This window comes from Ranitomeya variabilis, chromosome 2, assembly GCF_051348905.1.
Source record: "Ranitomeya variabilis isolate aRanVar5 chromosome 2, aRanVar5.hap1, whole genome shotgun sequence".
In the NCBI taxonomy this organism is placed as follows: domain Eukaryota; kingdom Metazoa; phylum Chordata; class Amphibia; order Anura; family Dendrobatidae; genus Ranitomeya; species Ranitomeya variabilis.
In genome coordinates this window covers 436,296,323-436,368,411 of record NC_135233.1, presented here as the reverse complement: position 1 = coordinate 436,368,411, position 72,089 = coordinate 436,296,323, and positions in this window count along the sequence as shown.

Genomic DNA, 72,089 nt, shown 5'->3' with positions numbered 1-72,089 from the left:
GCAACGTGACGCCTGCAGACCAATTCATTTAAGTCTGCATTCCAAATGGTGCTCCTTCCCTTCCGAGCTCTGTCATGCGCCCAAACAGTGGTTCCCCCACACATATGGGGTATCAGCGTACTCAGGATAAATTGGACAACAACTTTTGGGGTCCAATTTATCCTGATACCCTTGTGAAAATACAAAACTGGGAGCTAAATAATCATTTTTGTGAAAAAAAAAAAAGAATTTTTATTTTCACGGCTCTGCGTTATAAACTGTAGTGAAACACTTGGGGGTTCAAAGCTCTCAAAACACATCTAGATAAGTTCCTTAGGGTGTCTACTTTCCAAAATGGTGTCACTTGTGGGGGGTTTTAATGTTTAGGCACATCAGGGGCTCTCCAAACGCAACATGGCATCCCATCTTAATTCCAGTAAATTTTGCATTGAAAAGTAAAATAGCACTCCTTCCCTTCCGAGCTCTGCTATGCGCCCAAACAGTAGTTTACCCCCACATATGGGGTATCGTCGTACTCAGGACAAATTGCACAACAACTTTTGTGGTCTAATTTCTTCTCTTACCCTTGGGGAAATTAAAAAATGGGGCGAAAAGATCATTTTTGTGAAAAAATATGATTTTTTATTTTTACGGCTCTGCATTATAAACTTCTGTGAAGCACTTGTTGGGTCAAAGTGCTCAACACACATCTAGATAAGTTCCTTAAGGGGTCTACTTTCCAAAATGGTGTCAATTGTGGGGGGTTTCAATGTTTAGGCACATCAGGGGCTCTCCAAACGCAACATGGTGTCCCATCTCAATTCCAGTCAATTTTGCATTGAAAAGTCAAATGGCGCTCCTTCCCTTCCGAGCTCTGCCCTGCACCCAAACAATGGTTTACACCCACATATGGGGTATCAGCGTACTCAGGACAAATTGCACAACAATTGTTGAGGTCCAATTTCTTCTCTTACCCTTGGGAAAATAAAAAATTGGGGGCAAAAAGATCATTTTTGTGAAAAAATATGATTTTTTATTTTTACGGCTCTGCATTATAATCTTCTGTGAAGCACTTGTTGGGTCAAAGTGCTCACCACACATCTAGATAAGTTCCTTAGGGGGTCTACTTTCCGAAATTGTGTCACTTGTGGGGGGTTTCAATGTTTAGGCATATCAGGGGCTCTCCCAATGCAACATGGCGTCCCATCTCAATTCCAGTCAATTTTGCATTGAAAAGTCAAATGGCGCTCCTTCCCTTCCGAGCTCTGCCCTGCGCCCAAACAATGGTTTACACCCACATATGGGGTATCAGCGTACTCAGGACAAATTGCACAACAATTTTTGGGGTCCAATTTTTTCTCTTACCCTTGGGAAAATAAAAAATTGGGGGCGAAAAGATCATTTTTGTGATAAAATATGATTTTTTATTTTTACGGCTCTGCATTATAAACTTCTGTGAAGCACTTGTTGGGTCAAAGTGCTCACCACACACCTAGATAAGTTCCTTAGGGGGTCTACTTTCCAAAATGGTGTCACTTGTGGGGGGTTTCAATGTTTAGGCACATCAGGGGCTCTCCAAATGCAACATGGCGTCCCATCTCAATTCCAGTCAATTTTGCATTGAAAAGTCAAATGGCGCTCCTTCCCTTCCGAGCTCTGCCCTGCGCCCAAACAATGGTTTACACCCACATATGGGGTATCAGCGTACTCAGGACAAATTGCACAACAATTTTTGGGGTCCAATTTTTTCTCTTACCCTTGGGAAAATAAAAAATTGGGGGCGAAAAGATCATTTTTGTGATAAAATATGATTTTTTATTTTTACGGCTCTGCATTATAAACTTCTGTGAAGCACTTGTTGGGTCAAAGTGCTCACCACACACCTATATAAGTTCCTTAGGGGGTCTACTTTCCAAAATGGTGTCACTTGGGGGGGGGGTTCAATGTTTAGGCACATCAGGGGCTCTCCAAATGCAACATGGCGTCCCATCTCAATTCCAGTCAATTTTGCATTGAAAAGTCAAATGGCACTCCTTTCCTTCCGAGCTCTGCCATGCGCCCAAACAGTGGTTTACCCCCACATATGGGGTATCAGCGTACTCAGGACAAATTGTACAACAACTTTTGGGGTCTATTTTCTCCTGTTACCCTTGGTAAAATAAAACAAATTGGAGCTGAAATAAATTTTGTGTGAAAAAAAGTTAAATGTTCATTTTTATTTAAACATTCCAAAAATTCCTGTGAAACACCTGAAGGGTTAATAAACTTCTTGAAAGTGGTTTTGAGTACCTTGAGGGGTGCAGTTTTTAGAATGGTGTCACACTTGGGTATTTTCTATCATATAGACCCCTTAAAATGACTTCAAATGAGATGTGGTCCCTAAAAAAAAATGGTGTTGTAAAAATGAGAAATTGCTGGTCAACTTTTAACCCTTATAACTCCGTCACAAAAAAAAAATTTGGTTCCAAAATTGTGCTGATATAACATGTGGGAAATGTTACTTATTAAATATTTTTTTGTGACATATGTCTGTGATTTAAGGGCATAAAAATTCAAAGTTGGAAAATTGCAAAATTTTCAAAATTTTCACCAAATATTCGTTTTTTTCACAAATAAACGCAAGTTATATCGAATAAATTTTACCACTATCATGAAGTACAATATGTCTCGAGAAAACAGTGTCAGAATCACCAAGATCCGTTGAAGCGTTCCAGAGTTATAACCTCATAAAGGGACAGTGGTCAGAATTGTAAAAATTGGCCCGGTCATTAACGTGCAAACCACCCTTGGGGGTGAAGGGGTTAAATTTTAGAGTGACCAAATAAACATTTTTTTTTTTATTTTCAATGGCGGATGATGATGGAATTATCCACATTACCTTAATGCACTAGGATGTTGTAGTCCTTGCTCTGGGGGTCCCATCAGTCTTTGTGAATCTTAGTATTGCAGTTTATTGTGAAATTAACATTTTCCTCATTGAATCACCAACATGTCAGACATAGAGATGGTAGTACTCCGACATAGATCATTAACCCATTTGGGATGGTGAAGTGTGAAAAGACGGACCCCTTTGTCTATAACACAATAAATGTAGCAATATGATAGGAAAAAGGGTTAAACAAGTGATTGACACTAGCTCTGATCGTGGCAGTTAGAAGAAGGTTCTGTCAGTACAACAGCTACACAAAGATATCAGATATGAGTGGAAAAGGGGTTAATGCGTTCCTGTATTGTAGCCAGTTCTCAAAAATCTTGAACATTCTATTTAAAGGGGACCTGCATTAAAAAACAAAAAGTTGAAATTTGTAAAAAAAAATAAAATTTGAATTGATTTGCCAACTACTAATATCTATGAATCAGAGAAGGCTTTTAATCTTTCCCAAGAAACCTATATTGAATTGGATAATCTCCTTCTGCTCGTTAGCATGCTGCCCATACAGTAGGTTGCATAGGATCCCTTTAACTGAATTTTGTGCATGGAGAAAATAAATAAATTCTGGACCACTTGTAATGCTTTTTCCTTTGTGTCATCTAGACAACTTCTCTTCAACCAGAAGATACCGTGTGGCGTCAACTATTTTTCACGCTAATATTCCTTCATGTTTAGGATCTGAGAATGGAATGCGTTATCACTACGCTCTACGGCTCGGTAAGTGCGGCTGACTTGTGTGAACAATAACTGGTGTGAGAAAAATAAGAAGTGCACAATTTATGGTGAGAAACTGGAGGAAATCAAATGAAACAGAATGGAATTCTTCCTAGAGGTGTGCGGACTATAAAAAGATCGGGCAGAATGGACGTCATCCCGAAATCTTAACGCCTGGGGCCGTTAAGGAAACTCTGTTCACATCCAGAGATGAACTGGCATCAAATAAACAAATCATATCTACACATGTACATATGTAGCCATTATCAAACATGACGTGTTGATGTAATACATATATCACATATACACTTAGTATATTTGTTTAGATTTTTCTTTAAAATATCCGTTTGTGGATTATTTTTTCATGTATTTTTGACATTTTTGAATTAAAGATTTATGTTGTCTTGCGTGGAATTAATCCTAGTAATAAAATGCCTTCTGTATCCCAAAACTCTGTTGCCATGATCTTTCCAGGTGGTGACTGCTGAACACAAAATTACTTTGGAGTTAGTGATCCCTTGCTCCTCCATTGCATGGACTCTTGTTTGGTCTCACGATCATGATGGCGGCCCCATGTTTCATCAACTATGAGAATTTGAGAATAGATGTCTTCTGGATTTTCTCTAAGCTGTCATGCTGCAGCTATACAGGTAACTGCAACTTCCACTATATGGCAATAGAGTGGAAGGATAGTAACAAGTCTGCAAGAGCAGACCTGCAGTGCTGCAGCGAGACCACCAGGTGGCAGCAGAATAGTCAAACAAGCCAAGTCAAAACCTAGACATCATGCAGTACAAAAGGAAAAACAAGCACAGAGTCAGTGGAGAGCCAAAGGGTCAATACCAGATAAAAGGCAGAAGTACCAGGGAGGCAAAGTCAAGTCAGAGTCAAAGCTGAGTCAAACACTGGGAAATCCAACAGCAATCAGGAAAACACTAAGACAGGATGGGCAGGGAAGGAGGAATAGACACGGGCATGGTCAGAATGCGCAGCAGGACAAATCAGGGTTCTACCAGAGCCAGATACACATGCCGTAGGCAGAAAATATAACTAACACCGCCTGCAGGATGCTAAATAGCAAACCTGAACTCAGAATGAGGTAGAGCAAAGTTAACCCTTGACATGATCAGTCTGTGAAAAGAGCAGACAGGACTCAAAACCCGGACTGGATCATGACAAAGCACATCCAAATTCTATTGACTAAATCACTGAAAACATATTTTTTGCTCAGGCATCAATATTCATGGCACCTAATGGGAACATTTTAGCATCATCAAATCATCATGAATGATACTGAAATAAGCACCAACTGAAATGCCTAATTCATGAGCTATAACATTGACTTTGACCCAATGATCTTCCAAAATTATGGCCACCACTTTACATCACATTTGCTCTCAAGATCCTTTAACAGGTCATCCTGAACGGTGGTCATCTTCAATTTATTCCCTATCCCATTTAAATTTCTTGGCCCAAACTTTTATATTTACTTTACTTAGTTGTAGAAAGGGGCATCATCATCATACACAGCAATCATCCGTTCAAGGATTTTAGTCATGGAACAAAGCTCCAAACTCCTCAATTTTCTTTGTAGCTGCACTGTACTGTACTGCACTTGCCATCCTGACTAGTGTTGAGCGATACCGTCCGATACTTGAAAGTATCGGTATCGGATAGTATCGGCCGATACCCGAAAAATATCGGATATCGCCGATACCGATACCCGATACCAATGCATTTCAATGGGACGCAAAGTATCGGAATGGTTCCCAGGGTCTGAAAGAGAGGAAACTCTCCTTCAGGCCCTGGGATCCATATTCATGTGTAAAATAAAGAATTAAAATAAAAAATATGGATATGCTCACCTCTCCGGTGGCCCCTGGATCTAATCGCTGTAACCAGGAGCCTTTGTTCCTAAGAATGAGCGCGTGAAGGGCCTTCGATGACGTCGCAGCTTCTGATTGGTCACGTGACCGCTCATGTGACCGCTCACGTGACCAATCAGAAGCCGCGACGTCAGCCGCGACGTCATCGAAGGTAGTTCACGGGCTCATTCTTAGGAACGGAGGCTCCCGGTTACAGCGGTAAGATCCAGGGGCCACCGGAGAGGTGAGTATATCCATATATATCCATATACTCACCTCTCCGGCGGCCGATACCCGATACTTGCGGTATCGGAATGCTCAACACTAATCCTGACACTTCTAGTGAGTTCATCAGATTCAACTTTTACTGTGTCTGCTGCAGGTCCAGACATGTTTCAACATGCACTGAAAAGCTCAGCTCTCTAAGGCTCTTTTCACACTTTGCTTTGTCCCATGTCGGTTAGTCCCATTGGAACTTACGTATGAACCAAATGGGATTGGGCATATACGCCGATGGGGCCATGAACAATAAAGGTGCTGACAGTGTCAACGTGTGCTCTATCTTACATCAATTTCAGGGGTATTCACCTGCTGGAGGGGGACATTCAGACATATAGGCCTACTGGAGGTGGATGCTCAGACATATAGGTCTACTGTAGGTTAACACTCCGATGTATAGGTCTACTGGAAGGGAACACTCAGACATATAGGCCTACTGGAGATGGACACTCATATGTATAGACCTACTGGAGGTGGACACGCATAAGTATTGGTCTACTGGAGGTGGACACTCAAATGTATACATGTCTACTGGAGGTGAACACTCAGAAACAGTCTACTGCATCTAAGTGTTCCCCTCCAGTAGTTATATACCGTATATACTCGAGTATAAGCCGACGCAAGTATAAGCCGACCCCCCTAATTTTGCAACAAAAAAGTGGGAAAACTTATTGACTCGAGTATAAGCCTAGGGTGGAAAATGCAGCAGCTACCGGTAAATGTCAAAAATAAAAATAGATACCAATAAAAGTAAAATTAATTGAGACATCAGTAGGTTAAGTGTTTTTGAATATCAATATTGAATCAGGAGCCCCATATAATGCTCCATATTAAAATATGCCCCATATAATGGTCCATGCAGTTCTTTATGGCCCCATAGATTCCCCATATAATTGCTCCATGCAGTTCATTATGGCCCCATAGATGCCCCATATAATGCTCCATGCAGTTCTTTATGGCCCCATAGATGCCACATACAATGCTCAATGCAGTTTTTTATGGCACCATAGATGCTCCATATAACATTGTGAAACATGTAATGCTGCTGCTGCTGCACTAAAAAAAAATGATATACTCACCTCTCGTCGCTGCCCGCTGCTCCTCAGCGTCCAGTCTCTCTGCAGTAACTGTTCAGGCAGGGGGCGGCGCGCACACTAATACATCATCGTGCCCTCTGACCTGAACAGTCAGTGCAGAGGATTCAAAAGACGGGGCGGCGGTGGAACGAGGAAAGGTGAATATGACATACTCACCTGCATGTCCCACGGTCTCCAGGCACGGCAGATTCTTCATGTAGTGAGCAGTCACATGGTACCGCTCATTATAGTGATTAATATGCGGCTCCACCCCTATGGGAGTGGAGTCCATATTCATTACTTTAATGAGCGGTACCAGTGACCGCTGAACAGGGGAAGAAGCTGCCGACGCCGGAGACCGTGGGACATGCAGGGACCGCATCAGGAGCACCAGGAGCAGGTGAGTATGTGACCGTCATCGCTCCCCCTCACCCGCCGACCATGACTCGAGTATAAGCCGAGAGGGGCACTTTCAATCCATTTTTGGGGCTGAAAATCTCAGCTTATACTCGAGTATATACAGTATATCTGAAAATGATGCAAAACAAAGCACACATTGACTCTCTCAGCAACATTATAGTCTATGGCCCCGTTGGCGCATATGTTTTCCTGGGGAGGTTCAGATGTAAGGGTACCGTCACACATTGAAATTTTCATCGCTGCGACGGCACGATTCGTGACGTCGCAGCGTCGTATGATCATCGCTCCAGCGTCGTAGACTGCGGTCACACGTTGCAATCACGGCGCTGGAGCGATGCCGAAGTCCCCGGGTAACCAGGGTAAACATCGGGTAACTAAGCGCAGGGCCGCGCTTAGTAACCCGATGTTTACCCTAGTTACCAGCGTAAACGTAAAAAAACAAACAGTACATACTCACCCGTCGGTGTCCTTCAGGTCCCTTGCCGTCTGCTTCCTGCTCTGAGTGCAGCCGTACAGTGAGAGCAGAGCGCAGCACCGCTGCGCTCTGCTCTCACTTTCCGGCCGGCACTCAGAGCAGGAAGCAGACGGCAAGGGACCTGAAGGACACCGACGGGTGAGTATGTACGGTTTGTTTTTTTACGTTTACGCTTGTAACCAGGGTAAACATCGGGTTACTAAGCGCGGCCCTGCGCTTAGTTACCCGATGTTTACCCTGGTTACAAGCGAAGACATCGCTGGATCGCTGTCACACACAACGATCCAGCGATGTCAGCAGGTGATCAAGCGACGAAAGAAAGTTCCAAACGATCTGCTACGACGTACGATTCTCAGCAGGGTGTCTGATCGCAGTAGCGTGTCAGACACAGCGATATCGTAACGATATCGCTAGAACGTCATGAATCGTAACGTCGTAGCGATGGAAATTTCAATGTGTGACGGTACCCTAAGTCCCAACGGGACCAATGAATGTGGGGCAAAACCAACGAATGTGGAGCAATGTGAATGCACCCTTACACTGACAGGACATACTTGGTTAGATAGCTTATTGATTACTCTTGTACAACCAAGTTATCTTACCTTCGCTTGTACCATTAACTTAGAAAAAAAAAAGATATTAAAATTGTACTTGCCCTTTAAGTAGATAAAAAAGCGTTAACAGCCATTGCCCTACTGTGTGATGTAAAGTATTACATCTCCGCTTCTCCGTATAAAGATAGTTCTGATTTTTATAACAACAAAAGAGACACGGAAATAACAGGTCTATTCAGTGGAGTATCCTCTGCGAGGTATAACTATCAAAATGATAAAAACTGAATTCTGTACACAAATAGTATTTGCACTGCTGCATAAAGGATATGAAATACCACACCGCTATAATAAGGATAATACAGAGGCACTTATAGACACAAGAGTGTTGGTGCGAACGTTCAGCCAGGAGTTTATAACTAAATATCTGATTATATGTGTTTGAAAATAGAAGCTGCCATAGTAACAAGTAAAAAAGAATATTAGAATATTTTTAGTTACACCTGTTCCATGGTTGAAGTGGATTTTGATCATTTTATTGTAGTAATACTGCATTTAAATAAAATAAAAGGTGGTATACACAATCTACCATTCTCTGTGATGACTGACACAATACAGTTATATGAAAAAGTTTTGGCACCCCTATTAATCTTAAGCTTAATGTTTTATAAAAATTGGTTTTTTTTGCAACAGCTATTTCAGTTTCATATATGTAATAACTGTTGGACACAGTAATGTTTCTGCCTTGAAATGATGTTTATTGTTCTAACAGAAAATGTGCAATCTGCATTCAAACAAAATTTGACAGGTGCATAAGTATGGGCACCTCACCAGAAAAGTGACATTAATATTTAGTAGATCCTCCTTTTGCAAAAATAACAGCCTCTAGTCGCTTCCTGTAGCTTTTAATGAGTTCCTGGATCCTGGATGAAGGTATTTTTGACCATTCCTCTTTACAAAACAATTCCAGTTCAGTTAAGTTTGATGGTCGCTGAGCATGAACAGCCCTCTTCAAATGATCCCACAGATGTTCAATGATATTCAGGTCTGGGGACAGGGATGGCCATTCCAGAAAAGTGTAATTGTTCCTCTGCATGAATGCCTGAGTAGATTTGGAGCAGTGTTTTGGATCATTGTCTTGCTGAAAGATCCATCCCCTGCGTAACTTCAACTTTGTCACTGATTCATGAACATTATTGTCAAGAATCTGCTGATACTGAGAGGAATCCATGCGTCCCTCAACTTTAACAAGATTCCCGGTGCCGGCATTGGCCACAGAGCCCCAAAGCATGATGGAACCTCCACCAAATTTTACTGTGGGTAGCAAGTGTTTTTCTTGAAATGCTGTGTTTTTTTCCGCCATGCATAATGCCTTTTTGTATGACCAAACAACTCAATCTTGGTTTCATCAGTCCACAGGACCTTCTTCCAAAAAGAAATTGGCTTCTCCAAATGTTCTTTTGCATACCTCAGCCGACTCTGTTTGTGGCGTGCTTGCAGAAATGGCTTCTTTCGCATTACTCTCTCATACAGCTTCTCCTTGTGCAAAGTGCGTTGTATAGTTGAACGATGCAGTGACACCATCTGCAGCAAGTTGATGCTGCAGCGCTCTGGAGGTGGTCTGAGGATTGTCCTTGACTGATCTCACCATTCTTCTTCTCTGCCTTTCTGATGTTTTTCTTGGCCTGCCACTTCTGGCCTTAACAAGAACTGTACCTGTGTTCTTCCATTTCCTTACTATGTTCCTCACAGTGGAAATTGACAGGTTAAATCTCTGAGACAGCTTTTTGTATCCTTCCCCTGAACAACTATGTTGAATAATCTTTCTTTTCAGATCATTAGATGTCATGAATCCCCAATGGCTAGGGATAGCACAGGACAAGCAAAGTACAAATAAATAACGGACGAGCTCTAGGGTGATGGAACCAGGGCTGACCGCTGCCCTACGCCTGACAAACGCAACTAGAGATAGCCAGGGAGCGTGCCTACGTTGGTTCTAGACGCCACGCACCAGCCTAAGAGCTAACTAGTACTGCAGAGAAAATAAAGACCTCACTTGCCTCCAGAGGAATGAACCCCAAAAGATATAGTTGCCCCCTCACATGTATTGACGGTGAAATGAGAGGAAGGCACACACATAGAGATGATATATATAGATTTAGCAAATTGAGGCCCGCTGTAAACTAGAAAGCAGAACGATACAAAAGGGGACTGAGCGGTCAGCAAAAAACCCTAATCAAAAAACCATCCTGAGATTACAAGAACCCATGTGCCAACTCATGGCACATGGGGAGAACCTCAGTCCACTAGAGCTACCAGCTAGCATAGAGACATAATAAGCAAGCTGGACAAAAAACCAAACAACTGAAAATCAGCACTTAGCTTATCCTGAAAGATCTGGGAGCAGGTAGGCAGGAACCAAACAGAGCACATCTGAATACATTGATAGCCAGCAAGGGAATGACAGAAAGGCCAGGTAAAATAGGAAACACCCAGCCTCTGATGGACAGGTGGAAACCAAAGGCCGCAACCCACCAAAGTCACCCAGTAACCACCAGAGGGAGCCCACAAACAGAATCCACAACAGTACCCCCCCCTTGAGGAGGGGTCACCGAACCCTCACGAGAACCCCCAGGGCGATCAGGGTGAGCTCTATGGAAGGCACGGACCAAATCAGTCGCATGAACATCGGAGGCGACCACCCAGGAATTATCCTCCTGACCATAACCCTTCCACTTAACCAAATACTGGAGTAAGCGTCTGGAAACACGAGAATCCAAGATCTTCTCAACAACATACTCCAATTCTCCCTCCACCAGCACCGGAGCAGGAGGCTCAACCGAAGGAACAACGGGCACCTCATACCTCCGCAACAACGACCGATGGAACACATTATGAATAGCAAACGATGCTGGGAGATCCAAACGAAAAGATACAGGGTTAAGAATCTCCGAGATCCTATAAGGACCGATGAACCGAGGCTTGAACTTAGGAGAAGAGACCTTCATAGGGACAAAACGAGAAGACAACCACACCAAATCCCCAACAAGAAGTCGGGGACCCACGCGGCGACGGCGATTAGCAAACTGCTGAGTCTTCTCCTGAGATAACTTCAAATTGTCCACCACCTGATTCCAAATCTGATGTAGCCTGTCCACCACCATGTCCACTCCAGGACAATCCGAAGACTCCACCTGACCAGAGGAAAAACGAGGATGAAACCCCGAATTACAAAAAAAAGGAGAGACCAACGTGGCAGAACTAGCCCGATTATTAAGAGCAAATTCGGCCAGTGGCAAAAAAGCAACCCAGTCATCTTGGTCAGCAGAAACAAAACACCTCAAATAAGTTTCCAAGGTCTGATTAGTTCGCTCCGTCTGGCCATTCGTCTGAGGATGGAATGCAGACGAGAAAGACAAATCAATGCCCATCTTGGCACAAAACGTCCGCCAAAATCTAGACACAAACTGGGATCCCCTGTCAGAAACGATATTCTCCGGGAATCCCATGCAAACGAACCACGTTCTGAAAAAATAAAGGGACCAACTCAGAGGAGGAAGGCAACTTAGGCAAGGGCACCAAATGAACCATCTTAGAAAAGCGGTCACACACAACCCAGATAACGGACATTTTCTGTGAAACCGGGAGATCAGAAACAAAATCCATGGAAATGTGCGTCCAAGGCCTCTTCGGGATGGGCAAGGATAACAACAACCCACTGGCCCGAGAACAGCAAGGCTTAGCTCGAGCACACACTTCACAAGACTGCACAAAGGTACGCACATCCCTAGACAAGGAAGGCCACCAAAAAGACCTGGCCACCAAGTCTCTAGTACCAAATATTCCAGGATGACCAGCCAACACAGAAGAATGGACCTCGGAGATTACTGGTCCAATCATCCGGAACAAACGGTCTTTCTGGTGGACAACGATCCGGTTTATCCACCTGAAACTCCTGCAATGCACGTCGCAAGTCTGGGGATACGGCGGACAATATTACCCCATCCCTAAGGATACCAGTAGGCCCAGAGTCTCCAGGAGAGTCAGGCACAAAACTCCTGGAAAGAGCATCTGCCTTCACATTCTTTGAACCTGGCAGGTATGAAACCACGAAATTGAAACGAGAAAAAAACAACGACCAACGAGCCTGTCTAGGATTCAAACGCCTGGCAGACTCAAGGTAAATGAGATTCTTGTGATCAGTCAAGACCACCACACGATGTTTAGCACCCTCAAGCCAATGACGCCACTCCTCAAATGCCCACTTCATGGCCAAAAGCTCCCGATTACCCACATCATAATTGCGCTCGGCGGGCGAGAATTTTCTAGAGAAGAATGCACATGGCTTCATCACCGAGCCATCAGAACTTCTCTGTGACAAAACCGCCCCCGCTCCAATCTCGGAAGCATCAACCTCAACCTGAAAAGGAAGTGAAACATCTGGTTGACACAACACAGGAGCAGAAGAAAACCGGCGCTTAAGTTCCTGAAAGGCCCCCACAGCCGCAGGAGACCAATTAGCAACATCAGCACCCTTTTTAGTTAAATCAGTCAAAGGTTTAACAATACTGGAAAAATTTGCAATGAACCGACGATAAAAATTAGCAAACCCCAAGAACTTCTGTAGGCTCTTAACAGATGTAGGTTGTGTCCAGTCACAAATTGCCTGAACCTTAACGGGATCCATCTCAATAGTAGAAGGAGAAAAAATGTACCCCAAAAAAGAAATCTTCTGGACTCCGAAGAGACACTTTGAGCCCTTCACAAACAGAGAATTGGTCCGCAGAACCTGAAACACCTTCCTGACCTGTAGAACATGAGACTCCCAGTCATCAGAAAACACCAAAATATCATCCAAATACACAATCATAAACTTATCCAGATATTCACGGAAAATATTGTGCATAAAGGACTGAAAGACTGACGGAGCATTGGAGAGTCCAAAAGGCATTACCAAATACTCAAAATGGCCCTCAGGCGTATTAAATGCGGTTTTCCACTCATCACCTTGTTTTATCCGCACCAGATTATACGCACCGCGAAGATCTATCTTAGTGAACCACCTAGCCCCCTTAATGCGAGCAAACAAGTCAGTCAATAATGGCAATGGATACTGATATTTGACTGTAATCTTATTCAGAAGGCGATAATCTATACAAGGCCTCAGGGAACCATCTTTTTTTGCCACGAAAAAAAAACCTGCTTCCAGAGGGGACGAAGATGGACGAATATGTCCCTTTTCCAAGGACTCCTTAATATAATTCCGCATAGCAGTATGCTCTGGCAGTGACAGATTAAATAAATGACCCTTAGGGAACTTACTGCCAGGAATGTTGTGAATTTGGATTCTGGGCTCCCCCGGTGGCTACTGGTGGAATTGAACTGGTGTCTTCATCTTCTCTGTTCACCTGTTCCCATCAAGATGTGGGAGTCGCTATATAACCTTGCTGCTCTGTTAGTTGCTTGCCGGTCAACAATGTTATCAGAAGCCTCTCTGTGCTTGTTCCTGCTCCTAGACAACTACTAGATAAGTTGGACTCTTGTCCATGTTTGTTTTTGCATTTTTGTTCCAGTTCACAGCTGTAGTTTCGTTACTGTGTCTGGAAAGCTCTTGTGAACAGGAATTGCCACTCTGGTGTTGTGAGTTAATGCCAGAGTTTTAAAGTAATTTCTGGATGGTGTTTTGATAGGGTTTTTAGCTGACCATGAAAGTGTCCTTCCTGTCTTCTGCTATGTAGTAAGTGGACCTCAAATTTGCTAAACCTATTTTCATACTATGTTTGTTATTTCATCTTGATTCACCGCCAATACATGTGGGGGGCCTCTGTCTCCTTTCGGGGTATTTCTCTAGAGGTGAGCTAGGACTAATATTTTCCTCTGCTAGTTTTATTTAGTCCTCCGGCTGGTGCTGGGCATCTAGAATCAACGTAGGCATGCTACCCGGCCACTGCTAGTTGTGCGTTAGGTTTAGTTCATGGTCAGCTCAGTTTCCATCTTCCAAGAGCTAGTTCCTATATATGCTGATGCTATGATCTCTTGCCATTGAGATCATGACAGTTTGACCGGCCCACTAAAGGGTTAAAATCCTTGGCTGAGAAAGGAGAGAAATAAGTAGTCTGCTGAAATTTTTATTTTTTTTTTCTCTCCTTTGAATGGCTCTGTGTTCACCTGTTTGCAATGGATCTTCAGAGTGTAACTGCAGGTTTGAATAATCTCGCCACGAAGGTACAAAATTTGCAAGATTTTGTTTGTCATGCACCTGTATCTGAGCCGAGAATTCCTTTGCCGGAATTTTTCTCGGGGAATAGATCTGGGTTTCAGAATTTTCGAAATAATTGCAAATTATTTTTGTCCCTGAAATCTCGCTCTGCCGGAGATCCTGCACAGCAGGTCAGGATTGTGATTTCCTTGCTCCGGGGCGACCCTCAAGACTGGGCTTTTTCATTGACACCAGGGGATCCTGCGTTGCTCAATGTGGATGCGTTTTTTCTGGCCTTGGGGTTGCTTTATGACGAACCTCATTTGGAGCTTCAGGCAGAAAAAACTTTGATGTCCCTATCTCAGGGGCAAGATGAAGCGGAAATTTACTGCCAAAGATTCCGTAAATGGTCTGTGCTTACTCAGTGGAATGAGTGCGCCCTGGCGGCGACTTTCAGAGAGGGTCTCTCTGATGCCATTAAGGATGTTATGGTGGGGTTCCCTGTGCCTGCGGGTCTGAATGAGTCCATGACAATGGCTATTCAGATCGATAGGCGTTTGCGGGAGCGCAAACCAGTGCACCATCTGGCGGTGTCCACTGAGAAATCGCCAGAGAGTATGCAGTGTGATAGAATTCTGTCCCGAAGCGAGCGGCAGAATTTTAGACGGAAAAATGGGTTGTGTTTCTATTGTGGTGATTCTACTCATGTTATATCAGCATGCTCTAAGCGCACTAAAAAGCTTGGTAAATCTGTTTCCATTTGCACCTTACCGTCTAAGTTTATTCTATCTGTGACCCTGATTTGCTCTTTGTCATCTATTACCACGGACGCCTATGTCGACTCTGGCGCCGCTTTGAGTCTTATGGATTGGTCCTTTGCCAAACGCTGTGGGTATGATTTAGAGCCTTTGGAGACTCCTATTCCTCTGAAGGGGATTGACTCCACCCCATTGGCTAATAATAAACCACAATACTGGACACAAGTAACTATGCGTATTAATCCGGATCACCAGGAGATTATTCGCTTTCTGGTGCTGTATAATCTACATGATGATTTGGAGCTAGGATTGCCTTGGCTGCAATCTCACAACCCAGTCCTCGACTGGAAAGCTATGTCTGTGTTGAGCTGGGGATGTAAGGGGGCTCATGGGGATGTACCTGTGGTTTCCATTTCATCATCTATTCCCTCTGAAATTCCTGAGTTCCTGTCTGACTATCGTGACGTCTTTGAAGAATCCAAGCTTGGTTCGTTACCTCCGCACCGAGAGTGCGATTGTGCCATAGATTTAATCCCGGGTAGTAAATACCCAAAGGGTCGTTTATTTAATCTGTCTGTGCCTGAACATGCTGCTATGCGTGAATATATAAAGGAGTCCTTGGAAAAGGGACATATTCGTCCATCGTCATCTCCCTTAGGAGCCGGTTTTTTCTTTGTGTCAAAAAAAGACGGCTCTTTGAGACCATGTATTGATTATCGGCTTTTGAATAAAATCACTGTTAAATATCAATACCCATTGCCGTTGCTGACTGATTTGTTTGCTCGCATAAAGGGGGCCAAGTGGTTCTCTAAGATTGACCTTCGTGGGGCGTATAATTTGGTGCGAATCAGGCAGGGGGATGAGTGGAAAACCGCATTTAATACGCCCGAGGGCCACTTTGAGTATTTAATGATGCCTTTTGGTCTTTCAAATGCTCCGTCAGTTTTCCAGTCCTTTATGCATGATATTTTTCGCGATTATTTGGATAAATTTATGATTGTGTATCTGGATGATATTCTGATTTTTTCGGATGACTGGGACTCTCATGTCCAGCAAGTCAGGAGGGTTTTTCAGGTTTTGCGGTCTAATTCTTTGTGTGTGAAGGGTTCTAAGTGTGTTTTTGGGGTACAGAGGATTTCCTTTTTGGGATATATTTTTTCCCCCTCTTCCATTGAAATGGATCCTGTCAAGGTTCAAGCTATTTGTGATTGGACGCAGCCCTCTTCTCTTAAGAGTCTTCAGAAATTTTTGGGCTTTGCTAACTTTTATCGTCGATTTATTGCTGGTTTTTCGGATATTGCTAAGCCATTGACCGATTTGACTAAGAAGGGTGCTGATGTTGCTGATTGGTCCCCTGATGCTGTGGAGGCCTTTCGGGAGCTTAAGCGCCGTTTTTCCTCTGCCCCTGTGTTGCGTCAGCCTGATGTTGCTCTACCTTTTCAGGTTGAGGTCGACGCTTCTGAGATCGGAGCTGGGGCAGTGTTGTCGCAGAAAAGTTCTGACTGCTCCGTGATGAGGCCTTGTGCCTTCTTTTCCCGTAAATTTTCGCCCGCTGAGCGGAATTATGATGTTGGGAATCGGGAGCTTTTGGCCATGAAGTGGGCTTTTGAGGAGTGGCGCCATTGGCTTGAGGGGGCCAGACATCAGGTGGTGGTATTGACTGACCACAAAAATTTGGTTTATCTTGAGACCGCCAGGCGCCTGAATCCTAGACAGGCGCGCTGGTCATTATTTTTCTCTCGGTTTAATTTTGTGGTGTCATACCTACCGGGTTCTAAGAATGTTAAGGCGGATGCCCTTTCTAGGAGTTTTGAGCCTGACTCGCCTGGTAACTCTGAGCCCACAGGTATCCTTAAGGATGGAGTGGTATTGTCAGCCGTTTCTCCAGACCTGCGGCGGGCCTTGCAGGAGTTTCAGGCGGATAGACCTGATCGTTGCCCACCTGATAAACTGTTTGTTCCTGATGATTGGACCAGTAGAGTCATCTCTGAGGTTCATTCTTCTGCATTGGCAGGTCATCCTGGCATTTTTGGTACCAGGGATTTGGTGGCAAGGTCCTTCTGGTGGCCTTCCCTGTCACGAGATGTGCGAGGCTTTGTGCAGTCTTGTGACGTTTGTGCTCGGGCCAAGCCTTGTTGTTCTCGGGCTAGTGGATTGTTGTTGCCCTTGCCTATTCCTAAGAGGCCTTGGACGCACATCTCGATGGATTTTATTTCAGATCTGCCTGTTTCTCAGAAGATGTCTGTCATCTGGGTGGTGTGTGACCGTTTCTCTAAGATGGTCCATTTGGTTCCTCTGCCCAAGTTGCCTTCTTCTTCCGAGTTGGTTCCTCTGTTTTTTCAAAATGTTGTTCGTTTGCATGGTATTCCTGAGAATATCGTTTCTGACAGAGGGACCCAATTCGTGTCTAGATTTTGGCGGGCATTCTGTGCTAGGATGGGCATAGATTTATCTTTTTCGTCCGCTTTCCATCCTCAGACGAATGGCCAGACTGAGCGGATTAATCAGACCCTGGAGACATATCTGAGGTGTTTTGTGTCTGCTGACCAGGATGATTGGGTTGCTTTTTTGCCATTGGCGGAGTTCGCTCTCAATAATCGGGCCAGCTCTGCCACTTTGGTGTCCCCGTTTTTCTGTAATTCGGGGTTTCATCCTCGATTTTCCTCTGGTCAGGTGGAATCTTCGGATTGTCCTGGAGTGGATGCTGTGGTGGAGAGATTGCATCAGATCTGGGGGCAGGTGGTGGACAATTTGAGGTTGTCCCAGGAGAAGACTCAGCTTTTTGCTAACCGCCGTCGTCGTGTTTGTCCTCGTCTTCGTGTTGGGGACTTGGTGTGGTTGTCTTCTCGTTTTGTCCCTATGAGGGTCTCTTCTCCTAAGTTTAAGCCTCGGTTCATCGGCCCGTATAAGATATTGGAGATTCTTAACCCTGTTTCCTTCCGTTTGGACCTCCCTGCATCCTTTTCTATTCATAACGTTTTTCATCGGTCATTATTGCGCAGGTATGAGGTACCGGTTGTGCCTTCCGTTGAGCCTCCTGCTCCGGTGTTGGTTGAGGGTGAGTTGGAGTACGTTGTGGAGAAAATCTTGGACTCTCGTGTTTCCAGACGGAGACTCCAGTATCTGGTCAAGTGGAAGGGATACGGCCAGGAGGATAATTCTTGGGTGAATGCATCTGATGTTCATGCCTCTGATCTGGTTCGTGCCTTTCATAGGGCCCATCCTGATCGCCCTGGTGGTTCTGGTGAGGGTTCGGTGCCCCCTCCTTGAGGGGGGGGTACTGTTGTGAATTTGGATTCTGGGCTCCCCCGGTGGCTACTGGTGGAATTGAACTGGTGTCTTCATCTTCTCTGTTCACCTGTTCCCATCAAGATGTGGGAGTCGCTATATAACCTTGCTGCTCTGTTAGTTGCTTGCCGGTCAACAATGTTATCAGAAGCCTCTCTGTGCTTGTTCCTGCTCCTAGACAACTACTAGATAAGTTGGACTCTTGTCCATGTTTGTTTTTGCATTTTTGTTCCAGTTCACAGCTGTAGTTTCGTTACTGTGTCTGGAAAGCTCTTGTGAACAGGAATTGCCACTCTGGTGTTGTGAGTTAATGCCAGAGTTTTAAAGTAATTTCTGGATGGTGTTTTGATAGGGTTTTTAGCTGACCATGAAAGTGTCCTTCCTGTCTTCTGCTATGTAGTAAGTGGACCTCAAATTTGCTAAACCTATTTTCATACTACGTTTGTTATTTCATCTTGATTCACCGCCAATACATGTGGGGGGCCTCTGTCTCCTTTCGGGGTATTTCTCTAGAGGTGAGCTAGGACTAATATTTTCCTCTGCTAGTTTTATTTAGTCCTCCGGCTGGTGCTGGGCATCTAGAATCAACGTAGGCATGCTACCCGGCCACTGCTAGTTGTGCGTTAGGTTTAGTTCATGGTCAGCTCAGTTTCCATCTTCCAAGAGCTAGTTCCTATATATGCTGATGCTATGATCTCTTGCCATTGAGATCATGACACAGGAATCAATTCTATAGCACAGTCACAATCTCTATGAGGAGGGAGCGAATTGAGCTTAGGCTCCTCAAAAACATCCCTATAGTCAGACAAAAACTTAGGGATCTCAGAAGGAGTAGATGAAGCGATAGAAATCGGAGGTGCATCATCATGAACCCCCTGACATCCCCAGCTTAACACAGACATTGTTTTCCAGTCCAGGACAGGATTATGAGTTTGTAACCATGGCAGACCCAGCACTAGTACATCATGTAAATTATACAGTACAAGGAAGCGAATCACCTCCTGATGAACGGGAGTCATGCGCATGGTCACTTGTGTCCAATACTGTGGTTTATTCATAGCCAATGGTGTAGAGTCAATTCCCTTCAGAGGAATAGGGACTTCCAGAGGCTCCAGACTAAAACCGCAGCGTTTAGCAAATGACCAATCCATAAGACTCAGGGCAGCGCCCGAATCCACATAGGCATCAACGGAAATGGAAGACAGTGAAAAAATCAGAGTCACAGACAAAATGAACTTAGGCTGCAGAGTACCAATGGCAAAAGATTTATCAAGCTTTTTTGTGCGTTTAGAGCATGCTGATATAACATGAGCTGAATCACCACAATAAAAACACAATCCATTTTTCCGCCTATAATTTTGCCGTTCACTTCTGGACTGAATTCTATCACATTGCATAGTCTCAGGTGCCTGTTCAGAAGACACCGCCAACTGGTGCACGGGTTTGCGCTCCCGCAAACGCCGATCAATCTGAATGGCCATAGCCATAGACTCATTCAGACCTGTAGGCGTAGGGAACCCCACCATAATATCCTTAATGGCCTCAGAAAGACCATTTCTGAAGTTTGCAGCCAGGGCGCACTCATTCCACTGAGTAAGCACCGACCATTTCCGAAATTTTTGACAATATATTTCCGCTTCATCATGCCCCTGAGAGAGGGCTAATAAAGCCTTTTCAGCCTGAATCTCCAGGTTGGGTTCCTCATAGAGCAATCCCAATGCCAGAAAAAACGCATCCACACTGAGCAATGCAGGATCCCGTGGTGCCAATGCAAATGCCCAATTCTGAGGGTCGCCCCGCAGGAAAGATATTACAATCCTGACCTGTTGAGCAGGGTCTCCAGAGGAGCGAGATTTTAAAGAAAGAAACAATTTACAATTGTTCCTGAAATTCAGGAAGGTAGATCTATCTCCAGAGAAGAACTCTGGAATAGGAATTCTAGGTCCAGACATGGGAGTGTGAACAACAAAATCCTGTATGTTTTGAACTTTTGCCGCGAGATTACTCAGGCTGGAAGCCAAACTCTGGACATCCATGTTAAACAGCTAAGATCAGAGCCATTCAAGGGTTAAGAGGAGGTAAGAAGCAGCTAGACAGCAATTAAGGGCTAGGCAGCAAAACTCTGAAGGGAAAAAAAAAAAAAAAAAATTTCCCTTAAACACTTCTTTTTCTCCTGCTTCAGCCCAAACAATTAACACTTTGTGGGCCGGCTATACTGTCATGAATCCCCAATGGCTAGGGATAGCACAGGACAAGCAAAGTACAAATAAATAACGGACGAGCTCTAGGGTGATGGAACCAGGGCTGACCGCTGCCCTACGCCTGACAAACGCAACTAGAGATAGCCAGGGAGCGTGCCTACGTTGGTTCTAGACGCCACGCACCAGCCTAAGAGCTAACTAGTACTGCAGAAAAAATAAAGACCTCACTTGCCTCCAGAGGAATGAACCCCAAAAGATATAGTTGCCCCCTCACATGTATTGACGGTGAAATGAGAGGAAGGCACACACATAGAGATGATATATATAGATTTAGCAAATTGAGGCCCGCTGTAAACTAGAAAGCAGAACGATACAAAAGGGGACTGAGCGGTCAGCAAAAAACCCTAATCAAAAAACCATCCTGAGATTACAAGAACCCATGTGCCAACTCATGGCACATGGGGAGAACCTCAGTCCACTAGAGCTACCAGCTAGCATAGAGACATAATAAGCAAGCTGGACAAAAAACCAAACAACTGAAAATCAGCACTTAGCTTATCCTGAAAGATCTGGGAGCAGGTAGGCAGGAACCAAACAGAGCACATCTGAATACATTGATAGCCGGCAAGGGAATGACAGAAAGGCCAGGTAAAATAGGAAACACCCAGCCTCTGATGGACAGGTGGAAACCAAAGGCCGCAACCCACCAAAGTCACCCAGTACCAGCAGTAACCACCAGAGGGAGCCCACAAACAGAATCCACAACAATTAGACAGTTGTTTTGAGGAGCCCATGATGCCACTCTTCAGAGGAGATTCAAACAGGAGAACAACTTGCAAGTGGCCACTTTAAGTAGCTTTTCTCATGATTGCATACACCTGGCTATGAAGTTCAAAGCGCAATGAGGTTACAAAACCAAAAAAAGTGTTTTAGTAAGTCAGTAAAAGTAGGTAGGAGTATTTAAAACAAGAAAATGATAAGGGTGCCCATACTTATGCACCTGTCAAATTTTGTTTGAATGCAGATTGCACATTTTCTGTTAGTACAATAAACCTCATTTCAAGGCAGAAACATTACTGTGTCCAACAGTTATTAGATATATGAAACTGAAATAGCTGTTGCAAAAAAAAACAATTTTTATAAAACATTAAGCTTAAGATTAATAGGGGTGCCCAAACTTTTTCATATAACTGTATATGCCTCTCTGTGTCTTCATGTGCATATACTGTAAAGAATTATATATGAGACTGTGGGTTTCCTCCCATGTTCTTAAGACAGACCTATAGGAGATATGACCCCTGATGGGTGCAGTGATGTCTGTAAAGTGCTGTACAATCAATATGCTTATTTATTATGCTTCACAAGAACGGTCTCACTTTGCAGACATTATTGCCCCGTCAGGACTCACATCCTATCAGTATGTCTTTGGAAGTGGAGCTGCTCATACTCTGCTCCATTCATTGTTTGTGGGACCGTCTGAGAACGCAGAGCTCTGTTATTTCCAGACAGTCCCGTAGACAATGTATACAGTGGAGGATAAGCCTGTGCATCTCTACTCCACTCATTGCTTATGGGACCATCTGGGAAAACAGAGCTCTATTATTTCCAGACAGTCCCGTAGTCAATGAATGCAGTGGAGGATAAGCCCGCGCACCTCTGCTCCATTCAAGAATGGGATGGATCTTGGACACTTGTGCACTAAGCTCTGGAGACTGTGTCATGGAGATTATTACATGATGTTTTCTAGTACGTGGACATGTCATAAATGTCCCACAGTGAACGGCCGCCCTCGCCGGTCTCTATCCTGAGAACACGGAGACTAAAAGCCTTTTGTTCCCATCTCATAGATCGGTGTTGCTGTTGCTGGTGGTTAAGCACCTATGGGGCAGCATGGTAGGTAACACTGTTGCTTTCTTTTTCTTGTTCCTTTTTTCATTAGTTCAGCTCTGACCAAGAACAATGAGATTCCTCCTCTCAGACACATCTCAGAAAATGAAATCAGTGACCACAATGGCACCTGCTCTTCGTTTTCATGACCTGTCGGTGGGTACTGATAGGCATATTGATGACCTAGCCATCAGGTAATGCTCAGGCTGCTCAGTGGTTAGCTCAATTACCTTTCAATGCTTGGGTCCTTGGTTCTATTCTGACTGAGGTCTGAGTAATTCTACCTCTCAGTTGTACTTTAGAAATTGTGAAATTGACGATCTCCCGTGTAGAGCTGTCACATTGGCAGATGTATCCGCTATCCAGGGGCTCCGTTGATACAATGATGGTAGGTATTCTCCCACAGTGTATCACTCCACTGTCAGAGGTCAATTGAGTTCAAGCTGTCACATGTGGCACTGCTGCGTGGGAAAATTCTCCCGCAGCAGTGACGTAAAGTGAGAGCATGAACTCATTGAACCCTCAGTGATAACACTGCAGGAGCCATTGTCTCCTCTCAGTGTGTCACTGGAGGCCCTGTAGAGCAGTCACATCTAGGGTTGAGCGACTTTTATTTTTATAGGATCGGGTCGGGTTTCACGAAACCCGACTTTCTCAAAAGTCGGGTCGAGTGAAATCGGCCGATCCTATAAAAAAGTCGGGGTCGGGGTCGGCCGAAACGCGAAACCCAATGCAGTGCAATGGGATACTATGGTTCCCAGGGTCTGAAGGAGAGGAAACTCTCCTTCAGGCCCTGGGATCCATATTTACGTGTAAAATAAAGAATTAAAATAAAAAAAATTGATATACTCACCCTCTGACGCACCCTGGTAGTAACCGGCATCTTCCGTTCCTAAAAATGGCGCTTGAAAGACCTTTCGAATGCTTCACGGCTTGTGATTGGTCGCGGCGGCCCACGTGACCGCTGAGCGACCAATCACAAGCCGGTGACGTAATTCTCAGGTCCTGTTCTGGTTCTCAGGTACATGAGAATTACGTCACGGCTTGTGATTGGTCGCTGAGCGGTCACGTGGGCCGCCGCGACCAATCACAAAGCCGTGACGTCATCGGAAGGTCCTTCACGCATTCATTCTTAAGAAGGAAGGCTGCCGGAAAGAAGCAGGGCGGGTACGAGGGTGAGTATATACCTAATAGGAATATACTCACCCATCGGCTTCTTTCCAGCAGCCTTCCTTCTTAAGAATGAACGCGTGAAGGACCTTCCGATGACGTCACGGCTTTGTGATTGGTCTCGGCGGCCCACGTGACCGCTCAGCGACCAATCACAAGCCGTGACGTAATTCTCATGTACCTGAGAACCAGAACAGGACCTGAGAATTACGTCACCGGCTTGTGATTGGTTGCTCAGCGGTCACGTGGGCCGCCGCGACCAATCACAAGCCGTGAAGCATTCGAAAGGTCTTTCAAGCGCCATTTTTAGGAACGGAAGATGCCGGTTACCAGCGGCGATGTCCAGGCTGCGTCGGAGTGGTGAGCATATCAATATTTTTTATTTTAATTCTTTATTTTACACTTAAATGTGGATTCTGATACCGATTTCCGATATCGCAAACATATCGGAACTCGGTATCGGAATCCCGATACCAGATTCAGAAGATCGCCGACCTCATGGCCGACCCCACACAGGGGTCGGGTCGGGTTTCATGAAACCCGACTTTGCCAAAAGTCGGCGACTAGGGTTGAGCGACTTTCATTTTTTTAAGATCGAGTAGGGTTTTGGGAAACCCGATTTTGTCCAGAGTCGAGTCGAGTGCAGTCGGCCGATTATCGCTAAAAGTCGGGGATCGACCGAAACACGAAACCCAATGCAAGTCAATGGGGAAGCATAGTCGGCAGTGAGTGGAGGCCAGGAAAACACCTACAGTGCCCATTTTAATGCCAAAAACATCCATTCTTGTTTCTGAAGCTTGCCAATCTTAATTAACTGTATAATAATAGTTGGGCATAGGGAATTGGGGGAAAGTTGTGGGGGGAGTAGGGCTGGCTCAAGTTTTTCGTGGGCCCAGGAAATGCGGACTACGTCACGGCGGTGTTGCAGGGAAAGGTAAGTATTTAAACGTTGCAAGTGCTGTGATCCTGAGCAAGCAGGGGGGGGCCCACTCGTTCGCATTGGCACTGGCACAGGGCCCCTCAAAGTACGGCGGTGTGTTTGCATGGCGGGGGCGCCTCCCACCAGCAGCGACACTTTTGCGTACTCTGAGGGGCCCTGTGCCAGTGACGTCGCCAACGAGTATGCCCCCCCACCTGATGAAGGAACCTGCACTTTCATCTGCACCTTCCTCTTTGTCCCTGTGTAAGGTGGTATAACATGCGGGAAGGGGAACCTTACTTTCAGCAGGGTCAGATTCTGGCTGTGTAGAGTACAAGGGGAATGTAGTGGTCTAGGTCAATGTACCAGCAGACTCATTTAGCAGTGGCTGGGCAATGGGCAGGATGAGGAGGAAACAGATATAGGGCCAAAGAATAAAGTAGGCTAAATGCAGTTCAAAATTGGTAACAGGACTAAACAGGCGGCATTGCTTTGTTCAGTGGAGTAGCAAACCCAAGAGCAGCAGACACTGTTTCAAGGGCCTAACCACACTAGTAGGCCAAATGCAGTTTAATATCTGATAGTATAGGGTGAAAGCCAGAATGTGGAAGCTCAGCTTTGTTCAGTTGAGGACAACACCAGGCAGGGGCACACAGACAGACACCTTTAGTAGGCCGGAAAAGCCTATTGCATTTTTTAAAATGGTAATTTGGAGCAGAAGGTTGAAGCTCAGCTTTATTTAGTTGAGGACAACACCAGGCAGGGGCACACAGACAGACACCTTTAGTAGGCCGGAAAAGCCTATTGCATTTTTTAAAATGGTAATTTGGAGCAGAAGGTTGAAGCTCAGCTTTATTTAGTTGAGGACAACACCAGGCAGGGGCACACAGACAGACACCTTTAGTAGGCCGGAAAAGCCTATTGCATTTTTTAAAATGGTAATTTGGAGTAGAAGGTTGAAGCTCAGCTTTATTTAGTTGAGGACAACACCAGGCAGGGGCACACAGACAGACACCTTTAGTAGGCCGGAAAAGCCTATTGCATTTTTTAAAATGGTAATTTGGAGCAGAAGGTTGAAGCTCAGCTTTATTTAGTTGAGGACAACACCAGGCAGGGGCACACAGACAGACACCTTTAGTAGGCCGGAAAAGCCTATTGCATTTTTTAAAATGGTAATTTGGAGCAGAAGGTTGAAGCTCAGCTTTATTTAGTTGAGGACAACACCAGGCAGGGGCACACAGACAGACACCTTTAGTAGGCCGGAAAAGCCTATTGCATTTTTTAAAATGGTAATTTGGAGCAGAAGGTTGAAGCTCAGCTTTATTCAGTTGAGGACAACACCAGGCAGGGGCACACAGACAGACACCTTTAGTAGGCCGGAAAAGTCTATTGCATTTTTTAAAATGGTAATTTGGAGCAGAAGGTTGAAGCTCAGCTTTATTTAGTTGAGGACAACACCAGGCAGGGGCACATAGACAGACACCTTTAGTAGGCCGGAAAAGCCTATTGCATTTTTTAAAATGGTAATTTGGAGCAGAAGGTTGAAGCTCAGCTTTATTCAGTTGAGGACAACACCAGGCAGGGGCACACAGACAGACACCTTTAGTAGGCCGGAAAAGCCTATTGCATTTTTTAAAATGGTAATTTGGAGCAGAAGGTTGAAGCTCAGCTTTATTTAGTTGAGGGCAACACCAGGGAGGGGCAGAAGCCGTTAGTAGGCCCTAACCACCATTTTGTTTTTTAAAAACCACTTAATGAGAGCCGGAAGGTTGAAGCTCAGCTTTATTCAGTTGAGGACAACACCAGGCAGGGGCACACAGACAGACACCTTTAGTAGGCCGGAAAAGCCTATTGCATTTTTTAAAATGGTAATTTGGAGCAGAAGGTTGAAGCTCAGCTTTATTTAGTTGAGGACAACACCAGGCAGGGGCACACAGACAGACACCTTTAGTAGGCCGGAAAAGCCTATTGCATTTTTTAAAATGGTAATTTGGAGCAGAAGGTTGAAGCTCAGCTTTATTTAGTTGAGGGCAACACCAGGGAGGGGCAGAAGCCGTTAGTAGGCCCTAACCACCATTTTGTTTTTTAAAAACCACTTAATGAGAGCCGGAAGGTTGAAGCTCAGCTTTATTCAGTTGAGGACAACACCAGGCAGGGGCACACAGACAGACACCTTTAGTAGGCCGGAAAAGCCTATTGCATTTTTTAAAATGGCAATTTGGAGCAGAAGGTTGAAGCTCAGCTTTATTTAGTTGAGGGCAACACCAGGGAGGGGCAGAAGCCGTTAGTAGGCCCTAACCACCATTTTGTTTTTTAAAAACCACTTAATGAGAGCCGGAAGGTTGAAGCTCAGCTTTATTCAGTTGAGGACAACACCAGGCAGGGGCACACAGACAGACACCTTTAGTAGGCCGGAAAAGCCTATTGCATTTTTTAAAATGGTAATTTGGAGCAGAAGGTTGAAGCTCAGCTTTATTTAGTTGAGGGCAACACCAGGGAGGGGCAGAAGCCGTTAGTAGGCCCTAACCACCATTTTGTTTTTTAAAAACCACTTAATGAGAGCCGGAAGGTTGAAGCTCAGCTTTATTCAGTTGAGGACAACACCAGGCAGGGGCACACAGACAGACACCTTTAGTAGGCCGGAAAAGCCTATTGCATTTTTTAAAATGGTAATTTGGAGCAGAAGGTTGAAGCTCAGCTTTATTTAGTTGAGGACAACACCAGGCAGGGGCACACAGACAGACACCTTTAGTAGGCCGGAAAAGCCTATTGCATTTTTTAAAATGGTAATTTGGAGCAGAAGGTTGAAGCTCAGCTTTATTTAGTTGAGGACAACACCAGGCAGGGGCACACAGACAGACACCTTTAGTAGGCCGGAAAAGCCTATTGCATTTTTTAAAATGGTAATTTGGAGCAGAAGGTTGAAGCTCAGCTTTATTTAGTTGAGGACAACACCAGGCAGGGGCACACAGACAGACACCTTTAGTAGGCCGGAAAAGCCTATTGCATTTTTTAAAATGGTAATTTGGAGCAGAAGGTTGAAGCTCAGCTTTATTTAGTTGAGGACAACACCAGGCAGGGGCACACAGACAGACACCTTTAGTAGGCCGGAAAAGCCTATTGCATTTTTTAAAATGGTAATTTGGAGCAGAAGGTTGAAGCTCAGCTTTATTTAGTTGAGGACAACACCAGGCAGGGGCACACAGACAGACACCTTTAGTAGGCCGGAAAAGCCTATTGCATTTTTTAAAATGGTAATTTGGAGCAGAAGGTTGAAGCTCAGCTTTATTTAGTTGAGGGCAACACCAGGGAGGGGCAGAAGCCGTTAGTAGGCCCTAACCACCATTTTGTTTTTTAAAAACCACTTAATGAGAGCCGGAAGGTTGAAGCTCAGCTTTATTCAGTTGAGGACAACACCAGGCAGGGGCACACAGACAGACACCTTTAGTAGGCCGGAAAAGCCTATTGCATTTTTTAAAATGGTAATTTGGAGCAGAAGGTTGAAGCTCAGCTTTATTTAGTTGAGGGCAACACCAGGGAGGGGCAGAAGCCGTTAGTAGGCCCTAACCACCATTTTGTTTTTTAAAAACCACTTAATGAGAGCCGGAAGGTTGAAGCTCAGCTTTATTCAGTTGAGGACAACACCAGGCAGGGGCACACAGACAGACACCTTTAGTAGGCCGGAAAAGCCTATTGCATTTTTTAAAATGGTAATTTGGAGCAGAAGGTTGAAGCTCAGCTTTATTTAGTTGAGGACAACACCAGGCAGGGGCACACAGACAGACACCTTTAGTAGGCCGGAAAAGCCTATTGCATTTTTTAAAATGGTAATTTGGAGCAGAAGGTTGAAGCTCAGCTATATTTAGTTGAGGACAACACCAGGCAGGGGCACACAGACAGACACCTTTAGTAGGCCGGAAAAGCCTATTGCATTTTTTAAAATGGTAATTTGGAGCAGAAGGTTGAAGCTCAGCTTTATTTAGTTGAGGACAACACCAGGCAGGGGCACACAGACAGACACCTTTAGTAGGCCGGAAAAGCCTATTGCATTTTTTAAAATGGTAATTTGGAGCAGAAGGTTGAAGCTCAGCTTTATTTAGTTGAGGACAACACCAGGCAGGGGCACACAGACAGACACCTTTAGTAGGCCGGAAAAGCCTATTGCATTTTTTAAAATGGTAATTTGGAGCAGAAGGTTGAAGCTCAGCTTTATTTAGTTGAGGGCAACACCAGGGAGGGGCAGAAGCCGTTAGTAGGCCCTAACCACCATTTTGTTTTTTAAAAACCACTTAATGAGAGCCGGAAGGTTGAAGCTCAGCTTTATTCAGTTGAGGACAACACCAGGCAGGGGCACACAGACAGACACCTTTAGTAGGCCGGAAAAGCCTATTGCATTTTTTAAAATGGTAATTTGGAGCAGAAGGTTGAAGCTCAGCTTTATTTAGTTGAGGACAACACCAGGCAGGGGCACACAGACAGACACCTTTAGTAGGCCGGAAAAGCCTATTGCATTTTTTAAAATGGTAATTTGGAGCAGAAGGTTGAAGCTCAGCTTTATTCAGTTGAGGACAACACCAGGCAGGGGCACACAGACAGACACCTTTAGTAGGCCGGAAAAGTCTATTGCATTTTTTAAAATGGTAATTTGGAGCAGAAGGTTGAAGCTCAGCTTTATTTAGTTGAGGACAACACCAGGCAGGGGCACATAGACAGACACCTTTAGTAGGCCGGAAAAGCCTATTGCATTTTTTAAAATGGTAATTTGGAGCAGAAGGTTGAAGCTCAGCTTTATTCAGTTGAGGACAACACCAGGCAGGGGCACACAGACAGACACCTTTAGTAGGCCGGAAAAGCCTATTGCATTTTTTAAAATGGTAATTTGGAGCAGAAGGTTGAAGCTCAGCTTTATTTAGTTGAGGGCAACACCAGGGAGGGGCAGAAGCCGTTAGTAGGCCCTAACCACCATTTTGTTTTTTAAAAACCACTTAATGAGAGCCGGAAGGTTGAAGCTCAGCTTTATTCAGTTGAGGACAACACCAGGCAGGGGCACACAGACAGACACCTTTAGTAGGCCGGAAAAGCCTATTGCATTTTTTAAAATGGTAATTTGGAGCAGAAGGTTGAAGCTCAGCTTTATTTAGTTGAGGACAACACCAGGCAGGGGCACACAGACAGACACCTTTAGTAGGCCGGAAAAGCCTATTGCATTTTTTAAAATGGTAATTTGGAGCAGAAGGTTGAAGCTCAGCTTTATTTAGTTGAGGGCAACACCAGGGAGGGGCAGAAGCCGTTAGTAGGCCCTAACCACCATTTTGTTTTTTAAAAACCACTTAATGAGAGCCGGAAGGTTGAAGCTCAGCTTTATTCAGTTGAGGACAACACCAGGCAGGGGCACACAGACAGACACCTTTAGTAGGCCGGAAAAGCCTATTGCATTTTTTAAAATGGCAATTTGGAGCAGAAGGTTGAAGCTCAGCTTTATTTAGTTGAGGGCAACACCAGGGAGGGGCAGAAGCCGTTAGTAGGCCCTAACCACCATTTTGTTTTTTAAAAACCACTTAATGAGAGCCGGAAGGTTGAAGCTCAGCTTTATTCAGTTGAGGACAACACCAGGCAGGGGCACACAGACAGACACCTTTAGTAGGCCGGAAAAGCCTATTGCATTTTTTAAAATGGTAATTTGGAGCAGAAGGTTGAAGCTCAGCTTTATTTAGTTGAGGGCAACACCAGGGAGGGGCAGAAGCCGTTAGTAGGCCCTAACCACCATTTTGTTTTTTAAAAACCACTTAATGAGAGCCGGAAGGTTGAAGCTCAGCTTTATTCAGTTGAGGACAACACCAGGCAGGGGCACACAGACAGACACCTTTAGTAGGCCGGAAAAGCCTATTGCATTTTTTAAAATGGTAATTTGGAGCAGAAGGTTGAAGCTCAGCTTTATTTAGTTGAGGACAACACCAGGCAGGGGCACACAGACAGACACCTTTAGTAGGCCGGAAAAGCCTATTGCATTTTTTAAAATGGTAATTTGGAGCAGAAGGTTGAAGCTCAGCTTTATTTAGTTGAGGACAACACCAGGCAGGGGCACACAGACAGACACCTTTAGTAGGCCGGAAAAGCCTATTGCATTTTTTAAAATGGTAATTTGGAGCAGAAGGTTGAAGCTCAGCTTTATTTAGTTGAGGACAACACCAGGCAGGGGCACACAGACAGACACCTTTAGTAGGCCGGAAAAGCCTATTGCATTTTTTAAAATGGTAATTTGGAGCAGAAGGTTGAAGCTCAGCTTTATTTAGTTGAGGACAACACCAGGCAGGGGCACACAGACAGACACCTTTAGTAGGCCGGAAAAGCCTATTGCATTTTTTAAAATGGTAATTTGGAGCAGAAGGTTGAAGCTCAGCTTTATTTAGTTGAGGACAACACCAGGCAGGGGCACACAGACAGACACCTTTAGTAGGCCGGAAAAGCCTATTGCATTTTTTAAAATGGTAATTTGGAGCAGAAGGTTGAAGCTCAGCTTTATTTAGTTGAGGGCAACACCAGGGAGGGGCAGAAGCCGTTAGTAGGCCCTAACCACCATTTTGTTTTTTAAAAACCACTTAATGAGAGCCGGAAGGTTGAAGCTCAGCTTTATTCAGTTGAGGACAACACCAGGCAGGGGCACACAGACAGACACCTTTAGTAGGCCGGAAAAGCCTATTGCATTTTTTAAAATGGTAATTTGGAGCAGAAGGTTGAAGCTCAGCTTTATTTAGTTGAGGGCAACACCAGGGAGGGGCAGAAGCCGTTAGTAGGCCCTAACCACCATTTTGTTTTTTAAAAACCACTTAATGAGAGCCGGAAGGTTGAAGCTCAGCTTTATTCAGTTGAGGACAACACCAGGCAGGGGCACACAGACAGACACCTTTAGTAGGCCGGAAAAGCCTATTGCATTTTTTAAAATGGTAATTTGGAGCAGAAGGTTGAAGCTCAGCTTTATTTAGTTGAGGACAACACCAGGCAGGGGCACACAGACAGACACCTTTAGTAGGCCGGAAAAGCCTATTGCATTTTTTAAAATGGTAATTTGGAGCAGAAGGTTGAAGCTCAGCTATATTTAGTTGAGGACAACACCAGGCAGGGGCACACAGACAGACACCTTTAGTAGGCCGGAAAAGCCTATTGCATTTTTTAAAATGGTAATTTGGAGCAGAAGGTTGAAGCTCAGCTTTATTTAGTTGAGGACAACACCAGGCAGGGGCACACAGACAGACACCTTTAGTAGGCCGGAAAAGCCTATTGCATTTTTTAAAATGGTAATTTGGAGCAGAAGGTTGAAGCTCAGCTTTATTTAGTTGAGGACAACACCAGGCAGGGGCACACAGACAGACACCTTTAGTAGGCCGGAAAAGCCTATTGCATTTTTTAAAATGGTAATTTGGAGCAGAAGGTTGAAGCTCAGCTTTATTTAGTTGAGGGCAACACCAGGGAGGGGCAGAAGCCGTTAGTAGGCCCTAACCACCATTTTGTTTTTTAAAAACCACTTAATGAGAGCCGGAAGGTTGAAGCTCAGCTTTATTCAGTTGAGGACAACACCAGGCAGGGGCACACAGACAGACACCTTTAGTAGGCCGGAAAAGCCTATTGCATTTTTTAAAATGGTAATTTGGAGCAGAAGGTTGAAGCTCAGCTTTATTTAGTTGAGGACAACACCAGGCAGGGGCACACAGACAGACACCTTTAGTAGGCCGGAAAAGCCTATTGCATTTTTTAAAATGGTAATTTGGAGCAGAAGGTTGAAGCTCAGCTTTATTTAGTTGAGGGCAACACCAGGGAGGGGCAGAAGCCGTTAGTAGGCCCTAACCAAAGTTGAAGGCCAAATGCAGTTTAATTTCTGATACTATAGGCCGAAAGCCAGAAGGTGGAAGCTCCGATTTAGACAGTGGAGGACAATTTGAATTAGGGACTGCAGACAGACTTAGTAGGCTGTCCCCTGTGGACCATGCATCCAACACATTAACCCATTGCGCCGTAATGGACACGTAATCTTCCGTGGCCATGCCTACAGGTCCATGCGTCTGTTGTCAGGTGCACCTTTGTACTCACAGATTGCCAGAGTGCATGGACAATGCGGTCTTCTACATGCTGGTGGAGGGTTGGGATGGCTTTTCTCGCAAAAGAAGTGTCGACTGGTTAGCTTGTAGCGTGGTACAGCGTAGTCCATCATGGCCTTATTAATAGTAAATAAAATATATAACTAGGCTCTATGAACTTTTAAATAGGTTCCAGGGGTACACGGGCAGCATTGGTGTGGTCAGTGGAGGAGTATTGCAAGTAGGGGCTGCAGACAGGCTATCAAAGGCCTAAAATACCAAACAGTAGGCACTCATGGCAGTTTTACATCGGTTACATGGATACACAGGCAGGCACTCCAGGCAGCATTGTGGTCAGTGGAGGAGTATTGCAAGTAGGGGCCGCAGACAGGCTATCAAAGGCCTAAAATAACAAACAGTAGGCAGTCATGGCAGTTTTACATCGGTTACATGGATACACAGGCAGGCACTCCAGGCAGCATTGTGGTCAGTGGAGGAGTATTGCAAGTAGGGGCCGCAGACAGGCTATCAAAGGCCTAAAATAACAAACAGTAGGCAGTCATGGCAGTTTTACATCGGTTACATGGATACACAGGCAGGCACTCCAGGCAGCATTGTGGTCAGTGGAGGAGTATTGCAAGTAGGGGCCGCAGACAGGCTATCAAAGGCCTAAAATAACAAACAGTAGGCAGTCATGGCAGTTTTTCATCGGTTACATGGATACACAGGCAGGCACTCCAGGCAGCATTGTGGTCAGTGGAGGAGTATTGCAAGTAGGGGCCGCAGACAGGCTATCAAAGGCCTAAAATAACAAACAATAGGCTCATTGCAGTTTTACAGCGGTTACATGGATACACAGGCAGCTAGGTGGTGAGTGGAGGAGTATTTAAAGTAAGGACCGCAGACAGGCTATCAAAGGCCTAACATAACAAACAATAGGCTCATGGCAGTTTTACAGCGGTTACATGGATACACGGGCAGGCAGCTTGGTGGTGAGTGGAGGAGTATTTAAAGTAGGGACCGCAGACAGGCTATCAAAGGCCTAACATAACAAACAATAGGCTCATGGCAGTTTTACAGCGGTTACATGGATACACGGGCAGGCAGCTTGGTGGTGAGTGGAGGAGTATTTAAAGTAGGGACCGCAGACAGGCTTCAAAGGCCTAACATAAGAAAATGGGCTGGCTGTAGGCACTTTATAATTGGTTCCAGGGGTACACGGGCAGCAGTGGTCTGGCCAGTGGAGGACTAGTGGAAGGAGGGACCGCAGACAGGCTTCAAAGGCCTAACATAAAAAAATGGGCTGGCTGTAGGCACTTTATAATTGGTTCCAGGGGTACACGGGCAGCAGTGGTCTGGCCAGTGGAGGACTAGTGGAAGGAGGGACCGCAGACAGGCTTCAAAGGCCTAACATAAAAAAATGGGCTGGCTGTAGGCACTTTATAATTGGTTCCAGGGGTACACGGGCAGCAGTGGTCTGGCCAGTGGAGGACTAGTGGAAGGAGGGACCGCAGACAGGCTTCAAAGGCCTAGCATAAAAAAATGGGCTGGCTGTAGGCACTTTATAATTGGTTCCAGGGGTACACGGGCAGCAGTGGTCTGGCCAGTGGAGGACTAGTGGAAGGAGGGACCGCAGACAGGCTTCAAAGGCCTAACATAAAAAAATGGGCTGGCTGTAGGCACTTTATAATTGGTTCCAGGGGTACACGGGCAGCAGTGGTCTGGCCAGTGGAGGACTAGTGGAAGGAGGGACCGCAGACAGGCTTCAAAGGCCTAACATAAAAAAATGGGCTGGCTGTAGGCACTTTATAATTGGTTCCAGGGGTACACGGGCAGCAGTGGTCTGGCCAGTGGAGGACTAGTGGAAGGAGGGACCGCAGACAGGCTTCAAAGGCCTAACATAAAAAAATGGGCTGGCTGTAGGCACTTTATAATTGGTTCCAGGGGTACACGGGCAGCAGTGGTCTGGTCAGTGGAGGACTAGTGGAAGGAGGGACCGCAGACAGGCTTCAAAGGCCTAACATAAAAAAATGGGCTGGCTGTAGGCACTTTATAATTGGTTCCAGGGGTACACGGGCAGCAGTGGTCTGGTCAGTGGAGGACTAGTGGAAGGAGGGACCGCAGACAGGCTTCAAAGGCCTAACATAAAAAAATGGGCTGGCTGTAGGCACTTTATAATTGGTTCCAGGGGTACACGGGCAGCAGTGGTCTGGTCAGTGGAGGACTAGTGGAAGGAGGGACCGCAGACAGGCTTCAAAGGCCTAACATAAAAAAATGGGCTGGCTGTAGGCACTTTATAATTGGTTCCAGGGGTACACGGGCAGCAGTGGTCTGGCCAGTGGAGGACTAGTGGAAGGAGGGACCGCAGACAGGCTTCAAAGGCCTAACATAAAAAAATGGGCTGGCTGTAGGCACTTTATAATTGGTTCCAGGGGTACACGGGCAGCAGTGGTCTGGTCAGTGGAGGACTAGTGGAAGGAGGGACTGCAGACAGGCTTCAAAGGCCTAACATAAAAAAATGGGCTGGCTGTAGGCACTTTATAATTGGTTCCAGGGGTACACGGGCAGCAGTGGTCTGGTCAGTGGAGGACTAGTGGAAGGAGGGACCGCAGACAGGCTTCAAAGGCCTAACATAAAAAAATGGGCTGGCTGTAGGCACTTTATAATTGGTTCCAGGGGTACACGGGCAGCAGTGGTCTGGTCAGTGGAGGACTAGTGGAAGGAGGGACCGCAGACAGGCTTCAAAGGCCTAACATAAAAAAATGGGCTGGCTGTAGGCACTTTACAATTGGTTCCAGGGGTACACGGGCAGCAGTGGTCTGGTCAGTGGAGAACTAGTGGAAGGAGGGACCGCAGACAGGCTTCAAAGGCCTAACATAAAAAAATGGGCTGGCTGTAGGCACTTTATAATTGGTTCCAGGGGTACACGGGCAGCAGTGGTCTGGCCAGTGGAGGACTAGTGGAAGGAGGGACCGCAGACAGGCTTCAAAGGCCTAACATAAAAAAATGGGCTGGCTGTAGGCACTTTATAATTGGTTCCAGGGGTACACGGGCAGCAGTGGTCTGGTCAGTGGAGGACTAGTGGAAGGAGGGACCGCAGACAGGCTTCAAAGGCCTAACATAAAAAAATGGGCTGGCTGTAGGCACTTTATAATTGGTTCCAGGGGTACACGGGCAGCAGTGGTCTGGTCAGTGGAGGACTAGTGGAAGGAGGGACCGCAGACAGGCTTCAAAGGCCTAACATAAAAAAATGGGCTGGCTGTAGGCACTTTATAATTGGTTCCAGGGGTACACGGGCAGCAGTGGTCTGGCCAGTGGAGGACTAGTGGAAGGAGGGACCGCAGACAGGCTTCAAAGGCCTAACATAAAAAAATGGGCTGGCTGTAGGCACTTTATAATTGGTTCCAGGGGTACACGGGCAGCAGTGGTCTGGTCAGTGGAGGACTAGTGGAAGGAGGGACCGCAGACAGGCTTCAAAGGCCTAACATAAAAATTGGGCTGGCTGTAGGCACTTTATAATTGGTTCCAGGGGTACACGGGCAGCAGTGGTCTGGTCAGTGGAGGACTAGTGGAAGGAGGGACCGCAGACAGGCTTCAAAGGCCTAACATAAAAAAATGGGCTGGCTGTAGGCACTTTATAATTGGTTCCAGGGGTACACGGGCAGCAGTGGTCTGGTCAGTGGAGGACTAGTGGAAGGAGGGACCGCAGACAGGCTTCAAAGGCCTAACATAAAAAAATGGGCTGGCTGTAGGCACTTTATAATTGGTTCCAGGGGTACACGGGCAGCAGTGGTCTGGTCAGTGGAGGACTAGTGGAAGGAGGGACCGCAGACAGGCTTCAAAGGCCTAACATAAAAAAATGGGCTGGCTGTAGGCACTTTATAATTGGTTCCAGGGGTACACGGGCAGCAGTGGTCTGGCCAGTGGAGGACTAGTGGAAGGAGGGACCGCAGACAGGCTTCAAAGGCCTAACATAAAAATATGGGCTGGCTGTAGGCACTTTATAATTGGTTCCAGGGGTACACGGGCAGCAGTGGTCTGGTCAGTGGAGGACTAGTGGAAGGAGGGACCGCAGACAGGCTTCAAAGGCCTAACATAAAAAAATGGGCTGGCTGTAGGCACTTTATAATTGGTTCCAGGGGTACACGGGCAGCAGTGGTCTGGTCAGTGGAGGACTAGTGGAAGGAGGGACCGCAGACAGGCTTCAAAGGCCTAACATAAAAAAATGGGCTGGCTGTAGGCACTTTATAATTGGTTCCAGGGGTACACGGGCAGCAGTGGTCTGGCCAGTGGAGGACTAGTGGAAGGAGGGACCGCAGACAGGCTTCAAAGGCCTAACATAAAAAAATGGGCTGGCTGTAGGCACTTTATAATTGGTTCCAGGGGTACACGGGCAGCAGTGGTCTGGTCAGTGGAGGACTAGTGGAAGGAGGGACCGCAGACAGGCTTCAAAGGCCTAACATAAAAAAATGGGCTGGCTGTAGGCACTTTATAATTGGTTCCAGGGGTACACGGGCAGCAGTGGTCTGGTCAGTGGAGGACTAGTGGAAGGAGGGACCGCAGACAGGCTTCAAAGGCCTAACATTAAAAAATGGGCTGGCTGTAGGCACTTTATAATTGGTTCCAGGGGTACACGGGCAGCAGTGGTCTGGTCAGTGGAGGACTAGTGGAAGGAGGGACCGCAGACAGGCTTCAAAGGCCTAACATAAAAAAATGGGCTGGCTGTAGGCACTTTATAATTGGTTCCAGGGGTACACGGGCAGCAGTGGTCTGGCCAGTGGAGGACTAGTGGAAGGAGGGACCGCAGACAGGCTTCAAAGGCCTAACATAAAAAAATGGGCTGGCTGTAGGCACTTTATAATTGGTTCCAGGGGTACACGGGCAGCAGTGGTCTGGCCAGTGGAGGACTAGTGGAAGGAGGGACCGCAGACAGGCATCAAAGGCCTAACATAAAAAAATGGGCTGGCTGTAGGCACTTTATAATTGGTTCCAGGGGTACACGGGCAGCAGTGGTCTGGTCAGTGGAGGACTAGTGGAAGGAGGGACCGCAGACAGGCTTCAAAGGCCTAACATAAAAAAATGGGCTGGCTGTAGGCACTTTATAATTGGTTCCAGGGGTACACGGGCAGCAGTGGTCTGGCCAGTGGAGGACTAGTGGAAGGAGGGACCGCAGACAGGCTTCAAAGGCCTAACATAAAAAAATGGGCTTGCTGTAGGCACTTTATAATTGGTTCCAGGGGTACACGGGCAGCAGTGGTCTGGCCAGTGGAGGACTAGTGGAAGGAGGGACCGCAGACAGGCTTCAAAGGCCTAACATAAAAAAATGGGCTGGCTGTAGGCACTTTATAATTGGTTCCATGGGTACACGGGCAGCAGTGGTCTGGCCAGTGGAGGACTAGTGGAAGGAGGGACCGCAGACAGGCTTCAAAGGCCTAACATAAAAAAATGGGCTGGCTGTAGGCACTTTATAATTGGTTCCAGGGGTACACGGGCAGCAGTGGTCTGGCCAGTGGAGGACTAGTGGAAGGAGGGACCGCAGACAGGCTTCAAAGGCCTAACATAAAAAAATGGGCTGGCTGTAGGCACTTTATAATTGGTTCCAGGGGTACACGGGCATCAGTGGTCTGGTCAGTGGAGGACTAGTGGAAGGAGGGACCGCAGACAGGCTTCAAAGGCCTAAAATAACAAACAATAGGCTCATGGCAGTTTTACAGCGGTTACATGGATACACGGGCAGCTTGGTGGTGAGTGGAGGAGTAGTGCAAGGAGTGTCTGTCCCAGTACTCCCAAAATATAAATAGATGTTAATGTCTCGCAAAACAACCAAAACAAAAAAAAAGGTGGCATACTTAGGTACAGGGGTGGGCTCATCTGCTGAGTTTCTGACATAGTAATTTGGCAGTAACTATTTAATGGTGCCAGTATAGGACACAGACACAGACTACTTTAAGTTGCATCATAGATGTCTACAAATTTGTATTGTCAGTGCCAGACATTGAATGATGTCAGCGAATAGACTAAAGATTGGTGGAGCTGTGCGACATAATTTTGCATGTGGTAGAGCACATTTTGAGCTGGGGTAGGGGGGAACTCTCTAGAGGCCGGCGGGACCGCCCCAGGGCCCCTCATGTTACAACGGTGTGTCTGACGTTGGGTGCGCACCACCACCGCCAGAGACACTACATTGTACTATGAGGGACCCAGTAGCAATGCCGTCAACCAAAAGCGAGCACACCCACCTCTTCAGACAAACAGCAGTCTCACGGGTGCTTGCGCCAAGTCGCGATACCACGGCCCCGTGTGGGGAGTTTGGCCATTTAGGGAGGTGTAAACATGTCGTATGCTGTACAATCAGCTGCAGCAAATTAGACATTAGAAAAGTAATTCACAGGCAAGAGCCTTTCATAGGAAAGCTAGGTGTCGGCCGGGCAAGGTGGGGCAAAAGATTTCGAAATCCAGTTGTGGTTCATTTTAATGAATGTTAGATCGTCAACATTTTGGGTAGCCAGACGAGTCCTTTTTTCGGTTAATATTGAACCTGCAGCACTGAATACTCTTTCTGATAGGACACTTGCTGCCGGGCAAGCAAGCTCCTGCAATGCATATTCTGCCAATTCTGGCCAGGTGTCTAATTTGGAGGCCCAGTAATCAAATGGGAATGACGGTTGAGGGAGAACATCGATAAGGGATGAAAAATAGTTAGTAACCATACTGGACAAATGTTGTCTCCTGTCACTTTCAATTGATGCAGCAGTACCTGTCCTGTCTGCGGTCATAGCAAAATCACTCCACAACCTGGTCAGAAAACCCCTCTGTCCAACGCCACTTCTGATGTGTGCACCCCTAACACTCCTAGTCTGCTGCCCCCTGGAGCTCGTGTGAGAACGATCACGTGCGCTGTGTGCTGGGAATGCCTGAAGCAAACGGTCAACAAGAGTTGATTGTTTGGTTGCTAATATTAGTTCCAAGTTCTCATGTGGCATAATATTTTGCAATTTGCCTTTATAGCGTGGATCAAGGAGGCAGGCCAACCAGTAATCGTCATCGTTCATTATTTTCGTAATGCGTGTGTCCCTTTTTAGGATACGTAAGGCATAATCCGCCATGTGGGCCAAAGTTCCAGTTGTCAAATCTCCGGTTGTGATTGGTTGAGGGGCAGTTGCAGGCAAATCTACGTCACTTGTGTCCCTCAAAAAACCAGAACCCGGCCGTGACACGCAACCAATTTCCTGTGCCCCCGGGAAAGGTTCGGCATTAAAAATATACTCATCCCCATCATCCTCCTCATCCTCCACCTCCTCTTCGCCCGCTACCTCGTCCTGTACACTGCCCTGACCAGACAATGGCTGACTGTCATCAAGGCTTTCCTCTTCCTCTGGTGCAGACGCCTGCTCCTTTATGTGCGTCAAACTTTGCATCAGCAGACGCATTAGGGGGATGCTCATGCTTATTACGGCGTTGTCTGCACTAACCAGCCATGTGCATTCCTCAAAACACTGAAGGACTTGACACATGTCTTGTATCTTAGACCACTGCACACCTGACAACTCCATGTCTGCCATCCTACTGCCTGCCCGTGTATCCTCCCACAAATAAATAACAGCACGCCTCTGTTCGCACAGTCTCTGAAGCATGTGCAGTGTTGAGTTCCACCTTGTTGCAACGTCTATGATTAGGCGATGCTGGGGAAGGTTCAAAGACCGCTGATAGGTCTGCATACGGCTGGCGTGTACAGGCGAACGTCGGATATGTGAGCAAAGTGCACGCACTTTGAGGAGCAGGTCGGAGAACCCAGGATAAGTTTTCAATAAGCACTGCACCACCAGGTTTAAGGTGTGAGCCAGGCAAGGAATGTGTTTCAGTTGGGAAAGGGAGATGGCAGCCATGAAATTCCTTCCGTTATCACTCACTACCTTGCCTGCCTCAAGATCTACTGTGCCCAGCCACGACTGCGTTTCTTGTTGCAAGAACTCGGACAGAACTTCCGCGGTGTGTCTGTTGTCGCCCAAGCACTTCATAGCCAATACAGCCTGCTGACGCTTGGCAGTAGCTGGCCCATAATGGGACAACTGGTGTGCAACAGTGTCATCTGCCGATGGAGTGGTTGGCAGACTGCGTTCTGTGGAAGAGCTGTAGCTTCTGCAGGAGGACGAGGAGGAGGAGGAGGAGGGGGTGCGAACGCCTACAGCCAACTGTTTCCTAGACCGTGGGCTAGGCACAACTGTCCCTAAATTGATGTCGCCTGTGGACCCTGCATCCACCACATTCACCCAGTGTGCCGTGATGGACACATAACGTCCCTGGCCATGCCTACTGGTCCATGCATCTGTAGTCAGGTGCACCTTTGTACTCACAGATTGCCTGAGTGCATGGACGATGCGCTGTTTAACATGCTGGTGCAGGGCTGGGATGGCTTTTCTGGAAAAAAAGTGTCGACTGGGTAGCTCGTATCGTGGTTCAGCGTACTCCATCAGGGCTTTGAAAGCTTCGCTTTCAACTAACCGGTAGGGCATCATCTCTAACGAGATTAGTCTAGCTATGTGGGCGTTAAAACACTGTGTACGCGGATGCGAGGATAAGTACTTTCTTTTTCTAACCAGAGTCTCATGTAGGGTGAGCTGGACTGGAGAGCTGGAGATCGTGGAACTTTCGGGTGTGCCGGTGTACATGGCAGACTGAGAGACGGTTGGAGACGGTATTGTTTCCGCCGGTGCCCTAGATGCAATATTTCCTCCTACAAAACTGGTGATTCCCTGACCCTGACTGCTTTTGGCTGGCAAAGAAACCTGCACAGATACTGCCGGTGGTGCGGAAAATGGTGGCCTTACAGTGACGGAAGGGATGTTGCGTTGCTGACTAGCTTCATTGGCCGAGGGTGCTACAACCTTGAGGGACGTTTGGTAGTTAGTCCAGGCTTGAAAATGCATGGTGGTTAAGTGTCTATGCATGCAACTAGTATTTAGACTTTTCAGATTCTGACCTCTGCTTAAGCTAGTTGAACATTTTTGACAGATGACTTTGCGCTGATCAGTTGGATGTTGTTTAAAAAAATGCCAGACTGCACTCTTCCTAGACTCGGATCCCTTTTCAGGGATTGCAGACTGAGCTTTAACCGGATGGCAACGCTGTGCTCCAACAGGTTTTGGCTTTGACACGCGTTTTGGGCCAGATACGGGCCCGGCAGATGGAACCTGTTGCGATGTTGATGCCTGCTGCGGCCCCTCCTCCACCTCCGCTTCTGAACTACTGCCGCCTGCACCCTGTTCCCCCAATGGCTGCCAATCGGGGTCAATAACTGGGTCATCTATTACCTCCTCTTCGAGCTCGTGTGCAACTTCGTCTGTGTCACTGTGTCGGTCGGTGGTATAGCGTTCGTGGCGGGGCAACATAGTCTCATCAGGGTCTGATTGTGGATCTGTACCCTGAGAGGGCAATGTGGTGGTCTGAGTCAAAGGAGCAGCATAGTACTCTGGCTGTGGCTGTGCATCAGTGCACTCCATGTCAGAATATACTTGTAATGGGCATGGCCTGTTAAATGTTTCACTTTCTAAGCCAGGGACGGTATGTGTAAAGAGCTCCATGGAGTGACCCGTTGTGTCGCCTGCTGCATCCTTCTCTCTTGTTGTAGTTTTTGCTGAGGAGGACAAGGAAGCGACTTGTCCCTGACCGTGAACATCCACAAGCGACGCGCTGCTTTTACATTTACCAGTTTCGGAAGAGGAGGCAAAAGAGCTAGAGGCTGAGTCTGCAATGTAAGCCAAAACTTGCTGTTGCTGCTCCGCCTTTAAAAGCGGTTTTCCTACTCCCAGAAAAGAGAGCGTTCGAGGCCTTGTGTAGCCTGACGACGAAACTGGCTCCACAGCTCCAGACTTAGGTGGAATATTTTTATCCCCACGACCACCTGATGCTCCACTACCACTACCATCATTACCAGCTGACAATGAACGCCCACGACGACCTCTTGCACCAGACTTCCTCATTGTTTTAAAATCTTAACCAAAGTAACTTTATTTGTTGCTGTCAAACAACTTACACGGTGAGCTATAACTTCAGTATGATTTCAATATCCCTTAACAGGTTGGTGAGACCACAAGGAAAATCAGGCACAATGTTACACACTCTGTTTTCTGTGGCACAAAATCACAGAGATGACACACACGCAGGACTGTCACTCAAGCACTAATGTCAATATTAATCTCCCACCTAATTTATTTTTTTTTTTTTCTCAGGGAGACTTTAGAAACCAAATAATATTAAAAAAAAAAAAAAAAAAAAGGCTTTCTATGGCCCACAATTAGAGAGAGAGAGGTGGCACACCCAGGAGTCAAGACTGGCGCACAAGCTGAAAGGGCAATATTACTCTCCCACTGTTTTTTTAAGTTTTTTTTTTATTTCAGGGAGACTTTAGAAACCAAATAATATTAAAAAAACCAAAAAAAAAAATAGCCTTTCTATGGCCCACTGAATGAGAGAGAGAGGTGGCACACCCAGGAGTCAAGACTGGCACACAAGCTGAAAGGGCAATATTACTCTCCCACTGTTTTTTTATGTTTTTTTGTTTTTTTTTCAGGGAGACTTTAGAAACCAAATAATAAGAAAAAAAATAAATAAATAAATAGGCTTTCTATAGCCCACTGAATGAGAGATAGCACACACAGCAGTGGCACACAAGCCCTGACTGAGACCAATATTTTTCTCCCACTGATTGATGTAGTGTTTTTGTGTTGAGGTAGATTTTAGAACACAAATCAAGGAAAAAAAAAAATGCTTTCTATGGCCCACTGAATGAGAGAGAGGTGGCACACCCAGGAGTCAAGACTGGCACACAAGCTGAAAGGGCAATATTACTCTCCCACTGTTTTTTTATGTTTTTTTTTTTTTTTTCAGGGAGACTTTAGAAACCAAATAATATTAAAAAAACAAAAAAAAAAAATAGCCTTTCTATGGCCCACTGAATGAGAGAGAGAGGTGGCACACCCAGGAGTCAAGACTGGCACACAAGCTGAAAGGGCAATATTACTCTCCCACTGTTTTTTTATGTTTTTTTTTTTTTTTTCAGGGAGACTTTAGAAACCAAATAATATTAAAAAAACCAAAAAAAAAAATAGCCTTTCTATGGCCCACTGAATGAGAGAGAGAGGTGGCACACCCAGGAGTCAAGACTGGCACACAAGCTGAAAGGGCAATATTACTCTCCCACTGTTTTTTTATGTATTTTTTGTTTTTTAAGGGAGACTTTAGAAACCCAATAATATTTAAAAAAAAAAATAAATAGGCTTTCTATGGCCCACTGAATGAGAGGGAGAGAGGTGGCACACCCAGGAGTCAAGACTGGCACACAAGCTGAAAGGGCAATATTACTCTCCCACTGTTTTTTTATGTTTTTTTTTTTTTTTCAGGGAGACTTTAGAAACCAAATAATATTAAAAAAACCAAAAAAAAAAATAGCCTTTCTATGGCCCACTGAATGAGAGAGAGAGGTGGCACACCCAGGAGTCAAGACTGGCACACAAGCTGAAAGGGCAATATTACTCTCCCACTGTTTTTTTATTTATTTTTTTTTTTTTCAGGGAGACTTTAGAAACCAAATAATAAGAAAAAAAATAAATAAATAAATAGGCTTTCTATAGCCCACTGAATGAGAGATAGCACACACAGCAGTGGCACACAAGCCCTGACTGAGGCCAATATTTTTCTCCCACTGATTGATGTAGTGTTTTTGTGTTGAGGTAGATTTTAGAACACAAATCAAGGAAAAAAAAAAATGCTTTCTATGGCCCACTGAATGAGAGAGAGGTGGCACACCCAGGAGTCAAGACTGGCACACAAGCTGAAAGGGCAATATTACTCTCCCACTGTTTTTTTATGTATTTTTTGTTTTTTAAGGGAGACTTTAGAAACCCAATAATATTTAAAAAAAAAAATAAATAGGCTTTCTATGGCCCACTGAATGAGAGGGAGAGAGGTGGCACACCCAGGAGTCAAGACTGGCACACAAGCTGAAAGGGCAATATTACTCTCCCACTGTTTTTTTATGTATTTTTTGTTTTTTAAGGGAGACTTTAGAAACCTAATAATATTTAAAAAAATAAATAAATAGGCTTTCTATGGCCCACTGAATGAGAGGGAGAGAGGTGGCACACCCAGGAGTCAAGACTGGCACACAAGCTGAAAGGGCAATATTACTCTCCCACTGTTTTTTTATGTTTTTTTTTTTTTTTTCAGGGAGACTTTAGAAACCAAATAATATTAAAAAAACCAAAAAAAAAAATAGCCTTTCTATGGCCCACTGAATGAGAGAGAGAGGTGGCACACCCAGGAGTCAAGACTGGCACACAAGCTGAAAGGGCAATATTACTCTCCCACTGTTTTTTTAGGTTTTTTTTTTTTTTTCAGGGAGACTTTAGAAACCAAATAATATTAAAAAAAATAAAAAAATAAATAGGCTTTCTATAGCCCACTGAATGAGAGATAGCACACACAGCAGTGGCACACAAGCCCTGACTGAGGCCAATATTTTTCTCCCACTGATTGATGTAGTGTTTTTGTGTTGAGGTAGATTTTAGAACACAAATCAAGGAAAAAAAAAAAAATGCTTTCTATGGCCCACTGAATGAGAGAGAGGTGGCACACCCAGGAGTCAAGACTGGCACACAAGCTGAAAGGGCAATATTACTCTCCCACTGTTTTTTTATGTATTTTTTGTTTTTTAAGGGAGACTTTAGAAACCCAATAATATTTTTTAAAAAAAATAAATAGGCTTTCTATGGCCCACTGAATGAGAGGGAGAGAGGTGGCACACCCAGGAGTCAAGACTGGCACACAAGCTGAAAGGGCAATATTACTCTCCCACTGTTTTTTTATGTATTTTTTGTTTTTTAAGGGAGACTTTAGAAACCCAATAATATTTTAAAAAAAAAATAAATAGGCTTTCTATGGCCCACTGAATGAGAGGGAGAGAGGTGGCACACCCAGGAGTCAAGACTGGCACACAAGCTGAAAGGGCAATATTACTCTCCCACTGTTTTTTTATGTTTTTTTTTTTTTTTCAGGGAGACTTTAGAAACCAAATAATATTAAAAAAACCCAAAAAAAAAATAGCCTTTCTATGGCCCACTGAATGAGAGAGAGAGGTGGCACACCCAGGAGTCAAGACTGGCACACAAGCTGAAAGGGCAATATTACTCTCCCACTGTTTTTTTATGTTTTTTTTTTTTTTTTCAGGGAGACTTTAGAAACCAAATAATAAGAAAAAAAATAAATAAATAAATAGGCTTTCTATAGCCCACTGAATGAGAGATAGCACACACAGCAGTGGCACACAAGCCCTGACTGAGGCCAATATTTTTCTCCCACTGATTGATGTAGTGTTTTTGTGTTGAGGTAGATTTTAGAACACAAATCAAGGAAAAAAAAAAAAATGCTTTCTATGGCCCACTGAATGAGAGAGAGGTGGCACACCCAGGAGTCAAGACTGGCACACAAGCTGAAAGGGCAATATTACTCTCCCACTGTTTTTTTATGTATTTTTTGTTTTTTAAGGGAGACTTTAGAAACCCAATAATATTTTAAAAAAAAATAAATAGGCTTTCTATGGCCCACTGAATGAGAGGGAGAGAGGTGGCACACCCAGGAGTCAAGACTGGCACACAAGCTGAAAGGGCAATATTACTCTCCCACTGTTTTTTTATGTATTTTTTGTTTTTTAAGGGAGACTTTAGAAACCCAATAATATTTTAAAAAAAAAATAAATAGGCTTTCTATGGCCCACTGAATGAGAGGGAGAGAGGTGGCACACCCAGGAGTCAAGACTGGCACACAAGCTGAAAGGGCAATATTACTCTCCCACTGTTTTTTTATGGTTTTTTTTTTTTCAGGGAGACTTTAGAAACCAAATAATATTAAAAAAACCAAAAAAAAAAAATAGCCTTTCTATGGCCCACTGAATGAGAGAGAGAGGTGGCACACCCAGGAGTCAAGACTGGCACACAAGCTGAAAGGGCAATATTACTCTCCCACTGTTTTTTTAGGTATTTTTTTTTTTCAGGGAGACTTTAGAAACCAAATAATATAAAAAAAAAAATAATAATAAATAGGCTTTCTATAGCCCACTGAATGAGAGATAGCACACACAGCAGTGGCACACAAGCCCTGACTGAGGCCAATATTTTTCTCCCACTGATTGATGTAGTGTTTTTGTGTTGAGGTAGAATTTAGAACACAAATCACGGAAAAAATAAATAGGCTTTCTATGGCCCACTCAGTGAGAGATGGCACACACAGGGATGGCACTGTAGCAGAAATGCCAATCTTAATCTCCCACAAAAAAAACAAAAAAAAAACAGGGACTGTCCTACAATTACTATCTCCCTGCAGTAATCTAAGCCAGGTATGGCAGGCAGCAATAGGAGTGGACTGATGCACAAATTAAATAAAAAGTGTGGACAAACAAAAAAGATAGCTGTGCAGAAAGGAAGGAACAAGAGGATATGTGCTTTGAAAAAAGCAGTTGGTTTCCACAGTGGCGTACACACAGCAATACAGCTATCACGGAGCCTTCTAGGGCAGCCCAATGAGCTACAGCGCTGAGGGGAAAAAAAAAAAAAAATAGCTTCCACAGTCCCTGCACACCGAAGGTGGTGTTGGACAGTGGAAATCGCTGCAGCACAAGCGGTTTGGTGGTTAGTGGACCCTGCCTAACGCTCTCCCTGCTTCTGACGAAGCGGCAGCAACCTGTCCCTAAGCTCAGATCAGCAGCAGTAAGATGGCGGTCGGCGGGAACGCCCCTTTATAGCCCCTGTGACGCCGCAGACAGCAAGCCAATCACTGCAATGCCCTTCTCTAAGATGGTGGGGACCAGGATCTATGTCATCACGCTGCCCACACTCTGCGTTCACCTTCATTGGCTGAGAAATGGCGCTTTTCGCGTCATTGAATCGCGACTTTGGCGCGAAAGTCGCGTACCGCATGGCCGACAAGCACAGGGGTCGGATCGGGTTTCATGAGACGCCGACTTAGCCAAAAGTCGGCGACTTTTGAAAATGATCGACCCGTTTCGCTCAACCCTATCGGCGACTTCTGAAAATGGTCGACCCGTTTCGCTCAACCCTAGTCACATCTCCTGATGTGACAGCTCTATAGGGGAGATTTCCGTGGGACACTCGTTATTAAATGAACTACGCCAGACCAGGGAGTATTTGTGTTGGTTATTATTATTATTTTTTTTTGCAGGAGATCGAGAGCGTTGCAGGAATTAGGCATAAAATAAAGGTGGGAAAAAAGTGTTTAGTGTTTTATTTAATTAAAATACTTTATTCTGGCTGTGTGTTTATTTAACCCTTTAACATATATAGGATTAGTAATGAATAGGTGTCTTATTGACACCTCTCCATTACTAAGCTGGCTTGATGTCACCTTACATTACAAAGGTGACATCAACCCCACAAATGTGACCCCATTTGCCACTGCTACAGGGCAGTGAGAAGAGAGAGGCTAAGTGCCAGATTGGCGCATCTTAGAGATACTGCAATACTTATGACCATGTGATATTTCAGTTTTTCTTTTTTATTAAATTTGCAAAAATGTCTACATTTCAGCTTTTTTTCAGTCAAGATGGGGTGCAGAGCGTAAATTAATGTGAAAAAAATTAACTTTTTTGAATTTACCAAATGGCTGCAGTGAAACAAAGAGTGAAAAATTTAAAGGGGTCTGAATACTTTCCCACTGTATATATATAGTCATGTTTAATAGTGTTTGCCCCCTCCTGAATTCCTATTCTTTTGCATGTTTGTCACACTTAAATGTTTCAGATCACCAAACAAATGTAAATATTAGACAAAGATAACACAAGTAAACACAAAATGCAGTTTATAAATGAAGGTCTTTATTATTAAGGGAAAAAGAAATCCAAACCTACCCTGTGTGAAACAGTGATTCTTACCACCCGATAAAAGATAAACTAACTGTGATTTATCACATGTTTGGGAAGCAGAGTTTACATTCCCCAGTCACACTCAGGCCTGATTACTGCCACACCTGTTCTCAATCAAGAAATGACTTAATTAGGACCTGCCTGACAACATTTATTACCATAAAGAAATGTCTACACATATGAACATGCTTGGCTTTGTGAAAATGAATGGACAAGATCCCAGGTGTGCATATACAGTACAAGTGTCCAACCTTACTTTTACCTTTGGGTTGACATATTTCAAGACAACTGGCACAAGAAATCCAACTTGGAAAATAAACATGATTTTGAAATTCGCTGTCTTGTGATGGTTATGCTATAGGTTTCTATATGTGGCAATCTAGGTGCTGTAATGTGAACTTCATCCTTTTGAGGTGATTACTAGTGATGCGTGAGTATACTCATTGCTCGGATTTTCCCGAGCATGCTCGGGTGGTCTCCGAGTATTTTGGCATGCTCAGAGATTTAGCTGCATGATTTGCGGCTGCTGGACAGTCTGAACACATGTGGGGGCTCCCTGTTTGTGAGGGAATCCCCACATGTATTCAGGCTGTTTAGTAGCTGCAAATCATGCAGCTGTGTCAACACAAACTACATCTCCGAGCATGCCAAAATACTCGGAGACCACCCGAGCATGCTCAGGAAAACCCGAGCAATGCGTATACTCGCTCATCACTAGTTATTACTATTATGTAGCCTTAATGTATTAAATTTGTAACTAGAGATGAGCGAACCTGAACTTAAAAGTTCAGAGTTCATACCGGACAGTTAGTGTCCGGTGCTAAACGCCGAACACGGACTTCTCCTGGAAGTCCGTCGGAATGTGAACACTCGGGTTCCGGGTGAAGTCCGTTGCAAAGAGAGAATTTTACATCTCCAAAGTTCAGGTCCCTATTCCTATATGTTTTCAATGGAGTTCGCGTTCTGATTCAAGTTCTGGTACCCGATTCGAATTTTGGACTAAAGTTTGAGTTGGGTAACAGAACCTGAACTTCCTTGAGTCCGCTCATCCCTACTTGAAGCAAGACTTTTAACCTTTGTAAAATAAGGGGGCCATTTTGATATAAATTTTGCCAATTTTCACTTTCTTTTTATATAAAGGCTTAAAATAGCTACTTTTTTTCTTTAAGCTGGGGCGGGAGGGAAAGAAGATTTAAATTTGACTTTTATTGCAGAATTTTTATTTTTTCTGTGTCGCTCATGTCTTACTATGTGAGCAGAAAGTTTCCAGGTTGATATGAACAATGAAACATTCATGTCTTACATGCGTATGCATATCTTTTATTCATATTTGTCACATTCAATGCAAATGGATACAATGTGACTAAGCGCTGAAATATCAGTTTCTTTTCGTGGTATTACTTTTTATAGTCCCTCCAGCAGATTGACAAAGAACTTTAATAACAAGTAAAGTGAAACAAAAGTAGAGTGGGGATTTTATTTTCAGGCTTGCTGCCATGTTTGGGGCTAATTGGCATCGTTCCTTGGCATAATTATACATACTGTACGATGCGGCAGTAAAGGATCAGCAGATAAAACAGATGGGCTGCATTAATTCACATTGTATTCCATGTGATTGTTTTATTCTCATCTCAGATGACAATACATTTTATAGAGGTTTATTGACGACTTGCTGAATTTTAACTATAAAAGTTAGATGATACAGAAAGGACAATAGATTTCTTGAGAGAGCTGAAATAAATAAGCAGAAGAATGGCTAAGATCAGTTTAATGGAAAAAAAACATCTTGGATCTTAAAAAGAGGATGATCTAAAAAAACAATAAAAGAAAAAGAGCTTGAAGACCTCTTGGAATTGATGGTTAAAAAAAAACCTTCCATTACGAGGCTAATTAAATAAATAAAATTAAAGAAGTGATAAACATAGACAGAATGAGAACCATGATGGAAAATCTGGTATGTAACTATTCGAGTCACAAACTTACAGTATCCGCCCACCCACTCCTGCTTGAAATACAAGTAAATCACAATTTGACACTTCACAGTCATGTAGAGTAACTGCAGATGTTTGTCTAGAGCCCCTTTAACTGTTTAAAAGAGATAAAAGACCTAGACCACTAAGCAAAGTATGAAGCTGACCCAGGAGCTAAGCCTGCTCAACATGAGGAGAAAATGGCTGTATTACATAGTTTTTCAATATGAAGATGCTTCAAGAGGTGTCATGGTTCCTTTTTTTTCAAAGCATCTTTTTTCGCTTTGCCGTGTAATCTGTTGAGCGTTTTTTTTTTTACATTTTTGAACACTAGCACTTCTTTTTTGCATTTTTCAGCATTTTTGTGGTGTATTTATTTATTTTTTAACTCTTTTGACTAAAGAAAAAACTGATAGTGTTTTGTTAAAGCAAAAATGAGGGCAAAAAGCTCGAAAAGATACCGAGATGTCTTCCAGTTGTCTTTTCCGTCTTTGAATTGATGTGCCATATTGGACTGGTCTGGTCACTAGCAGTGATGAGCGAATAAACTCGTTACTCAAGATTTCCTGAGCACGCTCGGGTGACCTCCGAGTATTTTTTAGTGCTCAGAGATTTAGTTTTCCTAACCGCAGCTGAATGTTTTACATCTCTTAGCCAGCTTGATTACATGTGGGGATTGCCTAGCAACCAGGCAACCCCCAAATGTACTCAGGCTGGCTAACAGATGTAAATCATTCAGCTGCAGCAATGAAAACTAAATCTCCGAGCCCTAAAAAATACTCGGAGGTCACCCGAGCATGCTCGGGAAATCTCGAGTAAAGAGTATATTCGCTTATCACTAGTCACTACTTGACATCTTTGGAGACCTGAAAATTAAAAGATGCTCAAAAGACTAAACAAGTGGGCTTCAAGTTGTTTTTACATAGAAATTAATATGTTTTTTCTTTTGGTCACTTTTTCATAACCATTTCGCAACTTAATCCGCCTGAAAAAGAACAATAGAGAAGAAGTAGAACTATGTAAAACTTAAGGAGCATTTACGCTGCAAGATAATCGTGAATAAGTTTTGCTAAAAAAAATCTCATTACATGATTATCTTTGCTGTGTAACCAAATTGCCGATCACCCGATTAAGAACAACCAACTTGTTCATCAGTTGAAAAGATCTTTTATGCAGCATAAAAGATCATCGTCCTCGGCAGTGCATCGACCTGTGCAAACAGGACTGGCTGTTGTGAACTCTATTTTTGGGCTCCCTCTAGTGGTCACAAGCGGTACTGTGTAGTGTTGTCTTTCTGCAGGTTGCAGCATCAGCTGGTTCGTTATCCTGGTTGGTTTCCTATTTAGCTCACCTGGATACTCAGTTCCTTGCCTGCTATCAATGTATTCAGTGCTCTTCAGATTCCTTGTGACTACCTTGCTCCCTGTCTCTCCAAGACAAGCTAAGTTTTTGTCTGTTCATTTTTTGATTATCAGCATTCATCATGTTTCTTGTCCAGCTTGCTAAAATGTGATTTCCTCGCTTGCTGGTTGCTCTAGGGGACTGAGTTTCTCCCCCCACACCGTTAGTTGGTGCGGGTGTTCTTGAAATCTCAGTGTGGATATTTTGTAAGGGTTTTTTACTGACCGCATAGACCCCTTTTCTATTCTCTGCTATCTAGTATTAGTGGGCCTCATTTGCTGAATCTGTTTTCACCCCTGTGTATGTGCCTTCCTCTTACCTCACCGTTATTATTTGTTGGGGGCTTCTATATCTTTGGGGATTATTTCTCTGGAGGCAAGAGAGGTCTTTCTTTCTCTCTAGGGGTAGTTAGTTCCTCAGGCTGGCTCGAGATGTCTAGGATTTTTAGGCACGTTCACCAGCTACTTCTAGTGTGTTTGGATAGGTTCAGATTTGCGGTCAGTCCAGTTTGCCACCTCCCTAGAGCTTGTCCTATGTTTGTTACTTAGCTGGAGATATTTGTGATCCTCAACCACTAAGGATCATAACAGTATAGCAGGCCCGAAGGTGTTTAATGCATCGCAGAAGTGGGATAAAAAGAAGACCTGAGTACTTTTTTATTTTTTTTCTCCTCCCGCTTTTCCTTTGCTGCAGTCTGTTTAGCTTCTTTCGTCCCCTTGAACTCTGGGTGGTTTTTAGCTCAGCTGCAGACATGGATGTTCAGACTCTGACTTCTTGTGTGGATCATCTTGCTGCACGGGTGCAAAATATTCAGGATTTTGTTATTCATAGCCCTATGTCAGAACCAAAGATACCCATTCCTGAGTTGTTTTCTGGAGATAGATCTAGCTTTCTAAATTTTAAGAATAATTGTAAGTTATTTCTATCTCTGAGACCTCGTTCCTCTGGTGATTCCGCTCAGCAAGTTAAAATTGTTATCTCTTTGTTGCGTGGCGACCCCCAAGATTGGGCCTTCTCTCTGGCGCCAGGAGATCCTGCATTGCTTAATGTAGATGCATTCTTTCTGGCTCTTGGACTGCTTTATGAGGAGCCTAATCTTGAGAATCAGGCAGAAAAAGCGTTGCTGGCTATCTCTCAAGGTCAGGATGAAGCAGAGGTGTATTGTCAAAAATTTCGTAAATGGTCGGTGCTTACTCAATGGAATGAGTGTGCCCTGGCTGCAAATTTCAGAGAAGGTCTTTCTGAGGCCGTTAAGAATGTTATGGTGGGGTTTCCCACCCCTACAAGTCTGAGTGATTCTATGGCTTTAGCCATTCAGGTCGATCGGCGTTTGCGGGAGCGCAAATCTGCTCATCCTTTGGCGGTATTTTCTGAGCAGAGACCTGAGTCTATGCAATGTGACCGAACTGTGACCAGAATTGAGCGACAAAGTCATAGACGTCAAAATGGGTTGTGCTTTTACTGTGGTGATTCTACTCATGTTATCTCAGCATGCTCTAAACGCTTAAAAAAATTCGCTAAACCTGTCACCATTGGTACTATACAGCCTAAATTTATTTTGTCTGTTACTTTGATTTGTTCTTTGTCGTCCTACCCGGTTATGGCTTTTGTGGATTCGGGTGCTGCCCTGAATCTGATGGATTTGTCGTTTGCCAGGCGCTGTGGTTTTGTCCTGGAGCCTTTGGAATTTCCTATTCCTCTGAGGGGAATTGATGCTACGCCATTGGCTGAGAATAAGCCTCAGTATTGGACGCAAATGACCATGTGCATGACTCCCGTACATCAGGAGGTGATTCGCTTTCTTGCTCTGCATAATTTGCATGATGTTGTCGTTTTGGGTCTGCCATGGTTGCAGGCTCATAATCCAGTTTTAGATTGGAAAGCTATGTCTGTGTCAAGTTGGGGTTGTCAGGGAATTCATGGCGATACTCCATTGGTGTCTATTGCTTCTTCCACTCCTTCTGAGGTCCCTGAGTTTTTGTCTGACTACCAGGATGTATTTGATGAGCCCAGGTCCAGTGCCCTGCCCCCTCATAGGGATTGTGACTGTGCTATAAATTTAATTCCTGGTAGTAAATTCCCTAAGGGTCGACTTTTTAATTTGTCTATACCAGAGCATGCCGCAATGCGGAGTAATATAAAGGAGTCTTTGGAGAAGGGACATATTCGCCCATCCTCTTCCCCTCTTGGTGCAGGATTTTTTTTTGTGGCCAAGAAGGACGGTTCTTTGAGACCTTGTATTGATTATCGTCTTCTGAATAAAATCACAGTCAAATTTCAGTATCCTTTGCCACTATTGTCTGATTTGTTTGCTCGGATTAAGGGTGCCAGTTGGTTCACCAAGATAGATCTCCGTGGTGCGTATAACCTTGTGCGCATTAAGCAGGGAGATGAATGGAAAACAGCATTTAATACGCCCGAAGGCCATTTTGAGTACTTAGTGATGCCTTTTGGACTCTCTAATGCTCCTTCTGTGTTTCAGTCCTTCATGCATGACATCTTCCAAGAATATCTGGATAAATTTATGATTGTTTATCTGGATGACATTTTGGTCTTTTCTGATGATTGGGAGTCCCATGTGAAGCAGGTCAGGATGGTGTTTCAGGTCCTGCGTGCTAATGCTTTATTTGTGAAGGGCTCAAAATGCCTCTTCGGAGTACAGAAGGTCTCCTTTTTGGGTTTTATTTTTTCTCCTTCTGCTGTGGAGATGGTCCCAGTCAAGGTCCAGGCTATTCATGACTGGAGTCAGCCCACGTCTGTTAAGAGTCTTCAGAAATTCTTGGGTTTTGCTAATTTTTACCGTCGTTTCATCACTAATTTTTCTAGCGTGGTTAAACCTTTGACGGATTTGACCAAGAAGGGTTCTGATGTCACTAATTGGTCTCCTGCGGCCGTGGAGGCCTTTCGGGAGCTGATGCACCGGTTTTCTTCAGCTCCATTCTTATGTCAGCCAGATGTCTCTCTCCCCTTCCAGGTCGAGGTTGATGCTTCTGAGATTGGAGCAGGGGCTGTTTTGTTGCAGAGAAGTTCTGATGGCTCTGTGATGAAGCCATGTGCTTTCTTTTCAAGAAAGTTTTCGCCTGCCGAGCGGAATTATGATGTTGGTAATCGGGAGTTGTTGGCTATGAAGTGGGCATTTGAGGAGTGGCGACATTGGCTCGAAGGAGCTAAACATCGTGTGGTGGTCTTGACTGATCACAAAAAAATCTGATTTACCTTGAATCTGCCAAGCGCCTCAATCCTAGACAGGCTCGTTGGTCGTTGTTTTTCTCCCGTTTCAACTTCGTGGTCTCATACCTGCCTGGTTCGAAGAACGTGAAAGCTGATGCACTTTCTAGGAGTTTTGTGCCTGACTCTCTGGGAGTTTCTGAGCCAGCTGGTATTCTCAGAGAGGGAGTGATTTTGTCTGCCATTTCCCCAGACTTGCGACGAGTGCTGCAGAAATTTCAGGCGGATAGACCTGACCGTTGTCCACCAGAGAGACTGTTTGTCCTGGATAGATGGACTAGCAGAGTTATTTCCGAGGTTCATTCTTCGGTGTTGGCGGGTCATCCTGGGATTTTTGGTACCAGAGATTTGGTGGCTAGGTCCTTCTGGTGGCCTTCCTTGTCGCAGGATGTGCGTTCCTTTGTGCAGTCTTGTGGGATTTGTGCTCGGGCTAAGCCTTGCTGTTCTCGTGCCAGCGGTTTGCTTTTGCCTTTGCCTGTTCCGAAAAGGCCTTGGACGCACATTTCCATGGATTTTATTTCGGATCTTCCAGTATCTCAGAAAATGTCTGTCATCTGGGTGGTGTGTGATCGTTTTTCCAAGATGGTCCATTTGGTGCCCTTGCCTAAGTTGCCTTCTTCCTCCGATTTGGTTCCTCTATTTTTTCAGAATGTGGTTCGTTTGCACGGCATTCCTGAAAATATTGTGTCTGATAGAGGATCCCAGTTTGTGTCCAGGTTTTGGTGGACTTTTTGTGCTAAGATGGGCATTAATTTGTCTTTTTCGTCGGCCTTCCATCCTCAGACTAATGGCCAAACCGAGCGAACTAATCAGACGTTGGAAACTTATTTGAGATGTTTTGTTTCTGCTGATCAGGATGATTGGGTGACTTTTTTGCCTTTGGCCGAGTTTGCCCTTAATAATCGGGCTAGTTCTGCTACTTTGGTTTCGCCTTTTTTCTGCAATTCTGGTTTCCATCCTCGTTTTTCCTCGGGTCAGGTTGAGCCGTCTGACTGTCCTGGGGTGGATTCTGTGGTGGATAGGTTGCAGCAGATTTGGAACCATGTGGTGGACAATTTGAGGTTGTCACAGGAGAAGACTCAGCGCTTTGCCAACCGCCGCCGCGGTGTGGGTCCCCGACTTCGTGTTGGGGATTTGGTGTGGCTGTCTTCTCGGTATGTTCCTATGAAGGTCTCCTCTCCTAAATTCAAGCCTCGCTTCATCGGTCCTTATAAGATCTTGGAAATCCTTAACCCGGTGTCTTTTCGTTTGGATCTCCCAGCATCGTTTGCCATTCATAATGTGTTCCATAGGTCTTTGTTGCGGAGGTATGTGGTACCTGTGGTTCCTTCTGTTGAGCCTCCTGCTCCGGTGCTGGTCGAGGGCGAATTGGAGTACGTGGTGGAGAAGATTTTGGATTCTCGTATCTCTAGACGGAGGCTTCAGTATTTGGTTAAGTGGAAGGGCTATGGTCAGGAGGATAATTCCTGGGTTGTCGCCTCTGATGTTCATGCGGCCGATTTGGTTCGTGCCTTCCACGCGGCTCATCCTGATTGCCCTGGGGGTCTTGATGAGGGTTCGGTGACCCCTCCTCAAGGGGGGGGTACTGTTGTGAACTCTATTTTTGGGCTCCCTCTAGTGGTCACAAGCGGTACTGTGTAGTGTTGTCTTTCTGCAGGTTGCAGCATCAGCTGGTTCGTTATCCTGGTTGGTTTCCTATTTAGCTCACCTGGATACTCAGTTCCTTGCCTGCTATCAATGTATTCAGTGCTCTTCAGATTCCTTGTGACTACCTTGCTCTCTGTCTCTCCAAGACAAGCTAAGTTTTTGTTTGTTCATTTTTTGATTATCAGCATTCATCATGTTTCTTGTCCAGCTTGCTAAAATGTGATTTCCTCGCTTGCTGATTGCTCTAGGGGACTGAGTTTCTCCCCCCACACCGTTAGTTGGTGCGGGGGTTCTTGAAATCTCAGTGTGGATATTTTGTAAGGGTTTTTTACTGACCGCATAGACCCCTTTTCTATTCTCTGCTATCTAGTATTAGTGGGCCTCATTTGCTGAATCTGTTTTCACCCCTGTGTATGTGCCTTCCTCTTACCTCACCGTTATTATTTGTTGGGGGCTTCTATATCTTTGGGGATTATTTCTCTGGAGGCAAGAGAGGTCTTTCTTTCTCTCTAGGGGTAGTTAGTTCCTCAGGCTGGCTCGAGACGTCTAGGATTTTTAGGCACGTTCACCGGCTACTTCTAGTGTGTTTGGATAGGTTCAGATTTGCGGTCAGTCCAGTTTGCCACCTCCCTAGAGCTTGTCCTATGTTTGTTACTTAGCTGGAGATATTTGTGATCCTCAACCACTAAAGATCATAACAACTGGCAATGCCGAAAACAATGACAGCCTTTGTGTACTAAGCTATCCAGTACAGAGATAGTAGAGATTGCTCGTGGCGCATCATTTGCTTTGATTGGTCTGTATAAAAAGGCATTGTGACAGGGTTACCGCCATGGAGCAGAGCCAGAAGAATGCAGCATCTGGTTCCTCCTACTAGCTGAGAAGAAGCAGTTCTCCAGTGTATTAAACTTCTACATTCAGCTGTGCTTGGTTAGCCAATCCTTTCCCTATAATATCTGGGCTTGACTACCAAGTCATTGTCAGTGTTAGCAATTTGCTGCTTGATCTTGGAGTGGGAGAAGCTGGTGTGGTGAAGGATTGCTGGAGGAGTTTATTAGCGACTGTTGGCTGGTTTGTACGCTTGGAAATCCCTTATCATTCCCGGTTTTACTTTCTTCCCCTCCCTACACACCCTGGTGGATTCCTCTCTTATATGTGAGTGTATATATTGTGTATGTGGAGTTTTCAGTTTCCCCTTGTCTTTGTTTCCGTTTGTTGGGTTGGTGTACTGCGGTGCACAATAGCACCCCCTCTTCCCTGGGTGGGGCAAGGGGACAGACATAGAGGCCCTAGCATCTCCGCCATCTGAAGTATCCCAGGGAACAGGGTGAGCTAGGGCACCCCCTAGTGTTAGGGCCAGGAAAGGTGCCCCCTAGTCCCAGGTGCTCATCAGTCGAATTTTGACTGGCATTTAAACAACCACCGATTGGTAAAGTTTTGTTGATTGGTGGATGTATTGTGCAGTCGATCAAACCTTGTAAATGTACCCATAGGAAACTTAGTTACATAGTTATTAAGGTTGAAGGAAGACTTTAAGTCCATCTAGTTCAACCCATAGCCTAACATGCCCTAACATGTTGATCCAGGGGAAGGCAAAAAAAACCCATGTGGTAAGAGTAAGCTCCACCATGGGGAAAAATATTCCTTCCCGACCCCACATACGGCAATCAAACTAGTTCCCTGAATCAACGCCCTATCAAGGAATCTAATATATATACCCTGTAACATTATCTTGGTATTGCAGACCCCCAGTCCTCTAATAACCTTGGTCGCTCTACTCTGCACCCGCTCCAGTTCAGCTATGTCCTTCTTATACACCGGAGACCAGAACTATGCACAGTATTCTAAGTGTGGTCAAACTAGTGACTTGTATAGAGGTAAAATTATGTTCTCCTCATGAGCATCTATGCCTCTTTTAATGCATCCCGTTATTTTATTTGCCTTTGCAGCAGCTGCCTGACACTGGCCACTGAATATGAGTTTGTCATCCACCCATAAACCCAGGTCTTTTTCATTGACGGTTTTACCAGAGTTTTAGAATTAAACACATAGTTATACATCTTATTACTTCTACCCAAGTGCATGACCTTACATTTATCCCCATTAAAGCTCATTTGCCATTTATCAGCCCAAGCTTCTAGTTTACATAAATCATCCTGTAATATAAAATTGTCCTCCTCTGTATTGATTACCCTGCAGAGTTTAGTATCATCTGCAAATATTGAAATTCTACTCTGAATGCCCCCTACAAGGTCATTAATAAATATGTTAACTTGATCTCCTGATGTTTATTCACTTTTCACTTCTACATTAAAGTGATTGTCCAGTCCAAATCGATAAGTCTGCAGACTAGGGTTGAGCAAAACGGGTCGGCAATTTTCAGGAAGGAAGGCTGCCGGAACGAAGCCGAGGGTGAGTATATTCCTATTAGGTATATACTCACCCTCGGACACGCCCTGCTTCTTTCCGGCAGCCTTCCTTCCTAAGAATCAGCCCTTCCAGGACCTTCGGTGACGTCACGGTGACGTCGCGGCTTGTGATTGGTCGCGCGAGCGGTCACATGGGCGGCCGCGCGACCAATCACAAGCCGCGTCGTCACCGCGACGTCACCGCAAGGTCCTGGAAGGCTGATTCTAAGGAAGGAAGGTTCCCGGTTAGTACCAGGGCCCGTCAGAGGGTAAGTATAGCGATATTTTTTATTTTAATTCTTTATTTTACACTTAAATATGGATCCCAGGGCCTGAAGGAGAGTTTCCGCTCCTTCAGACCCTGGGAACCATTGGAAACCCAATGCACTGCATTGGGTTTCGAGTTTCGGCCGACCCCGACCCCGACTTTTTTATAGGATCGGCCGATTTCACTCGACCCGACTTTTGAAAAAGTCGGGTTTCGTGAAACCCGACCCGATCCTATAAAAGTAAAGGTCGCTCAACCCTACTGCAGACCTCATATGAAGGAAGACCGCGCTCTCTACTCAGCCATGCCCACTGGACGTGTCACAAGTTGGGGCATGGTCTCACTCTATACAAGTGTATGGAGCGAGGCTGCACATACTAGATGGAGGTATATACAACTCATATACTGTATACCCTTTGGTCCTGGCTCAGAACCAGGCAAATCTTCATAGTTCACTGTGCGTGCGCTTGGAGGATTCATAAGTCTGTAGTCACACAGATTGTCTCTAGACTTATTGATTTGGATCGGAAGACCCCTTTAACAGAGCTGTGCATGCAATGCAGCTGATTTTTGGTTCACTATTTCCATCTCCATTGTCTTTGTAATGCAGAATATGTTTCTGTAATAGGAAATCAGGAAGTAGTGACAACCCTACCAACAGCACGGCCTTCCTCAGCTCCTGGAGCTTCGGATGCGGAGACTTTTCTAGGTGCAGGGATCACAGCACTGCATCAGTTAACTTTTGACAAGGCTACATAGCAAACACCCTGGAGATGCATGCAGTACAGTAGCATGATGCAGAGTGGAGCGGCACAGAAACCTACGTGCCATTTGTCACATACAAGATACATTAGTGAAGGAATCTTTTAGTGAGAGGATGATTGAATTTAGGGAAATGATACAGGAGAGGTGACACCGACTGTGACAGAGATTTTCCACTAAAGCGTGTCTGTGGCTCCTCAAGGATAACTCAATTTAAAGGAGGATGAGCTTAATTCCCTGTTACAATGGAAATGACAGAACCTTAATCTTACACGGCTGGAATAAAGTGAGAGATGGATTGAAGAGTGAAAATCCACAATGCACCACATTCGTTTAGTGATTGCTAATTAATGTCGTCTCTAATGCAATGAATTTAAGCGTATCAAGCATTAGACAGTGTGGTACAAGGGTAGGAGAGCACAAGGTGAATTCTGGAATTTCCATAAAATTATTATATAAGAAATGAACAAAACGCTCAAATTTCATTTCGAGGAGATTTGCTCAATACGGATGGTGAATTGGATTCAATCCGACGAAATTCTGCTGGATTAGAAAGAGTCCTAATGGTCATTATTACACCTTTTTCTCTCTCTCTTCAGACCCCAAAGAGGAAGCTAAAAAATGATAAAATACATTACGGTCAGCTCTTCTAGGCCCCCTTCTGCCGTAAGTGGCCTTCTCCACCAACGCCGCGACTCTCCGGTCCATCAAACCAGTCTATGGTTCCTGTACCTCCCTCCAGCATGGGGGCCAGTGAGTGTCCTCACATGGTCATATGGTGGAGTGACATATATTATTATTATTTATTTATATAGCACCATTGATTCCATGGTGCTGTACATGAGAAGGGGTTACATAAAAATTACAGACATCACATACAGTAAGCAAACTAACAATGACAGACTGATACAGATGGGTGAGGACCCTACCCTTGCAGGCTTACATTCTACAGGATGGTGGTTAAGGAGACAGTAAGTTGGGGGGTTTCAGCAGCTTCGGTGTTGGTGAGGCGGTAGCTCCAGTGGTGATGAGGAGGCAGCGGGATCATTGCAGGATGTAGGCTTTCTTGAAGAGGTGGGTTTTCAGCTTCCGTCTGAAGGATCCGAATTTGGTTGATTGTTGGACATGTTGGGGCAAAGAATTTGAGAGGATGGGTATATTCGGGAGAAGTCTTGGAGGCGATTAGGTGAGGAGCGCATAAGTGTGGAGGAAATAAGGAGGTCTTGGGAGGACCGGAGATTACGTGAGGGAAGATATTGGGAGATTAGTTCAGAGATATATGGAGGAGACAGGTTGTGGATGGCTTTGTAGGTCATTATTAGTAATTAGAACTGGATACGCTGAGGGAATGGGAGTCAGTGAAGAGATTTGCAGAGGGGAGAAGCGGTGGAGTAGCAAATAGAGATATGAATTAGTCGGGCAGCAGAGTTAACGATGGACTGGAGAGGTGCAAGGGTGTTAGCAGGGAGGCCAAAGAATATTATGACATGCGTCAATCCATGTGACCATCACGATCGTGACCACATAAGGCCAATCACTGACCTCAGTGCCAAAAGAAACAAAAAACGGTACGGAGGACAGGAACATTGCATTGGCTATGGAGGCAGCGTAATACAGGTGAGAAGACTATAAGTTATTTTTATTACAGTATTTAATCCTCTTCCAGCTCAATAATTCAGTAAAATGGCAGCATGTTGGCCACCAATTTTTGGGATTTTTCCTATTTGAATCCCAACTATTTCTGATTTTCCAGAATCTTATTCTTTATGGAGAAATTTTCTCATCTTTAATTGTTACTCTAAAGGGGCATCTGTCTATGTTCGGAGTGCTGCAGGTTGCTGACCTCTTGGATATACAAATGTTTACACCCTTAACTTTCCCCATAAGTTTTAGTAAGAATCTAATTTCTCACTGTACAAATTCGATATATTATTATGACATTCTAGCAAATCGTCCACAATGCGCAAGTCACATCACAACCACTGCGTGGCCATACAGTATATCGTAACCATCTCCTAACAGAGTATCACCAGACATTCATTTTTTTTATTTTTCAAAATTGTTCTTCTTTTGCCACTCACTTTAGAATATGTCCAGCCAAATGAAAATGTAAAAAAGGACAAATCTATATTAATTTTAGGAGTTTTATAGTATAGGAAATATATGGCTTCTTTATTGTAAAAGAAGGGCCATGCCAGTCTATTATTTCGGTATGAGCTGCAATACTGTAACAAGGGGCACCGGGGTGGTAGTCCGGACCGAGCTCACCCACTAAACACAGTCTGTAGACACCCAGCCGCTTGTACATATGATGTGGGATGGCTTAGGCTGTTCCCTCCAAATGAAGTTACCTTCTCTCCTCTTGTCACAGCAGTCCAGGTGATTAAAAGTCCAGAGATGTGGCTGTGTTCCAACAGAAAAAAAAAACGTAACTTTTATTGAAAACAGGTAGTGAAGAATGGACATCAATGGCAATCCCAAATACTGGATTTCCTGTTCTTTCCCTGACATGAGCTGCAGTTGCACCCACTACGGCTGCAGCAGCCGAGAATATCAGTCGTCTAACCCGCTGGTATCTTGCTCCCACATATGAAGAGTGTCATTTTATAATTGGTTTTGAAGGAAAAAAAACTGTACCCTCTGGTGAGATGTTTATGTTATACTGTATGTGTCTTTTACAAATAAGCAAAAACTTTTGAAATGCAAATCTACCAGCGTTGCCTATTATGACTCTTCAAGGCAGTATGAGTCTCTAAATCCTTAGCCATCAATCCCTTAGATAACTGTATGATTGTTGTACTCACATGCCAGGTGTCCTCAGACAGTGCCAACTCAGCTGTACTGACTTGTAATAAAAGTCCAGGAGAAACTGAGTTGATATTCTCTGAAATCTTGTATTAAGTACAATGCAGCAGGTGAAATGAGTAATCCTAGAAAGAAATTACATACTGGGAATTAGAATTAAAGCTTAGTGAACATGTATCCCCTTAAAACAAAGTTTTATTACAAATTTTTTTAAAACACACCAACCCAGTGCTTAATGGCAGGAAAAAATCTGCCTAGATAATACAAAAAAAAAAGACCAAGGTCTAGCGCATACCCTGCAATAACCTTTCCTGTCCCCTGCCTGGCTGTGGAGGTTGGCACCCTAATAACGATTTTTTGGTGCCCCCACTCAACGTGGGCTAACTCTCACTACCCTATCTCACCCTACTATGCAGGTGAGAAAACAATAATGCATAAGAACAGAGATGAAGAAAGGCAAAAAAATGGTCAAAAGAATAAAAAAAACACTATATAATGAAATTAGCAAAAAGGAGGGGAGGCAGGAGCAGGATAAATGCTATAATTTCCTTGCAGGGGTCCAGCCCCTACGATACATCAATCGCTATATACTGCTAATTTGCAGTGGGTATGCTACCAGATATGCCACATACACATAATGCTTCAGCATAACCTCAAACTATCGCCCATACCACAGAAAGATATATATTGTGAGCTGTCTAGCCAATTCAAGCACAGATATCAATCATAGATCCAGTAACTGACCATAAATAAGGCTGACAACATCAGTTATCATCATAGAATGCCCAAAAAGATACACTGAGCCAAACTATAGGGTATGTCAATAGTGTCCGCAATATTGCGTGTTACTTATCAAAATACGTTGTGCCTCAACGCGTTTCCCCATGGTTTGGTTCATCAGGAGGCCCGTCAAAGAGGATGTCAGATGCCAGATGCCATGGATGAGTAGCCTTTTTGCTAATTTCATTATATTGTGGGTTTTTTTATTCTTTTGACCATTTTTTTGCCTTTTTTCATCTCTGTTCTTATGCATTATTGTTTTCTTACCTGCATAGTAGGGTGAGATAGGGTAGTGAGGGTTAGCCCACGTTGAGTGGGGGCGCCAAAAAATCGTTATTAGGGTGCCAACCTCCACAGCCAGGCAGGGGACAGGAAAGGTTATTGCAGGGTATGCGCTAGACCTTGGTCTTTTTTTGTATTATCTAGGCAGATTTTTTTCCTGCCATTAAGCACTGGGTTGGTGTGTTTTAAAAAAAAATGTTGTAATAAAACTTTGTTTTAAGGGGATACATGTTCACTAAGAAATAAGTAATCCCAAACAGAGAAGTATACATGTGCATTCAAAGATGGCTACAGCAAACTGATAATGAAGAAGAAGGGAGAAGCAAGGGCTAACATCATCAACTACAGAAGGGAAGAAGGGACACACTTCAAAGAGCAGAGCTTCTCCCTAGCAACAGCAGAAATAAATGCATAACACAGAAAATAGACAAGTTGTTCCCATTCATTGGGCACAACATTGCCAAAATATTCCCAAAACATGTAATTTGCAGCAAATTGATTCGCAACAAATCACTAGTATTCTAGCTGCCCAAGAAAAAAAAGTGTGAACATCTTATTTTTCCTGGGACTGGATTAAAATCTCTTTCTAGCTTCTGAAAACAAACACAGGCCTTATCAATGTCGAAGTGACAATAAGTAAACAGATGAAAACCGTTGTTCCACGACTGTGTTGTCACACGCATTATCTGTAATATTTAGTCAGTGTTTCATGACTTTCTCTCCTTCTATTTGTGGCTAATCTGTGAGCTGCGACGTCTTGTCACTATCCAGATTCACTCACAAATTAATTCATTTCCGAATTCTGCTTTTACACAGGCTATGATTGACTCTCCTGATTGGCTTTGCTGTACCATGTGATGGCCGAAAGGTATTCTGAGGAAGCCCATCCTGCTGCACCCATGGTTAAGAGTACCTTCTGATGCAATATTCTGCAATGTGCAAAATGGCGATAGCCATTTTAGACGATTGAAGCAAAGTGAGTTACAAATTGTTGGAATATACTGAATTTCCATCAAAAACAACACAAATTTGATTTGCATAGAATCATTTTGCTCATTTTTAGTGGCTTCATGTGGCCACCCAGTGGTTGTGATTAGGGTTGAGCGAAACGGATCGTTCATTTTCATAAGTCGCTGACTTTTGGCAAAGTCGGCGTCTCATGAAACCCGACCCGATCCCTGTGTGGGGTCGGCCATGCGGTACCCGACTTTCGCGCCAAAGTCGCGTTTCAATGACACTAAAAGCGCCATTTCTCAGCCAATGAAGGTGGACGCAGAGTGTGGGCAGCGTGATTACATAGATCTCAGTCCCCACCATCTTAGAGAAGGGCATTGCAGTGATTGGCTTGCTTTCTGCGGCATCACAGGGGCTATAAAGGGGCGTTCCCGCCGACCGCCATCTTACTGCTGCTGATCTGAGCATAGGGAGAGGTTGCTGCCGCTTCATCAGAAGCAGGGAGAGCGTTAGGCAAGGTACATTCACCCCAAACCGCTTGTGCTGTAGCGATTTCCACTGTCCAACACCACCTTTTGTTTGCAGGACAGTGGAAGCTACATTTTTTTTTCCTCAGCGCTGTAGCTCATTGGGCTGCCCTAGAAGGCTCCCTGATAGCTGCGTTGCTGTGTGTGTACGCCGCTGTGCAAACCAACTGCTTTTTTCAAAGCACAAATCCTGTTGTTCCTTCCTTTCTGCACAGCTATCTTGTTTGTTTGTCCACACTTTTGTGTGCAGCAGTCCTTTTTATAGCTGCCTGCCATACTTTTCTGAGATTACTGCAGGGAGATAAAAATTGGCAAGTCTGCCTCTGTGCCAGTGCTGTGTGTGGCATCTGTCTCTCATTGTGTGCCACAGAAAACCTAGTGTGTAATATTGGTTGTTATTTTTTTTTTTTTTTTTAATTCTCCCTGAAAAAAAAAATAGTGGGAGATAAATATTGGCAAGTTTGCCTCTGTGCCAGTGCTGTGTGTGGCATCTGTCTCTCCTTGTGTGCCACCGAAAACCAGTGTGTAATATTGGGCCATTTTTTTTTTGGTAAATTCTCCCTGTAAAAAAAATAATTAAAAGTGGGAGATAAAGATTGGCAAGTCTGCCTCTGTGCCAGTGCTGTGTGTGGCATCTGTCTCTCCTTGTGTGCCACCAAAAAACAGTGTGTAATACTGGGCCATTTTTTTTTTTGGTAAATTCTCCCTGTAAAAAAATTATTAATAGTGGGAGATAAAGATTGGCAAGTCTGCCTCTGTGCCAGTCCTGTGTGTGGCATCTGTCTCTCCTTGTGTGCCACCAAAAACCAGTGTGTAATATTGGGCCATTTTTTTTTTTTGGTAAATTCTCCCTGTAAAAAAAATTATTAATAGTGGGAGATAAAGATTGGCAAGTCTGCCTCTGTGCCAGTCCTGTGTGTGGCATCTGTCTCTCCTTGTGTGCCACCGAAAACCAGTGTGTAATATTGGGCCATTTTTTTTTTGGTAAATTCTCCCTGTAAAAAAAATAATTAATACTGGGAGATAAAGATTGGCAAGTCTGCCTCTGTGCCAGTGCTGTGTGTGGCATCTGTCTCTCCTTGTGTGCCACCGAAAACCAGTGTGTAATACTGGGCCATTTTTTGGGGGGAGGTAAATTCTCCCTGTAAAAAAGATTATTAATAGTGGGAGATAAAGATTGGCAAGTCTGCCTCTGTGCCAGTCCTGTGTGTGGCATCTGTCTCTCCTTGTGTGCCACCGAAAACCAGTGTGTAATACTGGGCCATTTTTTTTGGGGGGGTAAATTCTCCCTGTAAAAAAAATAATTAATAGTGGGAGATAAAGATTGGCAAGTCTGCCTCTGTGCCAGTGCTGTGTGTGGCATCTGTCTCTCCTTGTGTGCCACCGAAAACCAGTGTGTAATACTGGGCCTTTTTTTTTTTTTTGGTAAATTCTCCCTGTAAAAAAAATAATTAATAGTGGGAGATAAAGATTGGCAAGTCTGCCTCTGTGCCAGTCCTGTGTGTGGCATCTGTCTCTCATTGTGTGCCACCGAAAACAAGTGTGTAATATTGGGCCATTTTTTTGGGAAGGGTAAATTCTCCCTGTAAAAAAAAAAATTAATAGTGGGAGATAAAGATTGGCAAGTCTGCCTCTGTGCCAGTGCTGTGTGTGGCATCTGTCTCTCATTGTGTGCCACTGAAAACCAGTGTGTAATATTAGGCCATTTTTTTTTTTTGTAAATTCTCCCTGTAAAAAAAATAATTAATAGTGGGAGATAAAGATTGGCAAGTCTGCCTCTGTGCCAGTGCTGTGTGTGGCATCTGTCTCTCCTTGTGTGCCACCGAAAACCAGTGTGTAATACTGGGCCATTTTTTGGGGGGGGTAAATTCTCCCTGTAAAAAAAATAATTAATAGTGGGAGATAAAGATTGGCAAGTCTGCCTCTGTGCCAGTCCTGTGTGTGGCATCTGTCTCTCCTTGTGTGCCACCAAAAACCAGTGTGTAATATTGGGCCATTTTTTGGGGGGGTAAATTCTCCCTGTAAAAAAAAAAATTAATAGTGGGAGATAAAGATTGGCAAGTCTGCCTCTGTGCCAGTCCTGTGTGTGGCATCTGTCTCTCCTTGTGTGCCACCGAAAACCAGTGTGTAATACTGGGCCATTTTTTTTGGGGGGGTAAATTCTCCCTGTAAAAAAATAATTAATAGTGGGAGATAAAGATTGGCAAGTCTGCCTCTGTGCCAGTGCTGTGTGTGGCATCTGTCTCTCCTTGTGTGCCACCGAAAACCAGTGTGTAATACTGGGCCATTTTTTTGGGGGAGGTAAATTCTCCCTGTAAAAAAAATATTAATATTGGGAGATAAAGATTGGCAAGTCTGCCTCTGTGCCAGTCCTGTGTGTGGCATCTGTCTCTCCTTGTGTGCCACCGAAAACGAGTGTGTAATACTGGGCCATTTTTTTTGGGGGGGTAAATTCTCCCTGTAAAAAAAATAATTAATAGTGGGAGATAAAGATTGGCAAGTCTGCCTCTGTGCCAGTGCTGTGTGTGGCATCTGTCTCTCCTTGTGTGCCACCGAAAACCAGTGTGTAATACTGGGCCTTTTTTTTTTTGGTAAATTCTCCCTGTAAAAAAAATAATTAATAGTGGGAGATAAAGATTGGCAAGTCTGCCTCTGTGCCAGTCCTGTGTGTGGCATCTGTCTCTCATTGTGTGCCACCGAAAACAAGTGTGTAATATTGGGCCATTTTTTTGGGAAAGGTAAATTCTCCCTGTAAAAAAAAAAATTAATAGTGGGAGATAAAGATTGGCAAGTCTGCCTCTGTGCCAGTGCTGTGTGTGGCATCTGTCTCTCATTGTGTGCCACTGAAAACCAGTGTGTAATATTGGGCCATTTTATTTTTTTTGTAAATTCTCCCTGTAAAAAAAATAATTAATAGTGGGAGATAAAGATTGGCAAGTCTGCCTCTGTGCCAGTGCTGTGTGTGGCATCTGTCTCTCCTTGTGTGCCACCGAAAACCAGTGTGTAATACTGGGCCATTTTTTGGGGGGGGTAAATTCTCCCTGTAAAAAAATAATTAATAGTGGGAGATAAAGATTGGCAAGTCTGCCTCTGTGCCAGTCCTGTGTGTGGCATCTGTCTCTCCTTGTGTGCCACCAAAAACCAGTGTGTAATATTGGGCCATTTTTTGGGGGGGTAAATTCTCCCTGTAAAAAAAAAAATTAATAGTGGGAGATAAAGATTGGCAAGTCTGCCTCTGTGCCAGTCCTGTGTGTGGCATCTGTCTCTCCTTTTGTGCCACCGAAAACCAGTGTGTAATATTGGGCCATTTTTTTGGGGGGGGTAAATTCTCCCTGTAAAAAAAATAAATAAAATAGTGGGAGATAAAGATTGGCAAGTCTGCCTCTGTGCCAGTCCTGTGTGTGGCATCTGTCTCTCCTTGTGTGCCACCGAAAACCAGTGTGTAATACTGGGCCATTTTTTTTTGGTAAATTCTCCCTGTAAAAAAAATAATTGATAGTGGGAGATAAAGATTGGCAAGTCTGCCTCTGTGCCAGTGCTGTGTGTGGCATCTGTCTCTCATTGTGTGCCACCGAAAACCAGTGTGTAATACTGGGCCATTTTTTTGGGGGGGTAAATTCTCCCTGTAAAAAAAAAATTAATAGTGGGAGATAAATATTGGCAAGTCTTCCTCTGTGCCAGTCCTGTGTGTGGCATCTGTCTCTCATTGTGTGCCACCGAAAACCAGTGTGTAATACTGGGCCATTTTTTTTTGGGGGGGTTAATTCTCCCTGTAAAAAAAAAATTAATAGTGGGAGATAAAGATTGGCAAGTCTGCCTCTGTGCCAGTCCTGTGTGTGGCATCTGTCTCTCCTTTTGTGCCACCGAAAACCAGTGTGTAATATTGGGCCATTTTTTTGGGGGGGGTAAATTCTCCCTGTAAAAAAAATAAATAAAATAGTGGGAGATAAAGATTGGCAAGTCTTCCTCTGTGCCAGTCCTGTGTGTGGCATCTGTCTCTCCTTGTGTGCCACCGAAAACCAGTGTGTAATACTGGGCCATTTTTTTTTGGTAAATTCTCCCTGTAAAAAAAATAATTGATAGTGGGAGATAAAGATTGGCAAGTCTGCCTCTGTGCCAGTGCTGTGTGTGGCATCTGTCTCTCATTGTGTGCCACCGAAAACCAGTGTGTAATACTGGGCCATTTTTTTGGGGGGGTAAATTCTCCCTGTAAAAAAAAAATTAATAGTGGGAGATAAAGATTGGCAAGTCTTCCTCTGTGCCAGTCCTGTGTGTGGCATCTGTCTCTCATTGTGTGCCACCGAAAACCAGTGTGTAATACTGGGCCATTTTTTTTGGGGGGGGTTAATTCTCCCTGTAAAAAAATAATTAATAGTGGGAGATAAAGATTGGCAAGTCTGCCTCTGTGCCAGTGCTGTGTGTGGCATCTGTCTCTCCTTGTGTGCCACCGAAAACCAGTGTGTAATATTGGGCCATTTTTTTGGGGGGTAAATTCTCCCTGTAAAAAAAAAAATTAATAGTGGGAGATAAAGATTGGCAAGTCTGCCTCTGTGCCAGTCCTGTGTGTGGCATCTGTCTCTCCTTTTGTGCCACCGAAAACCAGTGTGTAATATTGGGCCATTTTTTTGGGGGGGGTAAATTCTCCCTGTAAAAAAAATAAATAAAATAGTGGGAGATAAAGATTGGCAAGTCTGCCTCTGTGCCAGTGCTGTGTGTGGCATCTGTCTCTCCTTGTGTGCCACCGAAAACCAGTGTGTAATACTGGGCCATTTTTTTTTTTGGTAAATTCTCCCTGTAAAAAAAATAATTGATAGTGGGAGATAAAGATTGGCAAGTCTGCCTCTGTGCCAGTGCTGTGTGTGGCATCTGTCTCTCATTGTGTGCCACAGAAAACCAGTGTGTAATATTGGGCCATTTTTTTGGGGGGGGTAAATTCTCCCTGTAAAAAAAATTAATAGTGGGAGATAAAGATTGGCAAGTCTGCCTCTGTGCCAGTGCTGTGTGTGGCATCTGTCTCTCCTTGTGTGCCACCGAAAACCAGTGTGTAATACTGGGCCATTTTTTTGGGGGAGGTAAATTCTCCCTGTAAAAAAAATTATTAATAGTGGGAGATAAAGATTGGCAAGTCTGCCTCTGTGCCAGTCCTGTGTGTGGCATCTGTCTCTCCTTGTGTGCCACCGAAAACCAGTGTGTAATACTGGGCCATTTTTTTGGGGGGGGGTAAATTCTCCCTGTAAAAAAAATAATTAATAGTGGGAGATAAAGATTGGCAAGTCTGCCTCTGTGCCAGTGCTGTGTGTGGCATCTGTCTCTCCTTGTGTGCCACCGAAAACCAGTGTGTAATACTGGGCCTTTTTTTTTTTGGTAAATTCTCCCTGTAAAAAAAAAAATTAATAGTGGGAGATAAAGATTGGCAAGTCTGCCTCTGTGCCAGTGCTGTGTGTGGCATCTGTCTCTCATTGTGTGCCACTGAAAACCAGTGTGTAATATTGGGCCATTTTTTTTTTTTGTAAATTCTCCCTGTAAAAAAAATAATTAATAGTGGGAGATAAAGATTGGCAAGTCTGCCTCTGTGCCAGTGCTGTGTGTGGCATCTGTCTCTCCTTGTGTGCCACCGAAAACCAGTGTGTAATACTGGGCCATTTTTTTGGGGGGGTAAATTCTCCCTGTAAAAAAAATAATTAATAGTGGGAGATAAAGATTAGCAAGTCTGCCTCTGTGCCAGTCCTGTGTGTGGCATCTGTCTCTCCTTGTGTGCCACCAAAAACCAGTGTGTAATATTGGGCCATTTTTTGGGGGGGTAAATTCTCCCTGTAAAAAAAAAAATTAATAGTGGGAGATAAAGATTGGCAAGTCTGCCTCTGTGCCAGTCCTGTGTGTGGCATCTGTCTCTCCTTTTGTGCCACCGAAAACCAGTGTGTAATATTGGGCCATTTTTTTGGGGGGGGTAAATTCTCCCTGTAAAAAAAATAAATAAAATAGTGGGAGATAAAGATTGGCAAGTCTGCCTCTCTGCCAGTGCTGTGTGTGGCATCTGTCTCTCCTTTTGTGATACCGAAAACCAGTGTGTAATACTGGGCCTTTTTTTTTTTTGGTAAATTCTCCCTGTAAAAAAAATAATTGATAGTGGGAGATAAAGATTGGCAAGTCTGCCTCTGTGCCAGTGCTGTGTGTGGCATCTGTCTCTCATTGTGTGCCACCGAAAACCAGTGTGTAATATTGGGCCATTTTTTTGGGGGGGGTAAATTCTCCCTGTAAAAAAAATTAATAGTGGGAGATAAAGATTGGCAAGTCTGCCTCTGTGCCAATGCTGTGTGTGGCATCTGTCTCTCCTTGTGTGC